The sequence below is a fragment of the Megascapheus bottae genome, chromosome 5, assembly GCF_031878675.1.
Source record: "Megascapheus bottae isolate mThoBot1 chromosome 5, mThoBot2.hap1, whole genome shotgun sequence".
Taxonomy (NCBI): Eukaryota; Metazoa; Chordata; class Mammalia; order Rodentia; family Geomyidae; genus Megascapheus; species Megascapheus bottae.
Genome location: NC_143513.1, coordinates 84,679,449 through 84,746,273, shown reverse-complemented (window position 1 = coordinate 84,746,273; position 66,825 = coordinate 84,679,449). Strand labels below are relative to the sequence as shown.

Sequence of the window (66,825 nt, the reverse complement as noted above, 5' to 3'; positions counted from 1 at the left end):
ACAATCCTCACAATCCTCACAATCCTCACAGTCCTCACAGTCATCACAATCCTCACAGTCCTCACAGTCCTCACAATCCTCACAATCCTCACAATCCTCACAGGCCTCACAATCCTCACAGTCCTCACAGTCCTCACAGTCCTCACAGTCCTCACAATCCTCACAGTTCTCACAGTCCTCACAGTCCTCACAATCCTCACAATCCTCACAGTCCTCACAATCCTCATAATCCTCACAATCCTCACAATCCTCACAGTCCTCACAATCCTCACAGTCCTCACAATCCTCACAATCCTCACAGTCCTCACAGTCTTCACAGTCCTCACACTCCTCACAATCCTCACAGTCCTCACAATCCTCACAGTCCTCACAGTCCTCACAATCCTCACAATCCTCACAGTCCTCACAATCCTCACCATCCTCACAGTCCTCACAGTCCTCACAATCCTCACAGTCCTCACAATCCTCACAATCCTCACCATCCTCACAGTCCTCACAATCCTCACAGTCCTCACAGTCCTCACCGTCCACACAGTCCTCACAGTCTTCACAATCTTCACAATCCTCACCATCCTCACAGTCCTCACAATCCTCACAGTCATCACAGTCCTCACAGTCCTCAGAGTCCTCACAATCCTCACAGTCCTCACAATCCTCACAGTCCTGACAGTCCTCACAATCCTCACAGTCCTCACAATCCTCACAGTCCTCATAGTCCTCACAATCCTCACAGTCCTCACAGTCCTCACAGTCCTCACAGTCCTCACAGTCCTCACAATCCTCACAGTCCTCACAGTCCTCACAGTCCTCACAATCCTCACATTCCTCAGAGTCCTCACAGTCCTCACAATCATCACAATCCTCACAGTCCTCACAGTCCTCACAGTCCTCACAGTCCTCACAGTCCTCACAGTCCTCACAATCCTCACCGTCCTCACAATCCTCACAGTCCTCACAGTCCTCACAGTCCTCACAATCCTCACAATCCTCACAGTCCTCACAATCCTCACAATCCTCACAATTCTCACAATCCTCACAGTCCTCACAATCCTCACCGTCCTCACAATCCTCACCGTCCTCACAGTCGTCACAGCCCTCACAATCCTCACAATCCTCACAGTCCTCACAATCCGCACAGTCCTCACAGACCTCACAATCGTCACAATTCTCACAGTCCTCACAGTCCTCACATTCCTCACAATCCTCACAGTCCTCACAGTCTTCACAGTCCGCACAATCCTCACAATCCTCACAGTCCTCACAGTCCTCACAATCCTCACAATTCTCACAGTCCTCACAGTCCTCACAGTCCTCACAGTCCTCACAATCCTCACAATCCTCACAGTCCTCACAATCCTCACAGTCCTCACAGTCCTCACAATCCTCACAATCCTCACAGTCGTCACAGTCCTCACAGTCCTGTCAGTCCTCACAATCCTCACAGTCCTCACAGTCCTCACAATCCTCACAATCCTCAAAGTCCTCACAATCCTCACAATCCTCACAGTCGTCACAGTCCTCACATCCTCACAATCCTCACATCCTCACAGTCCCTACAATCCTCACAGTCCTCACAGTCCTCACAATCCTCACAGTCCTCACAGTCCTCACAGTCCTCACAATCCTCACAATCCTCACAGTCCTCACAGTCCTCACAGTCCTGTCAGTCCTCACAATTGTCACAGTCCTCACAATCCTCAAAATACTCACAGTCGTCACAGTCCTCACAGTCGTGTCAGTCCTCACAATTGTCACAGTCCTCACAATCCTCACAATCCTCACAGTCCTCACAATCCTCACAGTCCTCACAGTCCTCACAGTCCTCACAATCCTCACAATCCTCACAGTCCTCACAATCCTCCCAATCCTCACAGTCCTCACAATCCTCACAGTCCTCACAGTCCTCACAATCCTCACAGTCCTCACAGTCCTCACAATCCTCACAGTCCTCACAGTCCTCACCGTCCTCACAGTCCTCACTGTCCTCACAATCCTCACAATCCTCACAGTCCTCACAATCCTCACAATCTTCACAGTCCTCAGAGTCCTCACAATCCTCACAATCCTCACAGTCCTCACAATCCTCACAGTCCTCACAGTCCTCAAAATCCTCACAATCCTCACAGTCCTCACAATCCTCACAGTCCTCACAGCCCTCACAATCCTCACAATCCTCACGGTCCTCACAATCCTCACAATCCTCACAGTCCTCACAATCCTCACTGTCCTCACAATCCTCACAATCCTCACAGTCCTCACAATCCTCACAATCCTCACAGTCCTCACAGCCCTCACAATCCTCACAACCCTCACGGTCCTCACAATCCTCACAATCCTCACAGTCCTCACAATCCTCACAGTCCTCACAATCCTCACAATCATCACAATCCTCACAATCCTCACAATCCTCACAGTCCTCACAGTCATCACAATCCTCACAGTCCTCACAGTCCTCACAATCCTCACAATCCTCACAATCCTCACAGGCCTCACAATCCTCACAGTCCTCACAGTCCTCACAGTCCTCACAGTCCTCACAATCCTCACAGTCCTCACAGTCCTCACAGTCCTCACAGTCCTCACAATCCTCAAAATCCTCACAGTCCTCACAATCCTCACCATCCTCACAGTCCTCACAGTCCTCACAATCCTCACAGTCCTCACAGTCCTCACAATCCTCACAGTCCTCACAGTCCTCACAGTCCTCACAATCCTCACAATCCTCACAGTCCTCACAGTCCTCACAGTCCTGTCAGTCCTCACAATTGTCACAGTCCTCACAATCCTCAAAATCCTCACAGTCGTCACAGTCCTCACAGTCGTGTCAGTCCTCACAATTGTCACAGTCCTCACAATCCTCACAATCCTCACAGTCCTCACAATCCTCACAGTCCTCACAGTCCTCACAGTCCTCACAATCCTCACCATCCTCACAGTCCTCACAATCCTCACAGTCCTCACAGTCCTCACAGTCCTCACAGTCCTCACAATCCTCACAGTCCTCACAATCCTCACAGTCCTGACAGTCCTCACAATCCTCACAGTCCTCACAATCCTCACAGTCCTCATAGTCCTCACAATCCTCACAGTCCTCACAGTCCTCACAGTCCTCACAGTCCTCACAGTCCTCACAGTCCTCACAATCCTCACCGTCCTCACAATCCTCACAGTCCTCACAGTCCTCACAGTCCTCACAATCCTCACAATCCTCACAGTCCTCACAATCCTCACAATCCTCACAATCCTCACAATCCTCACAGTCCTCACAATCCTCACCGTCCTCACAATCCTCACCGTCCTCACAGTCCTCACAGTCCTCACAATCCTCACAGTCCTCACCGTCCTCACAGTCCTCACAGTCCTCACAATCCTCACAATCCTCACAGTCCTCACAATCCTCACAATCTTCACAGTCCTCAGAGTCCTCACAATCCTCACAATCCTCACAGTCCTCACAATCCTCACAGTTCTCACAGTCCTCACAATCCTCACTGTCCTCACAATCCTCACAATCCTCACAGTCCTCACAATCCTCACAATCCTCACAGTCCTCACAGCCCTCACAATCCTCACAACCCTCACGGTCCTCACAATCCTCACAATCCTCACTGTCCTCACAATCCTCACAGTCCTCACAATCCTCACAATCCTCACAATCCTCACAATCCTCACAATCCTCACAGTCCTCACAGTCATCACAATCCTCACAGTCCTCACAGTCCTCACAATCCTCACAATCCTCACAATCCTCACAGGCCTCACAATCCTCACAGTCCTCACAGTCCTCACAGTCCTCACAGTCCTCACAATCCTCACAGGCCTCACAATCCTCACAGTCCTCACAGTCCTCACAGTCCTCACAGGCCTCACAATCCTCACAGTCCTCACAGTCCTCACAGTCCTCACAATCCTCACAATCCTCACAGTCCTCACAATCCTCATAATCCTCACAATCCTCACAATCCTCACAGTCCTCACAATCCTCACAATCCTCACAGTCCTCACAATCCTCACAATCCTCACAGTCCTCACAGTCGTCACAGTCCTCACACTCCTCACAATCCTCACAATCCTCACAGTCCTCACAATCCTCACAGTCCTCACAGTCCTCACAATCCTCACAATCCTCACAGTCCTCACAATCCTCACCATCCTCACAGTCCTCACACTCCTCACAATCCTCACAGTCCTCACAATCCTCACAATCCTCACCATCCTCACAGTCCTCACAATCCTCACAGTCCTCACAGTCCTCACAGTCTTCACAATCTTCACAATCCTCACCATCCTCACAGTCCTCACAATCCTCACAGTCCTCACAGTCCTCACAGTCCTCACAGTCCTCACAATCCTCACAGTCCTCACAATCCTCACAGTCCTGACAGTCCTCACAATCATCACAGTCCTCACAATCCTCACAGTCCTCACAGTCCTCACAGTCCTCACAGTCCTCACAGTCCTCACAATCCTCACAGTCCTCACAGTCCTCACAGTCCTCACAATCCTCACAATCCTCACAGTCCTCACAGTCCTCACAATCGTCACAATCCTCACAGTCCTCACAGTCCTCACAGTCCTCACAGTCCTCACAGTCCTCACAGTCTTCACAATCCTCACAATTCTCACCGTTCTCACAATCCTCACAGTCCTCACAGTCTTCACAATCCTCACAATTCTCACCGTCCTCACAATCCTCACAGTCCTCACAATCCTCACAGTCCTCACAGTCCTCACAGTCCTCACAATCCTCACAGTCCTCACAATCCTCACAATCCTCACAGTCGTCACAGTCCTCACAGTCCTGTCAGTCCTCACAATTGTCACAGTCCTCACAATCCTCACAATCCTCACAGTCCTCACAATCCTCACAATCCTCATAGTCCGCACAATCCTCACAATCCTCACAGTCCTCACAGTCATCACAATCCTCACAGTCCTCACAATCCTCACAATCCTCACAATCCTCACAGTCCTCACAATCCTCACAATCCTCACAATCCTCACAGTCCTCACAATCCTCACAGTCCTCACAGTCCTCACAATCCTCACAATCCTCACAATCCTCACAGTCCTCACAGTCCTCACAATCCTCACAATCCTCACAATCCTCACAATCCTCACAGTCCTCACAGTCCTCACAATCCTCACAATCCTCACAGTCCTCACAGTCCTCACAGCCCTCACAGTCCTCACAGTCCCCACAATCCTCACAATCCTCACAGTCCTCACAGGCCTCACAATCCTCACAGTCCTCACAATCCTCACAATCCTCACAGTCCTCACAGTCCTCACAATCCTCACAAACCTCACAGTCCTCAAAATCCTCACAGTCCTCACAGTCCTCACAATCCTCACAATCCTCATAATCCTCACAGTCCTCACAATCTTCACAGTCCTCACAGTCCTCACAATCCTCACAATCCTCACAATCCTCACAATCCTCACAGTCCTCACAGTCCTCACAATCCTCACAATCCTCACAGTCCTCACAGTCCTCACAGTCCTCACAGTCCTCACAGTCCCCACAATCCTCACAATCCTCACAGTCCTCACAGGCCTCACAATCCTCACAGTCCTCACAATCCTCACAATCCTCACAGTCCTCACAGTCATCACAATCCTCACAGTCCTCACAATCCTCACAGTCCTCACAGTCCTCACAATCCTCACAGTCCTCACAGTCCTCACAATCCTCACAATCCTCACAGTCCTCACCGTCCTCACAGTCCTCACTGTCCTCACAATCCTCACAATCCTCACAGTCCTCACAATCCTCACAATCTTCACAGTCCTCAGAGTCCTCACAATCCTCACAATCCTCACAGTCCTCACAATCCTCACAGTCCTCACAGTCCTCAAAATCCTCACAATCCTCACAGTCCTCACAATCCTCACAGTCCTCACAGCCCTCACAATCCTCACAATCCTCACGGTCCTCACAATCCTCACAATCCTCACAGTCCTCACAATCCTCACTGTCCTCACAATCCTCACAATCCTCACAGTCCTCACAATCCTCACAATCCTCACAGTCCTCACAGCCCTCACAATCCTCACAACCCTCACGGTCCTCACAATCCTCACAATCCTCACAGTCCTCACAATCCTCACAGTCCTCACAATCCTCACAATCATCACAATCCTCACAATCCTCACAATCCTCACAGTCCTCACAGTCATCACAATCCTCACAGTCCTCACAGTCCTCACAATCCTCACAATCCTCACAATCCTCACAGGCCTCACAATCCTCACAGTCCTCACAGTCCTCACAGTCCTCACAGTCCTCACAATCCTCACAGTTCTCACAGTCCTCACAGTCCTCACAATCCTCACAATCCTCACAGTCCTCACAATCCTCATAATCCTCACAATCCTCACAATCCTCACAGTCCTCACAATCCTCACAGTCCTCACAATCCTCACAATCCTCACAGTCCTCACAGTCTTCACAGTCCTCACACTCCTCACAATCCTCACAGTCCTCACAATCCTCACAGTCCTCACAGTCCTCACAATCCTCACAATCCTCACAGTCCTCACAATCCTCACCATCCTCACAGTCCTCACAGTCCTCACAATCCTCACAGTCCTCACAATCCTCACAATCCTCACCATCCTCACAGTCCTCACAATCCTCACAGTCCTCACAGTCCTCACCGTCCACACAGTCCTCACAGTCTTCACAATCTTCACAATCCTCACCATCCTCACAGTCCTCACAATCCTCACAGTCATCACAGTCCTCACAGTCCTCAGAGTCCTCACAATCCTCACAGTCCTCACAATCCTCACAGTCCTGACAGTCCTCACAATCCTCACAGTCCTCACAATCCTCACAGTCCTCATAGTCCTCACAATCCTCACAGTCCTCACAGTCCTCACAGTCCTCACAGTCCTCACAGTCCTCACAATCCTCACAGTCCTCACAGTCCTCACAGTCCTCACAATCCTCACATTCCTCAGAGTCCTCACAGTCCTCACAATCATCACAATCCTCACAGTCCTCACAGTCCTCACAGTCCTCACAGTCCTCACAGTCCTCACAGTCCTCACAATCCTCACCGTCCTCACAATCCTCACAGTCCTCACAGTCCTCACAGTCCTCACAATCCTCACAATCCTCACAGTCCTCACAATCCTCACAATCCTCACAATTCTCACAATCCTCACAGTCCTCACAATCCTCACCGTCCTCACAATCCTCACCGTCCTCACAGTCGTCACAGCCCTCACAATCCTCACAATCCTCACAGTCCTCACAATCCGCACAGTCCTCACAGACCTCACAATCGTCACAATTCTCACAGTCCTCACAGTCCTCACATTCCTCACAATCCTCACAGTCCTCACAGTCTTCACAGTCCGCACAATCCTCACAATCCTCACAGTCCTCACAGTCCTCACAATCCTCACAATTCTCACAGTCCTCACAGTCCTCACAGTCCTCACAGTCCTCACAATCCTCACAATCCTCACAGTCCTCACAATCCTCACAGTCCTCACAGTCCTCACAATCCTCACAATCCTCACAGTCGTCACAGTCCTCACAGTCCTCTCAGTCCTCACAATCCTCACAGTCCTCACAGTCCTCACAATCCTCACAATCCTCAAAGTCCTCACAATCCTCACAATCCTCACAGTCGTCACAGTCCTCACATCCTCACAATCCTCACATCCTCACAGTCCCTACAATCCTCACAGTCCTCACAGTCCTCACAATCCTCACAGTCCTCACAGTCCTCACAGTCCTCACAATCCTCACAATCCTCACAGTCCTCACAGTCCTCACAGTCCTGTCAGTCCTCACAATTGTCACAGTCCTCACAATCCTCAAAATCCTCACAGTCGTCACAGTCCTCACAGTCGTGTCAGTCCTCACAATTGTCACAGTCCTCACAATCCTCACAATCCTCACAGTCCTCACAATCCTCACAGTCCTCACAGTCCTCACAGTCCTCACAATCCTCACAATCCTCACAGTCCTCACAATCCTCCCAATCCTCACAGTCCTCACAATCCTCACAATCCTCACAATCCTCACAGTCCTCACAATCCTCACAGTCCTCACAATCCTCACAATCCTCACAGTCCTCACAGTCCTAACAGTCCTCACATTCCTCACAATCCTCACAGTCCTCACAGTCCTCACAGTCCTCACATTCCTCACAATCCTCACAGTCCTCACAGTCCTCACAGTCCTCACAGTCCTCACAGTCCTCACAATCCTCACAATCCTCACAGTCGTCACAGTCCTCACAGTCCTGTCAGTCCTCACAATTGTCACAGTCCTCACAATCCTCACAATCCTCACAGTCCTCACAATCCTCACAATCCTCAAAATCCTCATAGTCCTCACAATCCTCACAATCCTCACAGTCCTCACAGTCATCACAATCCTCACAGTCCTCACAATCCTCACAATACTCACAATCCTCACAGTCCTCACAATCCTCACAATCCTCACAATCCTCACAGTCCTCACAATCCTCACAGTCCTCACAGTCCTCACAATCCTCACAATCCTCACAGTCCTCACAGTCCTCACAATCCTCACAGTCCTCACAATCCTCACAATCCTCACCGTCCTCACAATCCTCACAGTCCTCACAGTCCTCACAATCCTCACAATCCTCACAGTCCTCACCGTCCTCACAGTCCTCACTGTCCTCACAATCCTCACAATCCTCACAGTCCTCACAATCCTCACAATCTTCACAGTCCTCAGAGTCCTCACAATCCTCACAATCCTCACAGTCCTCACAATCCTCACAGTCCTCACAGTCCTCAAAATCCTCACAATCCTCACAGTCCTCACAATCCTCACAGTCCTCACAGCCCTCACAATCCTCACAATCCTCACGGTCCTCACAATCCTCACAATCCTCACAGTCCTCACAATCCTCACTGTCCTCACAATCCTCACAATCCTCACAGTCCTCACAATCCTCACAGTCCTCACAGCCCTCACAATCCTCACAACCCTCACGGTCCTCACAATCCTCACAATCCTCACAGTCCTCACAATCCTCACAGTCCTCACAATCCTCACAATCATCACAATCCTCACAATCCTCACAATCTTCACAGTCCTCACAGTCATCACAATCCTCACAGTCCTCACAGTCCTCACAATCCTCACAATCCTCACAATCCTCACAGGCCTCACAATCCTCACAGTCCTCACAGTCCTCACAGTCCTCACAGTCCTCACAATCCTCACAGTCCTCACAGTCCTCACAGTCCTCACAGTCCTCACAATCCTCACAATCCTCACAGTCCTCACAATCCTCATAATCCTCACAATCCTCACAATCCTCACAGTCCTCACAATCCTCACAGTCCTCACAATCCTCACAATCCTCACAGTCCTCACAGTCTTCACAGTCCTCACACTCCTCACAATCCTCACAATCCTCACAGTCCTCACAATCCTCACAGTCCTCACAGTCCTAACAATCCTCACAATCCTCACAGTCCTCACAATCCTCACCATCCTCACAGTCCTCACAGTCCTCACAATCCTCACAGTCCTCACAATCCTCACAATCCTCACCATCCTCACAGTCCTCACAATCCTCACAGTCCTCACAGTCCTCACCGTCCACACAGTCCTCACAGTCTTCACAATCTTCACAATCCTCACCATCCTCACAATCCTCACAGTCCTCACAATCCTCACAGTCCTGACAGTCCTCACAATCCTCACAGTCCTCACAATCCTCACAGTCCTCATAGTCCTCACAATCCTCACAGTCCTCACAGTCCTCACAGTCCTCACAGTCCTCACAGTCCTCACAATCCTCACAGTCCTCACAGTCCTCACAGTCCTCACAGTCCTCACAATCCTCACAGTCCTCACAATCCTCACAATCCTCACAGTCGTCACAGTCCTCACAGTCCTGTCAGTCCTCACAATTGTCACAGTCCTCACAATCCTCACAATGCTCACAGTCCTCACAATCCTCACAATCCTCACAATCCTCATAGTCCTCACAATCCTCACAATCCTCACAGTCCTCACAGTCATCACAATCCTCACAGTCCTCACAATCCTCACAATCCTCACAATCCTCACAGTCCTCACAATCCTCACAATCCTCACAATCCTCACAGTCCTCACAATCCTCACAGTCCTCACAGTCCTCACAATCCTCACAATCCTCACAATCCTCACAGTCCTCACAGTCCTCACAATCCTCACAGTCCTCACAATCCTCACAATCCTCACAGTCCTCACAATTCTCACAGTCCTCACAGTCCTCACAATCCTCACAATCCTCACAATCCTCACAGTCCTCACAATCCTCACAGTCCTCACAGTCCTCACAATCCTCACAATCCTCACAATCCTCACAATCCTCACAGTCTTCACAGTCCTCACAATCCTCACAGTCCTCACAGTCCTCACAGTCCTCACAATCCTCACAATCCTCACAATCCTCACACTCCTCACAGTCCTCACAATCCTCACAGTCCTCACAATCCTCACAATCCTCACAGTCCTCACAGTCATCACAATCCTCACAGTCCTCACAATCCTCACAGTCCTCACAATCCTCACAATCCTCACAATCCTCACAATCCTCACAGTCCTCACAATCCTCACAGTCCTCACAGTCCTCACAATCCTCACAATCCTCACAGTCCTCACCGTCCTCACAGTCCTCACAGTCCTCGCAATCCTCACAATCCTCACAGTCCTCACAATCCTCACAATCCTCACAGTCCTCAGAGTCCTCACAATCCTCACAATCCTCACAGTCCTCACCGTCCTCACAGTCCTCACAGTCCTCACAATCCTCACAATCCTCACAGTCCTCACAATCCTCACAATCTTCACAGTCCTCAGAGTCCTCACAATCCTCACAATCCTCACAGTCCTCACAATCCTCACAGTCCTCACAGTCCTCACAATCCTCACAATCCTCACAGTCCTCACAATCCTCACAGTCCTCACAGCCCTCACAATCCTCACAATCCTCACGGTCCTCACAATCCTCACAATCCTCACAGTCCTCACAGTCCTCACAATCCTCACTGTCCTCACAATCCTCAGAATCCTCACAGTCCTCACAATCCTCACAATCCTCACAGTCCTCAGAGCCCTCACAATCCTCACAACCCTCACGGTCCTCACAATCCTCACAATCCTCACAGTCCTCACAATCGTCACAGTCCTCACAATCCTCACAATCCTCACAATCCTCACAATCCTCACAGTCCTCACAGTCATCACAATCCTCACAGTCCTCACAGTCCTCACAATCCTCACAATCCTCACAATCCTCACAGGCCTCACAATCCTCACAGTCCTCACAATCCTCACAGTCCTCACAGTCCTCACAGTCCTCACAATCCTCACAGGCCTCACAATCCTCACAGTCCTCACAGTCCTCACAGTCCTCACAGGCCTCACAATCCTCACAGTCCTCACAGTCCTCACAGTCCTCACAATCCTCACAATCCTCACAGTCCTCACAATCCTCATAATCCTCACAATCCTCACAATCGTCACAGTCCTCACAATCCTCACAATCCTCACAGTCCTCACAATCCTCACAATCCTCACAGTCCTCACAGTCCTCACAGTCCTCACACTCCTCACAATCCTCACAATCCTCACAGTCCTCACAATCCTCACAGTCCTCACAGTCCTCACAATCCTCACAGTCCTCACAATCCTCACAATCCTCACCATCCTCACAGTCCTCACAGTCCTCACAATCCTCACAGTCCTCACAATCCTCACAATCCTCACCATCCTCACAGTCCTCACAATCCTCACAGTCCTCACAGTCCTCACCGTCCTCACAGTCCTCACAGTCTTCACAATCTTCACAATCCTCACCATCCTCACAGTCCTCACAATCCTCACAGTCCTCACAGTCCTCACAGTCCTCACAGTCCTCACAATCCTCACAGTCCTCACAATCCTCACAGTCCTGACAGTCCTCACAATCCTCACAGTCCTCACAATCCTCACAGTCCTCACAGTCCTCACAGTCCTCACAGTCCTCACAGTCCTCACAATCCTCACAGTCCTCACAGTCCTCACAGTCCTCACAATCCTCACAATCCTCACAGTCCTCACAGTCCTCACAATCGTCACAATCCTCACAGTCCTCACAGTCCTCACAGTCCTCACAGTCCTCACAGACTTCACAATCCTCACAATCCTCACCGTCCTCACAATCCTCACAGTCCTCACAGTCATCACAATCCTCACAGTCCTCACAGTCCTCAAAATCGTCACAGTCCTCACAGTCCTCACAGTCCTCACAGTCCTCACAGTCCTCACAGTCCTCACAGTCCTCACAGTCCTCACAGTCCTCACAATCCTCACAGTACTCACTGTCCTCACAGTCCTCACAGTCCTCACAGTCCTCACAATCCTCACAATCCTCACAGTCCTCACAGTCCTCACAATCCTCACAATCCTCACAATCCTCACAGTCCTCACAGTCCTCACAGTCCTCACAGTCCTCACAATCCTCACAATCCTCACAATCCTCACAGTCCTCACAGTCCTCACAATCCTCACAATCCTCACAATCCTCACAGTCCTCACAGTCCTCACAGTCCTCACAGTCCTCACAGTCCTCACAGTCCTCACAGTCCTCACAGTCCTCACTGTCCTCACAAACCTCACAGTCCTCACAGTCCTCACAGTCCTCACAATCCTCACAGTCCTCACAGTCCTCACAGCCTCACAGTCCTCACAGTCCTCACAATCCTCACAATCCTCACAGTCCTCACAATCCTCACAATCCTCACAATCCTCACAGTCCTCACAGTCCTCACAATCCTCACAGTCCTCACAGTCCTCACAATCCTCACAATCCTCACAATCCTCACAATCCTCACAGTCCTCACAATCCTCATAATCCTCACAATCCTCACAGTCCTCACAATCCTCACAATCCTCACAATCCTCACAGTTCTCACAATCCTCATAATCCTCACAATCCTCACAGTCCTCACAGTCCTCACAATCCTCACAATCCTCACAATCCTCACAGTCCTCACAGTCCTCACAGTCCTCACAGTCCTCACAATCCTCACAGTCATCACAATCCTCACAATCCTCAAGGTCCTCACAATCCTCACAGTCCTCACAATCCTCACAGTCCTCACAATCCTCACAGTCCTCACTGTCCTCACAATCCTCACAGTCCTCACAGTCCTCACAGTCCTCACAGTCCTCACAATCCTGACAGTCCTCACAATCCTCACAGTCCTGACAGTCCTCACAATCCTCACAGTCCTCACAATCCTCACAGTCCTCACAGTCCTCACAGTCCTCACAGTCCTCACAGTCCTCACAATCCTCACAATCCTCACAGTCCTCACAGTCCTCACAATCGTCACAATCCTCACAGTCCTCACAGTCCTCACAGTCCTCACAGTCCTCACAGTCCTCACAATCCTCACAATCCTCACAGTCCTCACAGTCCTCACAATCGTCACAATCCTCACAGTCCTCACAGTCCTCACAGTCCTCACAGTCCTCACAGTCTTCACAATCCTCACAATTCTCACCGTCCTCACAATCCTCACAGTCCTCACAGTCATCACAATCCTCACAGTCCTCACAGTCCTCAAAATCGTCACAGTCCTCACAGTCCTCACAGTCCTCACAGTCCTCACAATGCTCACCGTCCTCACAGTCCTCACAGTCGTCACAGTCCTCACAATCCTCACAGTCCTCACAATCCTCACAATCCTCACAATCCTCAGAATCCTCACAGTCCTCACAGTCCTCACAATCCTCACAGTCCTCACAGTCCTCACAATCCTCACAGTCCTCACAGTCCTCACTGTCCTCACAATCCTCACAATCCTCACTGTCCTCAGAGTCATCAAAATCCTCAAAATCCTCACAGTACTCACAATCCTCACAGTCCTCACAGTCCTCACAATCCTCACAATCCTCACAATCCTCACAGTCCTCACAATCCTCACAATCCTCACAATCCTCACAATCCTCACAGTCCTCACAATCCTCACAGTCCTCACAATCCTCACAATCCTCACAGTCCTCACAGTCCTCACAGTCCTCACAATCCTCACAATCCTCACAGTCCTCACAGTCCTCACAGTCCTCACAATCCTCACAGTCCTCACAGTCCTCACAGTCCTCACAATCCTCACAGTCCTCACAATCCTCACAATCCTCACAGTCGTCACAGTCCTCACAGTCCTGTCAGTCCTCACAATTGTCACAGTCCTCACAATCCTCACAATCCTCACAGTCCTCACAATGCTCACAATCCTCATAGTCCGCACAATCCTCACAATCCTCACAGTCCTCACAGTCATCACAATCCTCACAGTCCTCACAATCCTCACAATCCTCACAATCCTCACAGTCCTCACAATCCTCACAATCCTCACAATCCTCACAGTCCTCACAATCCTCACAGTCCTCACAGTCCTCACAGTCCTCACAATCCTCACAATCCTCACAGTCCTCACAGTCCTCACAATCCTCACAGTCCTCACAATCCTCACAATCCTCACAGTCCTCACAATCCTCACAGTCCTCACAGTCCTCACAATCCTCACAATCCTCATAATCCTCACAGTCCTCACAATCTTCACAGTCCTCACAGTCCTCACAATCCTCACAATCCTCACAATCCTCACAGTCCTCACAGTCCTCACAATCCTCACAGTCCTCACAGTCCTCACAGGCCTCACAATCCTCACAGTCCTCACAATCCTCACAATCCTCACAGTCCTCACAGTCATCACAATCCTCACAGTCCTCACAATCCTCACAGTCCTCACAGTCCTCACAATCCTCACAGTCCTCACAGTCCTCACAATCCTCACAATCCTCACAGTCCTCACAATCCTCACAATCCTCACAGTCCTCACAATCCTCACAGTCCTCACAGTCCTCACAATCCTCACAATCCTCACAGTCCTCACAATCCTCACAGTCCTCACAGCCCTCACAATCCTCACAATCCTCACGGTCCTCACAATCCTCACAATCCTCACAGTCCTCACAGTCCTCACAATCCTCACTGTCCTCACAATCCTCACAATCCTCACAGTCCTCACAATCCTCACAATCCTCACAGTCCTCACAGCCCTCACAATCCTCACAACCCTCACGGTCCTCACAATCCTCACAATCCTCACAGTCCTCACAATCCTCACAGTCCTCACAATCCTCACAATCCTCACAATCCTCACAGTCCTCACAGTCATCACAATCCTCACAGTCCTCACAGTCCTCACAATCCTCACAATCCTCACAATCCTCACAGGCCTCACAATCCTCACAGTCCTCACAGTCCTCACAGTCCTCACAGTCCTCACAATCCTCACAGTCCTCACAGTCCTCACAGTCCTCACAGTCCTCACAATCCTCACAATCCTCACAGTCCTCACAATCCTCATAATCCTCACAATCCTCACAATCCTCACAGTCCTCACAATCCTCACAGTCCTCACAATCCTCACAATCCTTACAGTCCTCACAGTCTTCACAGTCCTCACACTCCTCACAATCCTCACAATCCTCACAGTCCTCACAATCCTCACAGTCCTCACAGTCCTCACAATCCTCACAATCCTCACAGTCCTCACAATCCTCACCATCCTCACAGTCCTCACAGTCCTCACAATCCTCACAGTCCTCACAATCCTCACAATCCTCACCATCCTCACAGTCCTCACAATCCTCACAGTCCTCACAGTCCTCACCGTCCACACAGTCCTCACAGTCTTCACAATCTTCACAATCCTCACCATCCTCACAGTCCTCACAATCCTCACAGTCCTCACAGTCCTCACAGTCCTCACAATCCTCACAGTCCTCACAATCCTCACAGTCCTGACAGTCCTCACAATCCTCACAGTCCTCACAATCCTCACAGTCCTCATAGTCCTCACAATCCTCACAGTCCTCACAGTCCTCACAGTCCTCACAGTCCTCACAATCCTCACAGTTCTCACAGTCCTCACAGTCCTCACAATCCTCACATTCCTCAGAGTCCTCACAGTCCTCACAATCATCACAATCCTCACAGTCCTCACAGTCCTCACAGTCCTCACAGTCCTCACAGTCCTCACAATCCTCACCGTCCTCAGAATCCTCACAGTCCTCACAGTCCTCACAGTCCTCACAATCCTCACAATCCTCACAGTCCTCACAATCCTCACAATCCTCACAATCCTCACAATCCTCACAGTCCTCACAATCCTCACCGTCCTCTCAATCCTCACCGTCCTCACAGTCGTCACAGCCCTCACAATCCTCACAATCCTCACAGTCCTCACAATCCTCACAGTCCTCACAGACCTCACAATCGTCACAATTCTCACAGTCCTCACAGTCCTCACATTCCTCACAATCCTCACAGTCCTCACAGTCTTCACAGTCCGCACAATCCTCACAATCCTCACAGTCCTCACAGTCCTCACAGTCCTCACAATTCTCACAGTCGTCACAGTCCTCACAGTCCTCACAGTCCTCACAATCCTCACAGTCCTCACAATCCTCACAGTCCTCACAGTCCTCACAATCCTCACAGTCGTCACAGTCCTCACAGTCCTGTCAGTCCTCACAATCCTCACAGTCCTCACAGTCCTCACAATCCTCACAATCCTCAAAGTCCTCACAATCCTCACAATCCTCACAGTCGTCACAGTCCTCACATCCTCACAATCCTCACAGTCCTCACAGTCCCTACAATCCTCACAGTCCTCACAGTCCTCACAATCCTCACAGTCCTCACAGTCCTCACAGTCCTCACAATCCTCACAATCCTCACAGTCCTCACAGTCCTCACAGTCCTGTCAGTCCTCACAATTGTCACAGTCCTCACAATCCTCAAAATCCTCACAGTCGTCACAGTCCTCACAGTCGTGTCAGTCCTCACAATTGTCACAGTCCTCACAATCCTCACAATCCTCACAGTCCTCACAATCCTCACAGTCCTCACAGTCCTCACAGTCCTCACAATCCTCACAATCCTCACAGTCCTCACAATCCTCACAATCCTCACAGTCCTCACAATCCTCACAATCCTCACAATCCTCACAATCCTCACAGTCCTCACAATCCTCACAGTCCTCACAATCCTCACAATCCTCACAGTCCTCACAGTCCTCACAGTCCTCACATTCCTCACAATCCTCACAGTCCTCACAGTCCTCACAGTCCTCACATTCCTCACAATCCTCACAGTCCTCACAGTCCTCACAGTCCTCACAGTCCTCACAATCCTCACAATCCTCACAGTCGTCACAGTCCTCACAGTCCTGTCAGTCCTCACAATTGTCACAGTCCTCACAATCCTCACAATCCTCACAGTCCTCACAATCCTCACAATCCTCACAATCCTCATAGTCCTCACAATCCTCACAATCCTCACAGTCCTCACAGTCATCACAATCCTCACAGTCCTCACAATCCTCACAATCCTCACAGTCCTCACAATCCTCACAATCCTCACAATCCTCATAGTCCTCACAATCCTCACAATCCTCACAGTCCTCACAGTCCTCACAATCCTCACAGTCCTCACAATCCTCACAGTCCTCACTGTCCTCACAATCCTCACAGTCCTCGCAATCCTCACAGTCCTCGCAATCCTCACAGTCCTCACAATCCTCACAGTCCTGTCAGTCCTCACAATTGTCACAGTCCTCACAATCCTCACAGTCCTCACAGTCCTCACAATCCTCACAATCCTCACAATCCTCACAGTCCTCACAATCCTCACAATCCTCACAATCCTCACAATCCTCACAGTCCTCAGAGTCCTCACAATCCTCACAATCCTCACAATCCTCACAATCCTCACAGTCCTCACAATCCTCACAATCCTCACCGTCCTCACAGTCCTCACAATCCTCACCGTCCTCACAGTCCTCACAATCCTCACAGTCCTCACAGTCTTCACAGTCCTCACAATCCTCACTATCCTCACAGTCCTCACAATCCTCACAGTCCTCACAGTCTTAACAGTCCTCACAATCCTCACAATCCTCACAGTCCTCACAATCCTCACAGTCCTCACAGTCCTCACAATCCTCACAGTCCTCACAGTCCTCACAATCCTCACAGTCCTTACAATCCTCACAATCCTCACAGTCCTCACAGTCCTCACAATCCTCACAATCCTCACAATCCTCACAGTCCTCACAGTCCTCACAATCCTCACAGTCCTCACAATCCTCACAATCCTCACAATCCTCACAATCCTCACAGTCCTCACAGTCCTCACAATCCTCACAGTCCTCACAATCCTCACAGTCCTCACTGTCCTCACAATCCTCACAGTCCTCACAGTCCTCACAGTCCTCACAATGCTCACCGTCCTCACAGTCCTCACAATCCTCACAATCCTCACAGTCCTCACAGTCATCACAATCCTCACAGTCCTCACAGTCCTCAAAATCGTCACAGTCCTCACAGTCCTCACAGTCCTCACAATGCTCACTGTCCTCACAGTCCTCACAGTCGTCACAGTCCTCACAATCCTCACAGTCCTCACAATCCTCACAATCCTCACAATCTTCAGAATCCTCACAGTCCTCACAGTCCTCACAATCCTGACAGTCCTCACAGTCCTCACAGTCCTCACAGTCCTCACTGTCCTCACAATCCTCACAGTCCTCACAGTCCTCACAGTCCTCACAATCCTCACAATCCTCACAGTCCTCACAATCCTCACAATCCTCACAGTCCTCACAATCCTCACAGTCCTCACAATCCTCACAGTCCTCACAGTCCTCACAATCCTCACAGTCCTCACAATCCTCACAGTCCTCACAGTGCTCACAGTCCTCACAGTCCTCACAATCCTCACAATCCTCACAGTCCTCACAGTCCTCACAATCCTCACAATCCTCACTGTCCTCAGAGTCATCAAAATCCTCACAATCCTCACAATCCTCACAGTCCTCACAATCCTCACAGTCCTCACTGTCCTCACAATCCTCACAATCCTCACAATCCTCACAGTCCTCACAGTCCTCACAGTCCTCACAGTCCTCACAATCCTCACAATCCTCACAGTCCTCACAGTCCTCACAATCCTCACAATCCTCACAATCTTCAGAATCCTCACAGTCCTCACAGTCCTCACAATCCTGACAGTCCTCACAGTCCTCACAGTCCTCACAGTCCTCACTGTCCTCACAATCCTCACAGTCCTCACAGTCCTCACAGTCCTCACAATCCTCACAATCCTCACAGTCCTCACAATCCTCACAATCCTCACAGTCCTCACAATCCTCACAGTCCTCACAATCCTCACAGTCCTCACAGTCCTCACAATCCTCACAGTCCTCACAATCCTCACAGTCCTCACAGTGCTCACAGTCCTCACAGTCCTCACAATCCTCACAATCCTCACAGTCCTCACAGTCCTCACAGTCCTCACAGTCCTCACAGTCCTCACAATCCTCACAGTCCTCACAATCCTCACAATCCTCACAGTCGTCACAGTCCTCACAGTCCTGTCAGTCCTCACAATTGTCACAGTCCTCACAATCCTCACAATCCTCACAGTCCTCACAATCCTCACAATCCTCACAATCCTCATAGTCCTCACAATCCTCACAATCCTCACAGTCCTCACAGTCATCACAATCCTCACAGTCCTCACAATATTCACAATCCTCACAATCCTCACAGTCCTCACAATCCTCCCAATCCTCACAATCCTCACAGTCCTCACAATCCTCACAGTCCTCACAGTCCTCACAATCCTCACAATCCTCACAATCCTCACAGTCCTCACAGTCCTCACAATCCTCACAGTCCTCACAATCCTCACAATCCTCACAGTCCTCACAATTCTCACAGTCCTCACAGTCCTCACAATCCTCACAATCCTCACAATCCTCACAGTCCTCACAATCCTCACAGTCCTCACAGTCCTCACAATCCTCACAATCCTCACAATCCTCACAATCCTCACAGTCTTCACAGTCCTCACAATCCTCACAGTCCTCACAGTCCTCACAGTCCTCACAATCCTCACAATCCTCACAATCCTCACACTCCTCACAGTCCTCACAATCCTCACAGTCCTCACAATCCTCACAATCCTCACAGTCCTCACAGTCATCACAATCCTCACAGTCCTCACAATCCTCACAGTCCTCACAATCCTCACAATCCTCACAATCCTCACAATCCTCACAGTCCTCACAATCCTCACAGTCCTCACAGTCCTCACAATCCTCACAATCCTCACAGTCCTCACCGTCCTCACAGTCCTCACAGTCCTCACAATCCTCACAATCCTCACAGTCCTCACAATCCTCACAATCCTCACAGTCCTCAGAGTCCTCACAATCCTCACAATCCTCACAGTCCTCACCGTCCTCACAGTCCTCACAGTCCTCACAATCCTCACAATCCTCACAGTCCTCACAATCCTCACAATCTTCACAGTCCTCAGAGTCCTCACAATCCTCACAATCCTCACAGTCCTCACAATCCTCACAGTCCTCACAGTCCTCACAATCCTCACAATCCTCACTGTCCTCAGAGTCATCAAAATCCTCACAATCCTCAAGGTCCTCACAATCCTCACAGTCCTCACAATCCTCACAGTCCTCACAATCCTCACAGTCCTCACTGTCCTCACAAACCTCACAGTCCTCACGGTCCTCACAGTCCTCACAGTCCTCACAATCCTCACAGTCCTCACAGTCCTCACAGTCCTCACAGTCCTCACAATCCTCACAGTCCTCACAGTCCTCACAGTCCTCACCGTCCTCACAATGCTCACCGTCCTCACAGTCCTCACAGTCGTCACAGTCCTCACAATCCTCACAGTCCTCACAATCCTCACAATCCTCACAATCCTCACAATCCTCACAGTCCTCACAGTCCTCACAATCCTCACAGTCCTCACAATCCTCACAGTCCTCACTGTCCTCACAATCCTCACAGTCCTCGCAATCCTCACAGTCCTCGCAATCCTCACAGTCCTCACAATCCTCACAGTCCTGTCAGTCCTCACAATTGTCACAGTCCTCACAATCCTCACAGTCCTCACAGTCCTCACAATCCTCACAATCCTCACAATCCTCACAGTCCTCACAATCCTCACAATCCTCACAATCCTCACAATCCTCACAGTCCTCAGAGTCCTCACAATCCTCACAATCCTCACAATCCTCACAATCCTCACAGTCCTCACAATCCTCACAATCCTCACAATCCTCACCGTCCTCACAGTCCTCACAATCCTCACCGTCCTCACAGTCCTCACAATCCTCACAGTCCTCACAGTCTTCACAGTCCTCACAATCCTCACTATCCTCACAGTCCTCACAATCCTCACAGTCCTCACAGTCTTAACAGTCCTCACAATCCTCACAATCCTCACAGTCCTCACAATCCTCACAGTCCTCACAGTCCTCACAATCCTCACAGTCCTCACAGTCCTCACAATCCTCACAGTCCTTACAATCCTCACAATCCTCACAGTCCTCACAGTCCTCACAATCCTCACAATCCTCACAATCCTCACAGTCCTCACAGTCCTCACAATCCTCACAGTCCTCACAATCCTCACAATCCTCACAATCCTCACAATCCTCACAGTCCTCACAGTCCTCACAATCCTCACAGTCCTCACAATCCTCACAGTCCTCACTGTCCTCACAATCCTCACAGTCCTCACAGTCCTCACAGTCCTCACAGTCCTCACAATGCTCACCGTCCTCACAGTCCTCACAATCCTCACAATCCTCACAGTCCTCACAGTCATCACAATCCTCACAGTCCTCACAGTCCTCAAAATCGTCACAGTCCTCACAGTCCTCACAGTCCTCACAATGCTCACTGTCCTCACAGTCCTCACAGTCGTCACAGTCCTCACAATCCTCACAGTCCTCACAATCCTCACAATCCTCACAATCTTCAGAATCCTCACAGTCCTCACAGTCCTCACAATCCTGACAGTCCTCACAGTCCTCACAGTCCTCACAGTCCTCACTGTCCTCACAATCCTCACAGTCCTCACAGTCCTCACAGTCCTCACAATCCTCACAATCCTCACAGTCCTCACAATCCTCACAATCCTCACAGTCCTCACAATCCTCACAGTCCTCACAATCCTCACAGTCCTCACAGTCCTCACAATCCTCACAGTCCTCACAATCCTCACAGTCCTCACAGTGCTCACAGTCCTCACAGTCCTCACAATCCTCACAATCCTCACAGTCCTCACAGTCCTCACAATCCTCACAATCCTCACTGTCCTCAGAGTCATCAAAATCCTCACAATCCTCACAATCCTCACAGTCCTCACAATCCTCACAGTCCTCACTGTCCTCACAATCCTCACAATCCTCACAATCCTCACAGTCCTCACAGTCCTCACAGTCCTCACAGTCCTCACAATCCTCACAATCCTCACAGTCCTCACAGTCCTCACAATCCTCACAATCCTCACAATCCTCACAGTCCTCACTGTCCTCACAATCCTCACAATCCTCACAATCCTCACAGTCCTCACAGTCCTCACAGTCCTCACAGTCCTCACAATCCTCACAATCCTCACAGTCCTCACAGTCTTCACAATCCTCACAATCCTCACAGTCCTCACAGTCCTCACAATGCTCACCGTCCTCACAGTCCTCACAGTCGTCACAGTCCTCACAATCCTCACAGTGCTCACAGTCCTCACAGTCCTCACCGTCCTCACAATCCTCACAGTCCTCACAGTCCTCACAATCCTCACAGTCCTCACAATCCTCACAGTCCTCACAGTCCTCACAATCCTCACAGTCCTCACAATCCTCACTATCCTCACAGTCCTCACAATCCTCACAGTCCTCACAATCCTCACAGTCCTCACTGTCCTCACAATCCTCACAATCCTCACTGTCGTCAGAGTCATCAAAATCCTCACAATCCTCACAGTCCTCACAATCCTCACAGTCCTCACAATCCTCACTATCCTCACAGTCCTCACAATCCTCACAGTCCTCACAGTCCTCACAATCCTCACAGTCCTCACAGTCTTCCCAGTCCTCACAATCCTCACAGTCCTCACAGTCGTCACAATCCTCACAATCCTCACAATCCTCACAATCCTCACAGTCCTCACCATCCTCTCAGTCCTCACAATCCTCACAGTCCTCACAATCCTCACAGTCCTCACAGTCCTCACAATCCTCACGGTCCTCACAGTCTTCACAGTCCTCACAATCCTCACTATCCTCACAGTCCTCACAATCCTCACAATCCTCACAATCCTCACAGTCCTCACAGTCCTCACAATCCTCACAGTCCTCACAGTCCTCACAATCCTCACAGTCCTCACAGTCCTCACAGTCCTCACAATCCTCACAGTCCTCACAGTCCTCACAGTCCTCACAGTCCTCACAATCCTCACAATCCTCACAATCCTCACAGTCCTCACAATCCTCACAGTCCTCACAGTCCTCACAATCGTCACAGTCCTCACAATCCTCACAGTCCTCACAGTCCTCACAATCCTCACAATCCTCACAATCCTCACAATCCTCACAGTCCTCACAATCCTCACAGTCCTCACAATCCTCACAGTCCTCACTATCCTCACAGTCCTCACAGTCCTCACAATCCTCACAGTCCTCACAATCCTCACAATCCTCACAATCCTCACAGTCCTCACAGTCCTCACAGTCCTCACAATCCTCACAGTCCTCACAATCCTCACAGTCCTCACAGTCCTCACAGTCCTCACAATCCTCACAGTCTTCACAATCCTCACAGTCCTCACAGTCCTCACAGTCCTCACAATCCTCACAGTCCTCACAATCGTCACAGTCCTAACAGTCGTCACAGTCCTCACAATCCTCACAATCCTCACAGTCCTCACAATCCTCACAGTCCTCACAGTTGTCACAGTCGTCACAGTCCCCTGTTCCCCCAATCCCCTGGGAGTTCCATTGCAATGCCTTCCTCAGCTGCAGTCTGGATGCTGTCAGGTAAGGGGAGGAGATGTTGAACCACACTTCATCTTTTACAGACAGGCAAGCCTGTGCGGAGAACAAAATCAGATCTTTTCAACAAGCAGTGCTAGGATACCTGGACATCCAACCTGGAGGAAAAGCACAGATTTGTACAAAACTTAATTCAAAATGCACCCTAGCTCTAATTGGAAGATCTTGCTGTGTGAAAGTTATGCAGGGCAGGGGCGCCTTTTATGGTCTGGAGTTGGGTCAAGATTTCTTAGATGTGAGGGTAGGGAAATGGGCCAAAATCATGAGACGAGGTCTCATATGTGTGAAGTCATGTACCTTGTAGCTGGTGAACAGAACTGTAACCCATTACAATAAACAATGAGATTTCTTAGATGTGACACCAAAAGCACAATTTATGAAAACAAACCTCATAAATTATACCTCGTCGAAACTGCCAGTGTTTGTTCAATAAATCTTTCTTTTTTAACAATGAAAGATACCACAGAAGAGAAAAATATTTACCAATCAGGCATCCAAGTGTCTTATGATGAGCTTCTTACTGGAAAGCATCCCCACTGTTCAGGCATGGGCAGAAGCTCTGAAGAAGCAGGCTGCCCAAGAGAGTATCGCTGGCAGAGAAACCGCAGGACAGGCCCTGGGTGCCCCTCTCCCCTGGGATCTGAACCACAGAGGTTTCCCCCCCCCATGGTTTGGTTGCAGGAGGGGTGGAGGCCTAAGGATGCTGTGCAAAACATCTAGAATTGTCCACTCGTGGATTCTCATCCACGACACACCCACCTTCACACCACACCATCCCACTCTTAGATACCTGCGCATGCACACACCGCCGTTCTCTCACACCAGAGCCTGTCGTGAACGTCCAGTGGGTTCTTCAGTTACCAAGGAGTGGCAACAACCTCAAGTCAGGATAAACAATGGCAGTCACGTCCCTGACACCATGTATCCTGGCCACTGAAAGGCACTGCGGCCACATGTAACAACACGCATGACTTTCTAATGCGTTGTGCCAAGGGAGAACATGGCATGCGTGAACATGCTTCACAGGAACAGGCAAAAAGCAGGACAGCCGGGCAAGGTTCCCACCTGAGAGACAATGGAAACTCCTGGGGCCTTTTCCGTGATGATGGCTAGGTCGTGACTTTCATGGATACGCTGTGGTCTTCACAGGACTGCGCATTTTAAACAGCGTGTGTATTTTTCGAGTAACAGTACTGGAGACTGGACTCAAGGCCTGTGTGGTTATGGTACAGGTTCTACCACGTGAGCCACGGCTCCAGACCCTTGCTCAGTTGGTTACTTTAGAGGTGGCCCCCCACCTTATGCCATGACCAGCCGGGCGGCCGTTCTCCTCCTGTGCTTCCTGCAGGAGCTGGGGACGGCAGGGCCCACACACGGCCCAGCCACTGCCCTGCCCACGGCGGGGACAGCAGACGCACACCACCACCCCAGCTCCGGCTTCAGACGGTCTCTCCTGAAGGAGAACGGCCTCCCATCGTGTCCTCTGGCTATAGCCTTCCAAATAGCAAGAGTTACACAGCACCCAACTCATACTTCACAGTAACTACACCACATACAGACACAGACAGCAACAGGAAATTACTGGAAAATGTGAAACAGAAGCAATGGCAGAAAAGAAAGGGTGCTTCAATTATACTACACCTCTACCATGCAATATTTTGCATAGTATTAATAATAATTAAATACACAAGCTTGATTAATTAACTCTACAAATGCGGACTGGCCACTAGGTATATCTGATAGTCATACTCTAAAAGATTCAGATTTCGGCGCATACAATGGTCATCTAAGATCTCTTCTTCTGACTTGTTTCTTTTTTCATTAGCCGAAGACATTGTCAAAAACCTAGAAAGGAAATAAAAGTAGAACAACTCCCAAGGAACTATTTATCTCACAGAATAATCAACCCCAGAGCCATAAAGAGAATCTGAGACCAAATGTTCAGATTAGGATTATATGCCTTTGTTTTCAACCAGTTTTTATGGTGTTTAAACAAGGGTTTTTTTTTTTTAAGCCTTGACTTTTAAAAGGTCACATTATGCAACATTTTTCTCAATCTTTGTCTGGTCTTACAACAAGGTGAGTTTCCTTAATGCTGCCACGAATCAGGTAAAAGGCACGCCGGGGTGAAAGTTAAATAAAAAGCTATCTCAAATAGCATTTTTTAAAAGGCAAACATCAACCTTGTAAGTATTAAAAGCACGTTCTAAAATCCACTCTGATGACAGTTTAAGAAGCCTCTTTTATGTGCTGGGAGCGCAGCTCTAAGAGTCTTTTAAATGAGAGTGTTTACCTAAAAGTACAGGGAGGACCAGATCTGGCCTTGAAGAGGCGCCTTTTGATTGTACATAGCAAACCCAATCTTTAACTAATAAATTGTTCCACACCTTTGTCTCTGTTGAGAGAGGCTCAGGTCTGGCTCTCGCAAGAACGCACAAGCCTCTTTCAAGTCAGGTGGCTTTACTCTGCGCCTCTGTGCTTGTTGGTTTAGAGTCTCTGAATGACAATGCACATCACGGGTTTGGGTTTTTTTTTTTTTTTAGTGCTGTCATCTGTGCTACTGATTGTACTTTGACCTAGATCAAAGTCAAAAGCTTCTAGAAAGATACACAGACCACAATGTGGCAAATAGCATGCTGTATTTGACATAGCAAACAATAAATTACTTTCATCAATTGAATAAAGAATCCCGTGTTTTCAGTGCTAATTCTGATGTCTGAAATGATAGAACTTTTTACATTCTCAAATAGGGAGCTTCAAATAATAAGGAAAAGACGTAAATAAAACTTGCATACCACAAGTTCTGAAATACCTGTTGTTCAAAGAACTGTGGTTTTAATCAGCTGCATGTAGAGCTCACTGCACAGAGGTTAAGTTGAATAGTGTACATTCAAATAGAGCGTGTTAATTGACTGTTGTTTTCTTAGTTGGAAACCACTGAAGGTCTGTCTGTGCCGCCGACCACCCCACACCCAGCACTGGGAGAGGCACACTCAATGCTTCCTTCCTCCTGAACTTTGACCCTAGGTGCCCTTTTATAGGGAACAGCATCAGACAAAGTTGGCAGAGAAGCTCGAATTTTTCCAGATTGTCTGTCATGCTGTCTGTAACACCATCACCAACAAACAGGGCTACCAGTTCTTCAGCTCTTTCTTGCCAAGGCTGAGTGCTCTACATCTTATCTAAGTTAATCCCTGAGTAAATCTTGCAAAGCAGATCTTTTTCTTCCATTTCCCAGATGAGAAATCTGAGGCAAAGGGAAGGTTAAATAACTTCCCGGAGCCCACACGCATCTAGTAAGTGGTGGAGCCTGTTCATGAATCTCTTCCTTTTAAAAGCCCGGCTTTAACCAGGTGCTATTGGGCTATCACCCTAGCTACGCTGAAGGCTGAGTGAGATTGAGAAACTCATTTCAGAACTAGCCCAGAAAAACAAAACAGAGAGAAGACTCTTGCGTCCAACTAACCGGTCAAAAGCAGGAAGTAACAGAAAATAATACCCTTTATTACATTATGCTGACCACACTTTATTCTAATAAACATGAACTAACATAATAGTTCAAAAATTGATGGACTGACTTTTTTATTTCAGAATCTTTCATGAATAAAGTCAACAAAAATCCCTCCTTGTTATCTCTTCAAATCATTTACTTCCATATTAAGAATTAAACATGGGGCCAGGAGTTTGGCTTAGGGTAGAGTGCTTGCCTAGCATGCACAAAGACGTGGGTTCAATTCCTCACTACCACAAACGTAGAAAAAAGCCAGAAGTGGTGCTGAGGCTCAAGTGGTGGAGCTCTAGCCTTGAGAAAGTCCAAGGACAGTGCTCAGGCCCTGAGCTCAAGCCCAGGACTGGCAAAAAAATAAAAAAGAATTAAACGCATTCTGGGGCTGGTGCTTGAGCTGCATGAAATACCTCAATTAAGAAAACAGGCAAGGGCCGGGAGTTTGGCCTAGTGGTTAAAGTGCTTGCCTCGCATGCATGAAGACCCAGGTTCGATTCCTCGGTACCACATACATAGAAAAAAGCCGGAAGTGGTGCTGAGGCTCAAGTGGTAGAGCTCTAGCCTTGAGAAAGTCCAAGGACAGTGCTCAGGCCCTGAGCTCAAGCCCAGGACTGGCAAAAAAAAAAAAAAAAGAAAACAACACTAGAGGCTCACACCTGTATCCTGGCCACTCAGGAGGCTGAGGTCTGAGGAATGTCGTTTGTAGCCACTCTGGACAAGAAAGTCTATGACACTCTTATCTCCAATAAGCCACAAAACAACAACCACCACAACCAGAACAGAACACTAGTAGTGAAGCCGGGGCTCAAGTGATAAGTGCTACCCAGAGGAAAAGAAGATAAGAGATGAGGTTTGTGCCCAGGCCTTTAGTTCAAACCCCAAGACACACACACACACAAAGAAGACAGGCAAAAGCTACTTTGGATTCAATGAGAATTTCTTCTTATAATTTCTGTAAAAGATTATTATTTTTGGATTCCAATATCGTGCCAGAATCTAAAAATCAGTAATTCTAAAACGGAACTGCAAAGTCAATACTCCACGTTTTCACAAACCCTTGTTCCTGTGTCATGGTAGTTTTCATGGTGTAGAATAATAAGGAACTACAGCTTGTAAAATTTTAATCACAAAGCCAAAATAAGGAAACTGGGCATAAACTCATGGGTTTGTTGTGTACTTTGACAATGACAAAAGAGGTTAATGTGAGAGAAGCCATTTGTTGGCAGAAACTTTAGCACAGGATAAAGACACTACCCTGGCTTTGCTTAGGGACCCTCACATTGAATGGTTGTGAATGTGCTTTCGTGGTTGTGACAGAAACAGCCTTCCTTCTGAGGCTAAAACTTGCTTCTCCCTACTGGGATACTTTTGAAGACAACCTAAGCAGGCACTGGATGTAACAAGTACACATCCTTCTAACTTCAGACACCCAGCATCTAATCTCACCTCGGAGCCCTCCTTCCAGCACCAAGATGGCACAGCGGGCCCACCCGCCAGGACACACACCCCAGAGCCCTCACCCCAGGATGCCCAGGACACACACCCCAAAGTCCTCACCCCAGGACACACACCCCAGAGTCCTCACCCCAGGACACACACCCCAAAGTCCTCACCCCAGGACACCCAGGACACACACCCCAAAGTCCTCACCCCAGGACGCCCAGGACACACACCCCAAAGTCCTCACCCCAGGACACACACCCCAGAGTCCTCACCCCAGGACACCCAGGACACACACCCCAGAGTCCTCACCTCAGGACGCCCAGGACACACACCCCAAAGTCCTCACCCCAGGACACACCCCAGAGTCCTCACCCCAGGACACACACCCCAGAGCCCTCACCCCAGGACACCCAGGACACACACCCCAAAGTCCTCACCCCAGGACACACCCCAGAGTCCTCACCCCAGGACACACACCCCAGAGCCCTCACCCCAGGACACCCAGGACACACACCCGAGAGTCCTCACCCCAGGACACCCAGGACACACACCCCAGAGTCCTCACCCCAGGACACCCAGGACATACACCCCAGAGTCCTCACCCCAGGACCCGCACCCCAGAGCCCTCACCCCAGTACACACACCCCAGAGTCCTCACCCCAGGACACACACCCCAGAGTCCTCACCCCAGGACACCCAGGACCCACACCCCAGAGTCCTCACCCCAGGACACCCAGGACACACACCCCAGAGTCCTCACCCCAGGACACCCAGGACACACACCCCAGAGTCCTCACCCCAGAACCCACACCCCAGAGTCCTCACCCCAGGACACACACCCCAGAGTCCTCACCCCAGGACACCCAGGACCCACACCCCAGAGTCCTCACCCCAGGACACCCAGGACACACACCCCAGAGCCCTCACCCCAGGACCCACACCCCAGAGTCCTCACCCCAGGACACACACTCAAGACCTGCAAGCCTGAAAGTGACAGACTAGGGCCACACACTCAGATCCCACACACCTGGAATGCCAGGTCTCCACACTTGAGCCCCAGAGACCGCAGTCCACACGGATGGGGCGTGCCTACCTGGGACCCAGCCTCCTTCCCAGCCGCCGGGGACCATTTCTGGAAAGAGCACTGTGTCTGCCCACCGCGGCCTCCGCCAGCCCAGCCAGCCCTTCAGCTCTACAGCAGGCCCAGGTCACCATCAGCCGCATTTCCCACCAAATGCCATTCACCAGCAGAACGTTTTGGCTCAGGGTCTCCTGACCCCCAGCTCCCTGTCCTGCGCCTCAGCCCCTCTCCAGACCATGGACTCCTCCTTCTCCCCTCAATGATAAACTCCTTGAATGCAGAACTCCTTACCTGTTCAACCTTGCCACTTCCAAAGTTCTCAAGAGAGAATCTCACAAAGTAGGTGTTAGACAAGTTCTAGCTGAATGGGTAGCACATAAACTGGCCCATCCACATCCCTAAGTTGGTTATGGTGGTAAAATATAAGAATGGACATCAATAAATCACTCCAAACCCAGGCCACAGACGATGACAGAATAGTTTTCAGAACAAAAGAGAATACTCTGTGTACGGTTCCTTTTCACTGTTTATTTTCCCATTACTGAAGGCTAAATTCACTGAAGGCTGTTCTGATGCTCCAGAATGAGAGAGGCTTTCAGCGTGATCACAGCTGGGTGCTGTCCTTCCTGGGTGAGTCCTCAGCGTGATCACAGCTGGGTGCTGTCCTTCCTGGGTGAGTCCTCAGCGTGATCACAGCTGGGTGCTGTCCTTCCTGGGTGAGTCCTCAGCGTGATCACAGCTGGGTGCTGTCCTTCCTGGGTGAGTCCTCAGCTTCTCCCTGCCACCTTGCAGGATAGTGTCTTTTATTGTCCACATCACTGCTGCACTTGTACGCAGTCGAAACTCAACATCCTTATGACTCATTTTAAGGTAATAAAGTGATAGTGACATTTGCGACAGAATTGAATGAGACTATTGCTACCTAAAGCTCCAATCTAAATGAAATGACTTATTTTCACTTGGGAAATCCTCTAAAGGATTAAGTAATTACAAAAGTAAACACCGTATTAAAAAGCCACCTACAATATTGAAAACGTCCATAATACACTCCCATCCCACTTTCTCTTTATGCTCTGGGGAAAAGAGAAGGTAAACTGTTTTCAAAGTAAATGATTGGGCGGGGAGTTTGGCCTAGTGGTAGAGCGCTTGCCTAGCATCATGAAGACCCGGGTTTGACTCTGCAGTACCACATGCATAGGAAAAAAGCCAGTCTTGTGACAATAATAGCATGATGGATATAATACACATAATGTGAAAATGGTATATGATCAATATATTGTGGAACTGTAAATGAATACAGTATAGCATAGTGATATAATAATATGAGAAAAGTAATTCAATGAAATACAGTAATAAAAGGAAACTAAAAAATATATTGCCAATACAGACTTGTACCTAAAGGTGTGTGGACGTGGAGATAGAAATGGTGTAAGGACGCAAAGGACTGTCACCATGGGATGTCACCATAGGAGAGGTCAGGAGCCTGGCGTACAGGATGTAGAGTCACGGGAGCCCGGACACCTGGGCAGGAGAGATGGAGCCATAGCTAGACAACCAGGACTCTCTGGGCACCAACGACCGAGGGCGTCTTCAGTCCAGACCCAGCCAGGACCCAGGCTAACCAACCCAATCAGGCACGGAGGAGTTTGGGCTGGCGTGGAGCAGCGGAGGACCCGGATAAACCAGGACCCGGATGAGGGACGGCGCTTGTGCGGCCTCCACCAAGGCCGCCAGTCGAGGGTCTTCGGCCACACGGAGGTGCTCCTCGCCCAGGGAACCCAGGAAGACGAGGCAGGTGGTGCAGCCCAGAGCTGGCAGGGTGGCAGGGCTGGGGCCCCTTGGCGAGGCGAGGCCGGCAGGTGTGGTGGACAGGCAGAGAAGACGTGGACAGGTCAGGACTGGAGACAGGAGCCAGGACGTGGGGTCAACGCTGTGGGGCGGGTGTGTGGTGGACAGGCAGGGCAGAAGTGGACAGGTCAGGACTCCATGACAGGAGCCGGGACGGGGTCAAGGCTGCGGGGCGGGTGTGGTGGACAGGCAGGGCAGAAGTGGACAGATCAGGACTCCATGACAGGAGCCGGGACGGGGTCAAGGCTGCGGGGCGGGTGTGGTGGACAGGCAGGGCAGACGTGGACAGGTCAGGACTCCATGACAGGAGCAGGGATGGGGTGAAGGCGGCGGGGCTGGTGTGGTGGACAGGCTGGGAAGACGTGGACAGGTCAGGACTCCATGACAGGAGCCGGGACGGGGTCAAGGCCGCGGGCGGCTGAGATCCTGGAGCAGCTCCGCCCCTCCGCCCCGGGCTGCCTCCTCCGCTCACCCCGCCAGGATGCTGTTGATGCTGCGGTGGTGCGGGTGGTGAACGCAGTCGGGTCTGGTGTGAAATGTGCCACCCGGGGTCTGCACGCTGCGGCCGCCTTCATTCCACGCGCTGCACCTCCAAGCCCGGCGGGGCGGGGGACGGGGGGCCGGGGGGCCGGGGGGCTGGGGAGGGGGTGGAGGGCCGGGGAGCGGGATCCAGGGCCGGGGCTGGGACGCATGCGCAGCCGGCACCGGCAGGCGACCCTCCCCACAGCTGCCCCCCCACGGCGGGACGGGGACGGAGGCGTGCGCGTGCGCGTGCGCGGCGCAGAGCTCGAGGCCTCGGGCCTCCCTGACCCCCAACCACGGCCGCGCCCCCGCCGGTGGGCGGTCACGTGTTTCCTACACGCGAGGAGCCCGAGGCCCCTCCCCGTGGCCCCTCCCCGTGACCCCGAGGCCCGAGGCCCCCAGCTTCCAGGGCCGCCGCTGGCCACACTCGAGGCGGGACGGTGGGACCCACATGGCCGCCGGCGCGAGGCTCGGGGCAGCAGGCTGGTGTGCGCTGATGCTGAAGCTGAGGCGGCTGGCGGGCTCCCGAGCCCCGCCCCGCAGGCCTGTCCGCTCCACCCCGCTGAGGACGCAGGCGCGGCGGGCGCGGGGGCGGGGCCGGGGTTGAGGGCGGGACCGTGGAGGGGCGGGGCGCGGGGAGGGGCGGGGCGCGGGGGGAGGGGCTGGATCAGCGCGCCTGCGCACGGAGGGGTGCCAAAGCCAGGCTAGCCAGACTGGTGGAGCCGCGGGCATGCGCAGTGCGCGGCGGGGGGGGGCGGTTGCCGGGACAACTGCGAGCGCAGCCTGGTGCGGTGGCCGTTGAGGCGTCGGGTGGTGGGCGCTGCGGTGTCGGCGCGTCGAGTAGCCGAGGCGCTGGGAGACGCGGGCCCGGCGCGGAGGGACGAGCGCGCCCGAGCCCCAGGTGATCCGGACGCCGGGTTAGCGCCGCGCGGGCGGGCGGGCGGGCCTGGGCCCCACCGCCTTCGGTCTGCCCTCTTCCCCACGGACGCCCACCGGAGACCCGGGCCTGGGGCCGCGTCCAAGACTCAGCCCACCCCGCGGGATCCGCCACCCCCCAGACTGAACCCCCCCCGGGCTCCCCCACCCCCGGGACCCCCCCAGACTGCCACCCCCCTCCGGCCCGGGCTCCCCCACCCCCGGGACCCCTCCAGACTGCCACCCCCCCCGGCCAGCCCCCCCCGGGCTTCTCCACCCCCGGGACTCCCCCGGGGACCCCCCCAGACTGCCCCCCCCGGCCCGCCCACCCCCCGGGATCCCCCACCCCCGGGATCCCTCCAGACTGCCCCCCCGGCCCGCCCACCCCCCAGGCTTCCTCCCTGACTGTCCCCCAGACTGCCCCTCCTCCCCTGGGCGCCCCCCCTCTGCCTGCCCACTCCCGGCTCCCCCCCCAGACTAGCCCCCAGGCCTCCCCCCCGACTGCCCCCCTCCCCTGGGCTCCCTCCTCCCCCCGTCCGCCCACCCCGGGGCCGCTCTGTTTTCCGGATGGCCCGATGCCTCTGGCGTCCACCCCGGGACGCATGGCCCTCCGAAGGGAGTTGTGCGCCCCGCGGAGGGGCGCCGTGGTCCTTGGCCCGGGCTGCCCTCCCCCTCCCCTCCGCCCTCCCTCCCCCTCTCCCCGCCCTCCCCTCGGTCCTCCGGGCCGGCGGCCCGCGCTGACCTCGGCGGTGTGTTGGCAGCGGGAGGAGGCCAGGGAGGATCGCCAGGGCGTCGTCGTCATCAAGTCGGCATGCTCAGAAAGCAGGTAGGCGTCCTCCGCGGACAGGGACAGGGACAGGGACAGGAGCAGGGAGGGAGGGCGGGGCAGCGGCCCTGGAGCACCAGGCCAGGCCTTGGAAGCCTCGCCCTCCTCCTCGGCAGTGCGCAGCACCAGCGCTGACAGGTGAGCCTCCCGACCCACCCGTAGGCAGCTCGGTTGAGGAAGGACAACGTGGCCGTCTCGGCAGTTGCCTTACAAGATCACATCCTAAGTGATCTCCAGCTTGGACGTCTGTCCGGTGCCGGCCACCCCAAGGCCACCCCGCGGAGGAAAGAGAGCCGATCCAAACCCCCAAGGAAAGAAGCAAAAGCAGTGGTCGACACTGGACTTCAAAAGCCCCCACAGGCCCCCAAGGCAGAAGACACAGAGCGAGAGTACGTGCTGGACCCTGCTCCACCGCCCCCGACGTTAGGTGAGCCACCCGGTCAGCACGTGGAGCTGTATAGATACAGAGCTAGAGTACGTGCTGGACCCTGCTCCACCGCCCCCGACGTTAGGTGAGCCGCCGGTCAGCACGTGGGGCTGTATAGATACAGAGGAGAGTACGTGCTGGACCCTGCTCCACCACCCCGACGTTAGGTGAGCCACCCGGTCAGCACGTGGGGCTGTATAGATACAGAGGAGAGTACGTGCTGGACCCTGCTCCACCACCCCGACGTTAGGTGAGCCGCCGGTCAGCACGTGGGGCTGTATAGATACAGAGCTAGAGTACGTGCTGGACCCTGCTCCACCTCCCCGACGTTAGGTGAGCCGCCGGTCAGCACGTGGGGCTGTATAGATACAGAGGAGAGTACGTGCTGGACCCTGCTCCACCTCCCCGACGTTAGGTGAGCCACCCGGTCAGCACGTGGGGCTGTATAGATACAGAGGAGAGTACGTGCTGGACCCTGCTCCACCTCCCCGACGTTAGGTGAGCCACCCGGTCAGCACGTGGGGCTGTATAGATACAGAGGAGAGTACGTGCTGGACCCTGCTCCACCTCCCCGACGTTAGGTGAGCCGCCGGTCAGCACGTGGGGCTGTATAGATACAGAGCTAGAGTACGTGCTGGACCCTGCTCCACCACCCCGACGTTAGGTGAGCCGCCGGTCAGCACGTGGGGCTGTATAGATACAGAGGAGAGTACGTGCTGGACCCTGCTCCACCTCCCCGACGTTAGGTGAGCCGCCCGGTCAGCACGTGGGGCTGTATAGATACAGAGGAGAGTACGTGCTGGACCCTGCTCCACCACCCCGACGTTAGGTGAGCCGCCGGTCAGCACGTGGGGCTGTATAGATACAGAGGAGAGTACGTGCTGGACCCTGCTCCACCACCCCGACGTTAGGTGAGCCACCCGGTCAGCACGTGGGGCTGTATAGATACAGAGGAGAGTACGTGCTGGACCCTGCTCCACCTCCCCGACGTTAGGTGAGCCACCCGGTCAGCACGTGGGGCTGTATAGATACAGAGGAGAGTACGTGCTGGACCCTGCTCCACCTCCCCGACGTTAGGTGAGCCACCCGGTCAGCACGTGGGGCTGTATAGATACAGAGGAGAGTACGTGCTGGACCCTGCTCCACCACCCCGACGTTAGGTGAGCCACCCGGTCAGCACGTGGGGCTTTATAGATACAGAGCTAGAGTACGTGCTGGACCCTGCTCCACCACCCCGACGTTAGGTGAGCCGCCCGGTCAGCACGTGGGGCTGTATAGATACAGAGGAGAGTACGTGCTGGACCCTGCTCCACCGCCCCGACGTTAGGTGAGCCGCCGGTCAGCACGTGGGGCTGTATAGATACAGAGCTAGAGTACGTGCTGGACCCTGCTCCACCACCCCGACGTTAGGTGAGCCGCCGGTCAGCACGTGGGGCTGTATAGATACAGAGGAGAGTACGTGCTGGACCCTGCTCCACCGCCCCGACGTGCGGCTTTATCAGCACTCAGGAGCCGGCTGAGTTGCATGATGCCCTTAGGGTGTAGACGTCGTTGTGTATACAGAGGGGCCTGTGTATACTGAAGCTTAAATGATTGGGCATGCTTTGAGCAAGAAAACGAACGAGGAGAACACGTGTGGAATGTATTTCATATTCTTAATCTACGTATTGGTATCTCATGTCAGGAGGATTATAATTTGAAGCCATCCCAGGCAGAAAAGTCTGAGACTCCATGTACAGAGTAACAAGCAAAAAGTTGGACTACATGCTATTTCCTTTAGCTATACTTGTCTCCGTATTTAAACTCCCTGTTTTGCCACTTTAAATAATATTTGCCAGACTGTGGCTCCCGCCTGTCATCCTAGCTACTCAGGAGGCTGAGATCTGAGGATCAAGGTTCAAAGCCAGCCCGGGCACCAAAGGACCTGAGACTCTTATTTCCAACTAACCTCCAGAAAATGGGAAGTGGGGCTTGACTCAAGGGTAGGGCAGTAGCCTTGAGCTGAAGGGCTCAGGGTCAGCATCCAGGCTGAGTTCAAGCCCCATGACCCACAAAAAAAAAAAAGGAAGAAAAGCAGAGCTCTAGAATCTTTTGCAGATTAGAAGCCACTAGAGATGTGACTTGAAAGTCATGTGTTATCCTGGATCCGAGCCTTGTTTAGAAAAGAAAAAAAGAGCAAGAAAAAGGGTAAAATTGGAGTAAATTCTCATCCCACCGTTTTTCATTCCATGTCTGTACAATGTGAAATGCCAAGACAAAGTTTGGTAATGTCCAGATTTCTTTATCATCCTCTTCCCCATAGGTGACTACACAAATTGTTCCCACTTCTCCTTTGATAACACTTCTCAGTAGCCTTCTCAACTTTTTCCCGCTTCCTCACTTGTTGACAGGCCTACTGGCTAATTTCTTTATTTTTCATTTTTTTTTTTTGGCCAGTCCTGGTGCTTGGACTCAAGGCCTGGGCACCGTCCTTGGACTTCATTTTTCTCAAGGCTAGCACTCTGCCACTTGAGACACTTGGCATGTGGTACCAAGAATAGAATCCAGGGCTTCATGCATGCTAGGAGAGCACTCTACCACTAGGTCAAACTCCCAGCCCCTAGCTAATTTCTTTCCGGGCTCCTGATGAGTCCCAGGAAGCTTTTAGAACCTTTGGCTGACTTCTCTCCATAAGCCCTTCCCACAGTATCTGATGTGACTCTTCCATTGAAGCTTTGATGGGCATTCCTGGTTTCTCTACCAGCAGCCTGGAGTGATTCTCCAGCACCACGTCGTAGATTAGGGCCCAGACATGTCACTGTAAAAACAGATAGCTTCTGTTATCAAGTGGATATGATCGTCCCTGGCAGGTGTATGTGAGGTCCTACGTAAACAGGACCTTGGCTATTTTGGGGGCGGGGGGGGGCGTTGAACTCAGGGCCTGGGTACTTTCCCTGAGCTTTTTCACTCAAGGCTAGCAATCTACCACTTTGAGCCACAGCACCACTTCTGGTTTTCTGGGGGTTCGTTAGAGATAAGAATCTCATGGCTTTTCCTGCTCAGGCTGTCTTTGAACCTCAATCCTCAGATTTCAGCCTCCTGAGGATCTATCTAGACATGACCAGCCTGCATCCACTGACCTTGGCATTTTCATTTTCATAGTCAACGGATTAAGGACTGTTGGGTGCATTGTGTATTATTAATGAAACGTGAATGCCCACATCCCCTCCTCCATGTCTTTCTTTCACTTCTGAATGAAGGATCAGTGTAATCATCCATCCTGCCAGGCAGGTGGCTGTCACCCACACCCCTTGAGTGTGTTGCCAGGACACAGGTGACTTGTTTCTGTGAGCATGTGGTTCCTCACTCTGCCTACATCTGGCTTATCATGTGACCAAGGGCTTCCACCCTGTGCCAGATTCTCGGCCCTTCCACGATCTGCATGGAGCCTCCTTGGTACTGTAAGGAGTGTCGTTTCCATCAGGCTTCCTCCAGGAGCCTGGCTCCAGTGCTTTCGATGGCCTCCTTCCCCGTCAACCAGCTATGCCAGTGGCTTTAACTGCAGCAGCAGCTGCTGCTTCTGCAGACAGCCTCTTGGCAATGCTTACATTTTTAGTCCGAGCCTGCCCCTAAGGCTGTGTGACTGTTTGTGGTTTGGCACCCTGCGTGTCAGAGAACCCCTTGCTGAAGTCTTCATTGAAGGATCAGTGCTTTGTGGTACAGCAAATTACTGAACCCGTTTTCTGTTCATGTCTTCTGCGGACCATGTTAATGCCTGTCCGTCAGCCAGCCTCGGTCACCCACTCTGCCTGTAGCTGGCAGCTTGGGGTGCAGCAGCAGAGGTGGCATCAATGTCCATGTTCCTCACAGTGATGTGGCCAGAAGACTTAAAGACTTGACACATTTTCACGGGGCATATCTAAACGGCCAGCACCACCACTCCTGTGCTGTAAGCCATTATTCACACAGCGCTCCCCAGGGCTGACCCATGGGTCTGGTGTCTGAACTGGCTCCTCCGTGGCTGGAGGCAGGCGGTGCACAGTGCGGAGTCACTCCAGAGGAGGGTTCACCCCGAGGTCGGGTGGGCCTTGGGGCTACTTAGAATAGCACAGGTCCAAACTTGGGAATCATGTCTGGAATTTTCTATTTGAAATATTCAGAGTGGCAGACTAATCAAAGCCTAAGAGATGAACAGGTAGGAAGGGAACACTACTGGAACTGAGACATGATGTTGGAATTCATTTCCTTATTTCCTCAGCACCATGGCATCATGTAAATGTTCATATCTGAAGTTAAAGCCATATAGGAATTCTTCAAGGTGGCTCACGCCTGTCATCCTAGCTAGTCAGGAGGCTGAGACCTGAGGATCAAAGTTCAAAGCCAGCCCAGGCACAGAAGAACCTGAGACTCTAATTAACCTTTAGAAAATGGGAAGTGGGGCTTGGCTCGAGGGTAGGGCGGTAGCCTTGAGCTGAAGAGCTCAGGGACAGCGCCCAGGCCGAGTTCAAGCCCCATGACCTCCCCCCCAAAAAATGATAATAAATTAAAATTTTTAAGCCCATGCGTATTGTTTATGTGTAGAAATGTCATCACACTTTGTCTTGGAATTACATTAAACTGGAATCACTAAAATTCTAAGTATGAAATTGAAACAAGATAGAAATAAAAATTCAGAAATTGCAGTCACATGTACGAGTTGTACAAGGCAGTTTCGTTATGGTATTTCCCTGCTCCACATGCATTAATGGCCTTCCACCATGTTTCCCACACCTGTCTCTGGATCTTCCTCCTCTCACAGGTTCCTGCACCACAATACTCTGTTTAACTTTCTGGTCATTTACTTTTCAATTTCTAGTGTATATTCATTACCATCTTATTTCACATTTACATATGTTATGTTTTAGTCAGACTAACCTCCTCTATTGTCCAATCCCTCCCATATATACCACTGTTTCATATAGACATACATACATACAGTCTAGAGTCCATAAGTGAACATAGCACGGTGTTTGGCTTTTTGAACTTGATTCTTCTGATATCTAGTCCATTCATTTTCATGCAAATGGCATATTTTCTTCGTAGGTGAGTAATATTCCATAGTTAATATATACCATATTTTCCTTATCCATTTGGTCGTTATAAACAGCTGCAATAAACATGGGAATGCAGATATCTCTTAGCTATTTAACAGGTAGAGGATTAATATTCAGAATATACAAAGAGCTCAAAAAGTTAAATAGCCAGAGAACAGCCCAATTAATAAGTGAGCAAATTAACTGAACAGACAGTTCTCTGAAAAACTGTAAGTGGCAAATAGATGGAAGATGAACTTGCTTTGTTGTAAGGAGAAGGCTGGGCATTGGAGCAGTGGCCCCAGCCACAGCAGAGTCTAGGCACAGACAGATACCCAGGAAATACAGGCTGCAGGTGATAGGTGCTGCAGCCGCCCTACAGCCAGTGGGCTCTGCTTTCTCCCCGAAAGCCATCCTTCTCACCACCTAGCAAACTACTTCTACAGCTTCTCCATTCTATCTGTAAGTCTTACTTCTAGGTCACTTTGGCGAAGTGCCTCCTGGGTGATCTTACTCCATTCTGTTTTCTTCCTGGCATGTCTGTGTTCCACGTGTTCAAATGCCTAAATGGATCCCTTCACTGCCTTCTGTCTTTGGCTGCATCTCTTTATCTACTTTCTATGAGATGAGCTTTTTATTCAAGCTTCTCAGTGTTTGTTTACATTGCTACCATGCAGTTTTCCTTAGTTCTTTTTCTACGGTGCTGTGCCATACTGTCTGGTTCTTGTTCTGTAAGTCTGTACTTCCAAACGTTCTATATTGTAGAATGAAGCATGAGCTGCAATGTATTACTTTATATTACTTTGTATCACTAGTTGTTTACAGAAGTCACAGTAAAATGGTGTAGGAGTACCTATCTTAAAGTCCATCTAAGACAGTACTCAGGAGGCTGAGATAATGAGGATCACTGTTCAAAGCCAGCCCAGGCACTAAAGTCCACGAGACTCAAGTGGTAGAACGATAGCCTTGAACTGGAGAGCTCAGGGACAGCGCCCAGGCCCACAGTTCAAGCCCCATGACCAACCAAAAAACAATACAAATATCTAAGTCCTATTCTGTGTTGTCTCACCTGTAGCGCAGAAGCTGGGCCTCGTGGCGCCTCCCCCGCTGCCCCTGTCTTCACACGAGTGGGAGAGAGTGAAGCAGAGATCTGTGCTGCACGGGGACTCCTTGCAGCCATGCCCGATCTGCAAGGAGGAATTCGAGCTCCGCCCGCAGGTGCCTGGCATGCACAGAGCCCGTTATCCTGGCCGCCTCCACCAGCTCCGTCCTGTGGGACCCTCCAACACATTTTCTTCATTACTAGTAAAAGTGTAAAGTGTGTGTGTGTGTGTGTGTGTGTGTAAAGAGCTTGACACCCTCACTGAGCAGTGTTAATTTTTTTTGTGGATCATGGGGCTTGATCTCCGCCTGGGCTCTGTCCCTGAGCTCTTCAGCTCAAGGCTTGAGCCAAGCCCCACTTCCTGTTTTCTAGAGGTTAATTGGAGATAAGGTCCTTTAGTGCCCAGGCTGGCTTTGAAGCTTGATCCTCAGATCTCAGCCTCCTGAGTAGCTAGAATGACAGGCGGGAGCCATGGCATTTGGCTTGAGCAGTGTCAATTTTATTAAGTGATCTAAGTCCAGGTACAGACATTGGCACCAAAGGATACCTCTGCTTCAAGGAGTTCCTGAGACACCAGACAAGGTGCACTAAGCACTGGAGCCAGTTCAGGGTGGGTGACTACCCTGAACTGAGTTGTGTAAGAGAAAAAGGGACTGTCTCTCCAAAGAATCTTGGAGAGAATCCTCTGGAAAGTAAGATCTTTCTTCCTACAACTGCCTTAGTAAATAGATGGCAGTAGTCCGGTGCGGTGGTTTGCACCTGTCAGCCAGCCCAGGCACCAGAGACCGTGAGACTCTTTCTTGAAATTATTAAAATATTTATTTCACAGGATTACATGAGAAATATGACAAGCCACACAAAATGAATAGAAAGGTTATATTTATGCAAAGCACTCTTTAAATGTTTACTATCACTATATACTATATAGATATAATTATTGATATAGGCTATAATAGACATAATGTATGGCCAAAAATTTAAATTTATCATTGCTTTGATATAACTATCTTATTGGTTGAGGCATAAATGTATTTTTTATGAATCCTCAACTGAATATTTTCTGAATTCTTATTTTAAATATTTATATTAAAATATACAAAAGTATTTATACCTTCCCAAATATCCTAAGTGTATAAATAAGTTTGGATGTCATGAGACTCTTATCTGCAGTTAACCACTAGAAAACCAGAAGTGGTGCTGTGGCTCAAGGGGTAGGGCAGTAGCCTTGAGCTGAAGAGCCTCAGGGACAGCACCTAGGCCCGGAGTTCAAGCCCCATGACTGACCGGAAAAAAAAAAAAGATAGATGGCATTTATCTTATATGCATGGCTCTGTGCATACTCTTCCCAAAGAAAGCGCTAGCTCTGGGAGTCAGGCACATCTGAGTTCTCTGCAGGTTGCTGGTACTAATGGTTGCCCTCCTTTCTGTATGTCTTCACTCCAGGACTTCACACAGTGGGTAGTATAAGCCTCCTACACACCAAGCACTTGGAGACTATCTGAGAGAACACAGAACATAGGTGGTTGAAGCCAAGCTTGGGCTTAACTGACTTCCAGCTCATAGCCCCACCTAGATTAACTCTGACATGTTTCATTATCAACAAGTTCCGTGTGTAGGCTTTTGTTCTTTACTAATTTGAACTCATAAGTTGTGTGCACCCTGCCTATCTGTTGAAGACTTCATGTTCTCACACAGAAGGTGAACCCTCTGCCGCCTCCTTCTTATTTCTCCCATAAGCACTAGCTGGACCCTAGGAGTGCAGACAGACCTCTCTCCATTCTGCTGATATGAGTTCTCATACCAACATAAAGTGTGTCATCTTTATTTGGCTAATGATACATTAATAGGTTTATTTTGTACTTCTAATGCTCACTTCCATGTTTTTCCTGCTTAAAAATAGGATTTGGCATTTTCTGTACACTAAATGATTTCAGAGTCATCACTTTCTCCCATTTCTGTCAGGCAGGCAGTATACACATGTAAGCAGGGGAGGAAATCACATGATTCACAATAGGCTAACTGAAAAGCAAAGGCAGGACCAAGCTGGAATTCAATTCTACCTTAGAAGGCATTTTGGTGTAATTACCACCACTTATTTTTGTTGGATCAGAAGATAATTGTCAGTAATATAGATACTTTAAAATATTCTAGAAGTAAAATGTTCTTCAGTACAGGTTACTGATAAAGCATCTTGAGTCTACAAAGAATGGATGAATTCATGGATTTTTTTTTTGGGGGGGGGGGCAGTCCTGCAGCTTTAACTCAGGACCTGGGCACTGTCCCTGAGCTTGTTTTCCTCAAGGCTAGCAGTCTACCACTTGAGCCACTTCCAGCTTCTTCTGCATATGTTGTACCGAGGAGTCAAACCCAGTGCTTCGTGCATGCTAGGCAAGCACTCTACCACGAGGCCTCGCTCCCAGCCCCTCACAGGTGCTGTTAAGTATAACTCACTCACTTGAGACTCCCTGTTGGCCGTAAGTGTTGAGGAAAGCTTTTAGAGCTCTTGGACCCCACTCAACCCAGAATCCCTTCGGTGCCATCCAAGAAGGAAAGTGTAGAGCGAGAAGGCGGGTGGGGTGGTCCATTTGAAAACCACGAAGTCCTTCACATTCCAGACCTTGCCAGAGAACGCCTGCGCCCTGGGCTGGGTTCCTGAGGGAAAGAGGACGGCTCTGCCTGTCGCCGCCGCCCCCTCACCCACCCGCCTCAGCTTCCTTTCACCAAGCACCTTTTATTTAGTATAGCTTGTATCTTGTGTCCAAACCCAAAACATTACTGTTGGGGAATTTGGATCACAGAAAAATTAATTTTCCCCCTTCATTTAAAGAAGAAAAGGTAATTCTTTGTCTCCCTAACTCCTTGCCCATTTGAATTAAGATTATCAGAATAGTATCTTCGTGGATATGATGTCTCAAGCCTGTAATCCCAACTATTCAGGAAACTGAAATCGGGAGAACAGCAGTTTAAGACCAGCCAGGCAATAAGTTCACAAGACCCCAACAGAAAAGGCTGCTGCTGCTGTCCTGTGCCTGTCATCCTAGATATGATGGAGGAACCAGGATCACACCTGAGCTGGCTGAGGCACAATTCAAGACCCTATTTCAAACCCAAGTGGAAAGGTTATGGGAATGACTTATGTGGTAAAGTGCCTGTCTAAAAAACACCACGTCCTGAGTTCAAAACCTACTACCACAAAAGAATTCTATCTCAATAAAGCTGTGATGGGAAAGCTTGGGAGTGCCATGCACTTGAACGAATTCCACTAAAAGGCATTTAGTTAGCATTGCGTTGCTGCTCCTTCCTGCCAGCCCGTCACCAGGGACCACTGGCGCTTCCTGTCCACCTGCTCAGGCCCAGGAAGAATTCCCATCCCAGCCCTCCCCTCTAAGCTCCTTTCAGTTGTTTAAAGTCAAACTTCTTGCTATTGCGAGTTGCAAGCGGTGGTGGTGTTTTATACGTGCGACAGCATAACAACAGCATAGATGTGAAAGTGATGTGGCTTGTGTAATGTCTCCGAGCAGTGCGTGGCTGGCCTGTAGGCTCTGTGCACTGCGCGTGCAGCGCGCCTCGACTGACCCGCCGGCTTTCCCTGGCAGGTGCTGCTGTCCTGCTCGCATGTGTTCCACAAGGTGAGTTGTTGGCCCAGACCCAGCGGGCCCTCTCCAGCTCACCAGAGTCTCCCAGACCCAGCGGGCCCTCTCCAGCTCACCAGAGTCTCCCAGACCCAGCGGGCCCTCTGCAGCTCGCCAGAGTCTCCCATAGGAGCCACTCGTTGTGAGAAAATGACTGTAGGCTGCCATACAATTCATCCTGTTTGGAAAATCATGAGTTTTGTGGGACACCAAAACCATGTTTTTATAAGCAACTGTTGATGCATATCAACCTAGCAATAGTTTAATTCTTGCATGAGACGGGTTGGAGTTTATACATGTATTCCTATGAAACACCATTGGGGTACAGGTTTCATAAGAAAGCTATTAAGACCTAATGAAATGTCACGTCATAATCTAGATTGGACTATCTCAGAATTAGAAGTAGGAATGCTGTTTATAGGCAATTGCTAGTAAAATTTTAAGTGAACTATTTTTCTTCAGGCGTGCCTTCAGGCTTTTGAAAAGTTCACAAATAAAAAAACGTGTCCTCTCTGTAGAAAGAACCAGTATCAAACCAGAGTGATCTATGACGGGGCCCGTCTGTTCAGAACCAAGTGTGCCACGAGGTGAGCAGGCTCTTGTCCCGGGCCCCATGTACTCCCGGCGCCCAGCCAGCACAAGGGGGGCGGGAGTGCAGGTCCAGGTGGTCCTTCCTTAACCTCTGTTTCAGAATCCAAGCCTGCTGGAGAGGCCATGTCGTGAGGAAGTGGTACCGAAACCTGAGGAAAGCGGTGCCCCCCAAAGACCCGAGGCTCAGGAAGAAGTTCTTGGAAGAGAAGGTACGAGTACGTCACTAGTCTCCGTTGTGCGCAGTGGGCGGGCGTCCAGTCAGGACGGCGGCAGGGGCAGCACAGCGGAGGGGCTTTTACTTCATTTCCCAGCTTCTCTGGAAAAGTGAGAGCCTGCTACCATTTCCCTTCCACTCTCAGGACATAAAGTGATGGTGACTGGGCTAGGTTCAAAGCCACTTTGTTGAGCTATTTCTTTTTTTTTTTTTTTTCAAGTCTTAGGATTTTTTTTTATTGTAATTAGTAAAAGGGTTACATGATATTTGCAGATAGAAGGTGCATTAATTCACATACATTGATACCCTTTCACATGTCTTGGTACCCATTTCCCTCCCCCCCCCCCACTTGTTGAGCTATTTCATATAAACTGTCTAGATAAATTATTTTCTGGGAAAAGAATGAACAAACGAGCTTCTCCAGACACCTGGATCGGGGCCTCACTCGGGTGCAGAGTCCAGCCTTGGTAGTGGGTAACAAGAAGACCCAGTGCAAGGCACTGGCACTGCCTGCCAAGCGGTCTTCTGAGGAGATAAATGGCTTAAATAAAATGACTGGTACCTGCCGAGCGCAGGGGCTTCTGCCTAGAGTCCCAGCTACTCAGGAGGCTGAGATCTGAGGATCAAGGTTCAAAGCCAGCCCAGCACAGAAGGACCTGAGACTCTTATCTCCAGTTAACCTCTAGAAAACAGGAAGTGGAGCCTGGCTCAAGGGTAGAGTGGTAGCCTTGAGCTGAAGAACTCAGGGACAGAGCCCAGGCTGAGTTCAAGTCCCATGACCCACCAAAAAAAAAAAAAAAAAAGACTGGTACCTCAGTTGGTGTAAGGAAGCAAACATACCCACTTTCCCCATAAATTCAATTTCTAACTCCCAAATGAGTCTGCAATTGGAATTGTACAGGTTAAACCTAAAGTTTGACTGATAGACTCTGAAGAGCTAATATTTGTTGAAGGAAAGATTAATGTCCCTTGGTAGCTATCGAAGGCCATGCATCTGGCAACTAACTGGGGCAAAGGGTTCTGATGAGCACTAGTGAACCCATAGAAATGTGTGTACTCCTGTCTATCTACAGGAAGGGGGCTGCTTCAAGTTAAGCCAGCTGATGTGGTGAAAAGAGAACACTCCTTGAGATCCATGTCCTCAGAAAAGTTCCACCAGGATTAATGTGTCCCTTTTTTCTTTTTCGTACCAGGCCTGGGGTTGACCTTGGGCTGAGAGTACTGTTCCTGAGTTTTGTTGCTCATGGCTAGTGCTCTACTGCTTGAGCCTCAACTCCACTTCTGCCTTTTGTTTTTATTGCTTAATTGGAGACAAGAAGTTTCCTGCCCTGACTAGCTTTAAACTGTGATCCTCAGAGCTCAGCCTGCTGAGTAGCTAGAATTAGTTTTTAAGCAAATAAGCGAAATTCCTAGGATCAAAGACAGACAACTTCCAGCCTAGTGGTAGTGTTTGCCTAGCATGTACAAAGACCAGGGTTCAATTCCTCAGTACCACGTATATAGAAAAAGCTGCAAGTGTGGCTCAAGTGGTAGAGCTCTAGCCTTGAGAAAGTCCAAGGACAGTGCTCAGACCCTAAGCTCAAGGCCCAGTCCTGGCAAAAAAAAAAAAAAAAAGACAGACAACTTCCTGGGTGTCACACCTTTGAGCTAGGGAGCTGTCACAGGAGCAGGAAGTGCAGGACGGGATGGGGAAGCCCCAGGCCTGTGACCCTTTAAAGGAATGCCTGCCACCAGCTGCTCTGCTCGGGGATAGTGCGCCCCTGACGAGGCAGTAAACGACTGGTCAAATGAAATGACAAAAATAATTTTTAGTAAAATAATTTTTGTTCGTATGTATATCAATATTTAGAAGATGCAGCCATTTTCTTCTTTAAAGTTTTAATCATACAAGAAGAATATTTCAGAGTTCAAATAAGTTTAATAACAAATGTTACAAACACAATAGCGTGCACACACCCTCATCACCTGTAGTTTTTTTCTAATGATGGGAACAGAATTGTTTTCATCAGAAACAAACATTTGAACTATTTGCTTTCTGTTCAATACTGTTAGCATAGAGTTGTGAGTCGAATGAGGCTCTAATGTCAAGTGCTCTCGGATGAAGACACTGACGACAACACACGTAAGGCTGCCTCCCAGGTCCTGCTCTGTTGATTCCAACTTCTGATTAAAACATAAAGTCCAGCTTCTGGTGAATCTGTGTCTGTCTCAAGGCTTCCCAACAATATCCATTAAAAAGAAATAAGTTCCAAAGCCAGAATGAACAATGGCTCTATGGAGGCTCTTTGTCATAGGTTAGTGACATTCCAGACATGCCAGGTTTTTCTATGTAGCCTGGGAAGCCCAAGTGTTTTCTCAAGCCTGCTTCTCCCACCCCTCCCCCAGTTCTACTGTGCACCAAATGTCAAATCGATGAACTATTAAAAGATCTAATGTTTACATTTTCGAGACTGGAAGCTTCACAAAGCAAACTGTAGAGTAATTTGACAATAAGAGATGTGCTAAATTTTTATGTTTGTTCAAATCTGGACATGACATGTGAAACTGCTAGCTCCATTCCTAGGCTGCATCTCCATTTCCCCCAGCAGTGAATGTTCAACTAATGCAAATTCATCTTATATTTAATCTAAAAATTGAAATTACCAGTTGTTAGAAAAAAAAAAAACAAGTCTAAAGTTAAAGGGAGAGCAAGCACTTGTCCATAGCTTCCACAAGTCAGTTAAACCAGGACAGGCACCTGGCTTCTTTTCTGGACCAGCCCATTCAGTTCTGAACCTCAGTAGTTGAAAGGCATTAAGAATCTAAGCAACCTGGAGAGAAATTCGGGGTTTCAGTAGTCATTGACAACCAATGACTTTAACTATTTTTTAAATTTTTTTTTTACCAAATAGGCTGGGAGTGTGGCCTAGTGGTAGAGTGCTTGCTTAGCAAACACAAAGACCTGGGTTCGATTCTTCAGTACCACATACATAGAAAATGCCGGAAGTGGTGCTGTGGCTCAACTGGTAGAGCTCTAGCCTTGAGAAAGCCCAAGGACAGGGCTCAGGCCCTGAGCTCAAGTCCTAGGAAGAGGGAAAAAAAAAACATCCAAATGAAGGTTTTTACTAAATAACAAAATACCATAAACTACATGCATGCCAGCAGCCCATCCCTGTGACCCTAGCTACTTAAGAGGCTGATATCTGAAGAACAGGGTTTGAAGCTGGCCAGGGCAGAAAAGTCCCAGCGACTCTTACCGCCACTTAACCAGCAACATGTCAGACTAGAGGCCTGGTTCAAATGTTAAAGTGCCATCTATGAGCAAAAAAGCCAACTGAAGGTATAAGACCCTGAGTTCCAGGACCTGTACCAACACATACATAGACAACAAATACCATGGACTGTCTACATCATTTATTACATACCCCCAAAATACCATGGACTGTCAGAATCATTTAATAAACAACGATGTCTTAATAGCAGAAGAACAGCCTCTGAGAACATTAAAGCACATTTACCTTCAATGCAGCCTTAGCTCTATAAAAATTCCAGTCTCTGCTGGCGGATTGGAGAAATCTTGTTTGCTGTACCTGAGCCCTGGCGTAGATCACCTTACAGATCATCTGCATCTAATAAACATTTCAGACACAGTAGGTGAAGGGCATGGCTGGTTATTTCTATCTTAATACTCCAGATTAGGCCAGGCCATCCTATTCTGTAGTCAGTCTCTTTAGCTTGAGAAGAACTGTGGCACTGCATTTTTCCTTCTGCTCAGGGGAGAGGGAGTGAAGTAAATTACAAACCATTTCTACAAGGCAGCTCCTGTTCTTTAAGAATTCTCTTGGCAAGGCTGCCCTGCTTTGAAATATCACCACACTCCTAGCAAAACTGAACCACCGCAAAGTGATAGAGCTACAATGTAGGTTCTTTTAACTACAACTGAAAAGGTCAGATGTTGAGTTTTGCACCCTAGTAAGTGAGAGGCTTAAAATTCAGGCCAAAAGGCCTTTGTCCGAGAGTGGGCCAGTACAGTAGGCCTGCTACACTTACTAGACATCCGTGTTCTGAGAACTCGGATCAAAGGGCCTGGAAAGGTCACTGAGGCTGTTGTGAGAACTCCCCGGCTGTGTGTGTACCATAAGCTCCGCAGCTAGACCGCAGTGGCCGTCCTTACATGCCTTTGATCCTTATCTGGAAGTTCTGCTAGCATCTGTCATATAATTGAGGCATGGTCTTTTATTGCTGCAATTAAAACTTTTCAAATGCATTATGTTATCTCCACCCCCCCCCAGTCCCCACCATTGTTTAAGAGGTGAGGTTAGCAATCTGTCAAACAGGGGTTGGCTAGGGCACTGCCCGCCACCCCCCCAGCCTGGCCGGGGACCTGGCTCCCCTTTTCATTTCCATCTCACCAAACAGCATAATGGTCCTTAAGTTTGTTCAGTCTTTTGACTTCCTTTATCACATAGAGATGGCAAACATTCTGTTGCTAACTTAAAGTGGCTCCAAGCACCAAGACTGGAGGGATATGAAACCAGTAAAAGCTTATCAACTGATGCATTGATGCCCTGGGAATTCCAGGTTTCCATTCTGCTTTTGAGGGTCCTAAGTCAACACATTAGGAAGCAATTTGCTGACACCACATGGGTCGTTGAAGACCCCCCAGAGTAGACAGAGCTTACTCAGTGATTTGTTAGTATTGATACATTTTAACGTTTAGTCAGCATGCTGCTTGCATCATCAGTAAATGCTTTACATGCTGAAGGCCTGAACTCCTAGTTACTAAATGCAGGAAATATCTGAAATATGAAAATGGGAAAACACATTGAGATACCCATTCTCTTTAAAACTGAAAGCTTAACATACTTCAACTATTTATGGAGATTTTGCAATATTTACTGTTAAGTTTAAAACCTAGAACCTCATAGTCAGATTTTTCTTTTTGCGCCGTTCTTTCAATTGCTAAAGGTTATTGACCATGTAAGAAATAAAGGAATCAGAACGAGGAGCCCCCGGCACATGACAATGTGATGGTCCAGGAATGTTTCATCGTTGCCACATTTAGGAAATGCCTTCGAGCTGACGTCCATGGTGGTCACTAAACACACGTAGGCTCTTTCCTAACTGCTTTTGTGCAGGGGAGAGGGGCCAAGCACGCGCTGCACCTGAGCTTTGCGCAGTCTGCATCGTAACTGTGCATGTGTTCAAAAACACCTGGAGCTGCCTTGGTCATTTGACTTCTAGAAACAGACCACAAACGCCTCCTGAAGGCTTTTCCCTACGTTTATGAGCAAGCCAATATTTTTGAGCTTTGCAAGTTAAAAATGTGTTTGTTGAGTTTTGGCCCTGGAAGTAACGAGACAGACAAGCCCGCTGCTCCCCGCCCAGAGGCACAGAGTCCCGGTTCGTCCCCTTGGAGGGTGGGTTTGTCCTCATTTCTGATCTGTTTCTCACCTGAAGTCTGAATTCTATCAATTATGAGGGCCTTACGAAAGGGAATCTTCCCCGAATCTACGGCCCTCCTTTGAGGACATCAATACCCGGCCAACTTGTTGCCGCATTCTGGGAGGGGGTGATGCCGGTGCCACTTGGCCTGGGCAAAATCACCGTCCTAACTCAGCCCGCACACCATCGAAGGCCTGCGAATTTCACTAACAGTACAATCGCCTTTTCAAGAACGGGATGCCAGCCGAATGAAGGGCAGGCAGGTAGAGAAGGGCAGACCCTGCTGAGGGCACTCACCAGACCACGCGAGAAGAGGCAGGCTGAGGGCCACCAGGTAGACTGGCATGAAGCCAGAGGGGACGCCACTCTTGCCTGGTGACCTGTGCACTGTGTAGCCGTAGCTCACACACTCGCTGTGGCTCTGGGGCTCAGGACTCTGCTTTATCCTGGCAGCTCCTGCTGGATGGTCACGTGGCTGACCATGTGACCCAGCCATCCGGGACCTTCCAGGTCGGGCATTTGTCCCGAGGCCAAGAGCTGAAGGCTCCTTTCTCGCTTCCTATGATCACCCTGAAATAGTTCTGTCTGTACCCAAAATGGGAGGATAGCAGGCAAGCGGAAATGTGACCCTCCCTGTACCGCGTGCCCAGGACCTGGTGAGAATGCCAGGGACTGGCCACGCAAGATGACAATGTATCCTCTCCTCGACTCTTTAGCCCAAATGCCTCCCCCGCCTAGGAGACGGTAGAGGAACAGAAAGTTGTGTTTTTCACCTGCAGCCCTGTCACGTGTGTTATCACATGCTGGGCTAGCCGGGGAAATGTCAGCACTGGCTCAGCGTGGGATGGGCCGGCCCCGTGACCTGTGCGAGACTGGTGGGGGCGGGACTTACCCGCATGCTCGGCGCCCTCAGCGTGCTCCTCTCTTGTGCTCAGTTCACAGAAATCAGCCACCGCATTCTCTGCTCCTACGACACCAACCTGGACGAGCTCTTCTCCCAGATCGACTACTGCCTGGCCATAAACCGCAGCGTTCTTCAGCAGCTGGACCACAAGTGTGGCCAGGAGATGACAGATGAGGAGTGGGAGAAAATCCAAGTGCTGGTGGGTACCACAGCCACAACGCCACACTAGATAGATATATACACACACACACACCATACCACACCACTCCATATACACCATATATACCACTCCATATACACCATATACACCACACCACACCATATAAACCACATCATATACACCACACCATATACACCATATACACCACACCATATACACCATATACACCACACCACACCATATACACAACACCACACCAATACACCACATCATATACACCACACCAAAACACCACACCATATACACCATATACACCACACCACACCATATACACAACACCACACCAATACACCATACACACCACACCACACCATATACACCACACCATATACACCATATACACCACACCACATACACCATATACACCACACCATATACACCATATACACCACACCACACCATATACACAACACCACACCATATACACCATACACACCACACCACACCATATACACAACACCACACCATATACACCATACCATATACACCATACCATATACACCACACCAAATACACCATATACACCACACCAAATACACCATATACACCACACCATATACACCATATACACCATATACACCACACCACATACACCACACCATATACACCATATACACCATATACACCACACCACATACACCATATACACCACACCATATACACCATATACACCATATACACCACACCACATACACCATATACACCACACCACACCATATACACCACATCATATACACCATATACACCACACCACATACACCACACCATATACACCACACCACATACACCACACCATATACACCATATACACCACACCACATACACCATATACACCACACCATATACACCATATACACCACACCACATATACCATATACACCACACCATATACACCATATACACCACACCACATACACCACACCATATACACACCACATACACCACACCATATACACCACACCACATACACCATATACACCACACCATATACACCATATACACCATATACACCACACCACATACACCATATACACCACACCATATACACCATATACACCACACCATATACACCATATACACCACACCATATATACCATATACACCACACCATATACACCACACCATATACACCATATACACCACACCACATACACCATATACACCACACCATATACACCATATACACCACACCACATATACCATATACACCACACCATATACACCATATACACCATATACACCACACCACATACACCACACCATATACACACCACATACACCACACCATATACACCATATACACCACACCATATACACCATATACACCATATACACCACACCATATACACCACACCACATACACCATATACACCACACCATATACACCATATACACCACACCACATATACCATATACACCACACCATATACACCATATACACCACACCACATACACCACACCATATACACCATATACACCACACCATATACACCACACCACATACACCACACCATATACACCATATACACCATATACACCACACCACATACACCATATACACCACACCACACCATATACACCACATCATATACACCATATACACCACACCACATACACCACACCATATACACCACACCACATACACCACACCATATACACCATATACACCACACCACATACACCATATACACCACACCATATACACCACACCACATATACCATATACACCACACCATATACACCATATACACCACACCACATACACCACACCATATACACCATATACACCACACCACATACACCACACCATATACACCATATACACCACACCACATACACCACACCATATACACCATATACACCACACCATATACACCATATACACCACACCACACCATATACACACCACACCATATACACCACACCATATACACCACACCACACCATATACACCACACCGTGGGGAGCCCGTGGGCAGCCTGGGTCTTCGCAGCAAGCCTAGGTAAGGTGCACCTGGCTCCTCCATGTGACATGGTCTGGTTCTGGGGGGAAATACACGCGCGCACACACAGGCCCACACGTCCCTGAGTTCCCCGTGGCTCAGCCCCTCTCCTGAACCATCAGCTGCCATGAAGCCAAGACATAGGAAAACCTAGTTAGCATCACCCAACTAGGAAAATGAGGTTGTTAGAACTGCTTTGTAGTTAACAGACGACGAGCCGGGCGCCCCGGTCCCCATCTATAATCCTAGCTGCTCAGGAGGCGGTGAGGAGGGCCGCCGGTCAAGGCTGAACACAAGATCCCGGCCTTCTCAGCCCGTCGCTGGGCACAGGGCCATGCCTGTCCTAGCCACGTGGAGGCTGCTGTGGGGTGGGGGCGGGCATGGCGGTGCAGACCCCTCCTCTGAGTAGGGGGGTGGCACCACCAGGAAGAGGAGGTGCGCGCAGGTGGAGCAGTGTGCAGGTCAAGAGGTGTTCATGGAGAGCAGTTGGGAAAGCGGGTGACCCGTCCCGGCGCCTGCACGCACTTGGGTTCTGTGAACAGCACCCACCACCTGGTTTCAGCAGCCCTCTGTGTGCTGGCACACACCGTGTCTGCCCTGTGCCACAGGCCACGCGGCGGGAGATCTACGAGTGCTCCATCTGCCTGGCCCCCCTCTCCCTCCAAGCCGCCCTGCCAGGAAGCAGCAGCCGGCAGCCCCGAGAGACCGTCCTGCTGTCCTGCGCCCACCTGTTCCACCACACCTGCCTGCTGGCCCTCGAGGAGTTCTCCCTGGGGGACGGCTTCCCCTTCCATGCCTGTCCCCTGTGCCGCTCCTGCTACCAAAAGAGGATCCTTCCATGTTGACAGTTCTTCAATGAGAGGTGTCACGCTTCTGGGGGTGGGGAGGGCGGAGCCGCCTACCCAGCGAAGTCTGCACTACGACAGCACTGCAATCTGTTCTTCAGTGACCAGGAGTCCTGGCTAATAAACAGAGTTAATGTACCCATATCGAATGCCTAACAACCAACCTGTCTAGTTTTAGCGTCCATAGTCTATAAAAATAAAGGTGAGTTTCGTAAGTTTAATCACTTAAAATATAGCCAATGTCTAACCAACAACTAGGAAATGGAAACACAACTCAAGTTCCAGACATTTCTATTAACACAGTCTTACAGCCTCTTCTGGTCCTAATATTTGTTTTAATACTTTTATTTACATCTCGTGGCCCAAAACAAAAACCCAGTTCAGTTAAAATCAGCACCAGAAAACAGTAATTTTAAGGACACCAGCCTGTCTGCTATAGCCACAGATAAGAACCACCAGTAGTCTGGTTCCCCCAGTACTGCATACACAGTAACTTCCTGAGTAGAACTCCAATAGTTCAGCGAGGAGGAGCAAGAATTGAGATGGGGGCGGGGCAGCAGCGGCTCACACCTGTAATCCCAGCTACACAGGAGGCTGAGCGCTGAGGACTGAGGTTCTTACCTCCAGTTCACCACCAGAAAGCCAGAAGTGTCGATGCGGCTCAAAGTGGCAGAGTACTAGCCTTGAGTAACAGAGCTTCGGAACAGGTCCAGGCCTCGGTCCAAGCCTCACGATGGAGGGGAGGGAAGAACTGACAAGTGGGATGGTACCAAGCTCAAAGGCAACAGAGCTTAGGAACAGTTCCCATTTCTGGGACGCAGACATTAGTGGGAAGGGGAAATGTGCAAGAGGAAGGACACAGACGAAACGGTTCAGCACCCACATGAAGTGGACAAGGCAATGTAATGAGAGCGGAAAGGCAAAGGGGGTGGGGGGAGACTGGCAAGGGGAAGGTGGGGGAGGAGAGGGGCTCAGGACCCGGAAGTGCTGTAAGACACAGGGTCCAGGTGCCTGGCTCGGAAGCATTAGAATCCTCATTCCTGCTAATTTTAGTTACACTTCTTGCAGTGTCTGTCTGTCTCTGTCACACACACACACACACACACACACACACCCCTTTTGCTTCAGTGGTATTTGTAGCAATGAATTCTACCTGAACAGTGTTCAAAACCAAAAAAGAAAAATAAAAGGATTTTCTACAAACAAGATTCCAAGGTTATGATTCTCAAACTAAAGTTTATGTCCAAGTAGAAGTAAATGATGTCATTTGTATCTAGTCTTTTAAAGTAATAACTGTCTAGTATTTGCGCATGTGTGTGAGCTGAACTGCTGAAGAGCTGCCCTTCTGATCGTGGTGGCACCGGCCGGGCACACTGGGTGACCAACAGCGCTGATCTGGCAGAACTGGGAGGGGGGGGGCAGATCACAAGCAGGAGCAGACACTCAGCCTTCTAGAAGGAGAAATGTGAGAATAACCTAAATAGCTTGACTAAGTATTTTCTTACCCAAGTTGCATTTATGTTGTAAAGAAAGTTACCTACCAATAAATCCATAACAAAGATAGTGTTTCACAGAATATGCATGTAACCTTTAAATACCCTTTGGTTTTAGCTATGATATTACTTAAGAATAACAGGCATTTATAAAGATGTACTTGTAAATAAAATATATGGTTACTTTTTTGCAAAACTTTTAATTTCTAAGACACTTAAGCAGACTGAAAGTATTTCATAGTAACAGCCAAGACTCGCAATTTGTAAACAAAACAATGAACAAAAATGGATCCAGGTCTAAACATTTTTAAAAGTAACATTCCAGTTTTTATAAGTTTAAAAAGTCAGCAGCATTGTGTTTATGGTCATACTTTTTAAACCCCTGTGATAAGTCTGCCTGTCTTCAATGCTGTGCTTTGAGTACTCACTCACTGGTCTGTCAACGCAGAGGAGCCTGCGACACCAGCCTGGTGCCCGGCCATCCCTAACGCTGCAGGAATGGCGGGCAGGCACAGGGCCGGCAGGGCGAGTGGATGCAGGAACACCTCCAGCGCAAGCTCCCATCTCATCCCCGCCCCGCCCTGACGATTAAGGGACCCACTGGCGTCCGCAAGCACAACGGCACAGTCTCCTACTTAGAGCCGATCTGTTTTTATACAGAATATACATAGATATTAAATACACACAAATAGAAGAAATATCCTAGAAAGTCCATCAAAATCAATAGAAACGTTATAAATCTACAAAATCTGTTACTGTAAAATAAATACTGAAGAAATAATGGTAAGAACTAAGTCCCCTCGGTCAACTCCAAACTTGCAGAATTGCTGCCCTGAAGATGAGAACTGAGGCAAGGGGAGTCACTGTGCCTTGCTGGATGGGGAATAAAAACAGCGGCTCCACAACTGACTGAGCATGTGGAGGGCAGGGCTGTCTGTCTGTCTGTCTGTCTGTCTGTCTGCCAGGGCCTAGGTACTTTCTCTTTCTGGAACATACCACTGTAATAGGAACAGGGCCCCAAGCGCTTGGCCCCAGGAGCGGCCTGCCAGGGCCCGAGCCCACCTCTCTCCACGTCCCCCAGGCACTGCCACAGCGCTGTCACTCATCTTACTGAGCTTGGCCCAAGGCTGGCCTCAGCCCTTGCATACAAAGGAATGTTAAAATGAACAGAAAAGTTGAAATCGATGTTGAGAAGTTTAATGTTTTACTAAAAATTTCCAGACCACAAACACACACTCAGGAGTCATTTCTGGGGATGTGTCCTGAGCCCACGTGGTGTAAGTGAAAGGTGACTTGGTTTACTCCTGAGCTGCTTTCTCCTCGTGGCCCGTCTGCTGGCAGTTACCGCGAAAGCAGGCATAACAAACTGGCATCAGACATCTGCCCATTCCACTCATGACAACTGCAGGGATTCTAGATAGGCAGATCAGAGATGAAAAAATCCTACATGTCACCGGGGGGCAGGTGTCACTTAGAACCAGAACATGAATGTTTATTTAAAATGAGCTGCATTTTAAAAAGAAGCCCAGAAGGAAAAGCAAAGGTACAAAGAAATAAGGAGAGGTATACTCAGTAGAGCTTAGAAGTCGTCTTTTTCTTATTTTGCTCCTAAAATTTCATGTCAGATTGGTACAGGCTGTTTCCATAAGTGTCTCAGCCCCTGAAAATAAAACCCTTTCCCCTCGGCAGTGGTGGTGGTGGTGGTGAAGGTGTCTACTCCATGCTGCGCGCTGGCTGGTGACCGCGGCCGGGCCCTCAGGCACTCGGAGGCACCCGGCCTCTCCAGCGCCCTGGCTGGCAGGCGGGTGGGCAGCCTGACGACGAGAAACTGCCTGCTGCCAGCCCGCCTTCCCCCAGCAGGCCGAGGGCAGCAAGCGCTTTCACCAAGTGAGTGTGTCCACACAGCCTGGAAGGCGACAGCGAGGAGCGACAGGCACTGAGCCCTGGCTCCCTCGCTGGCCCCAGGCCTTCCTCCTCCACGCTCCACCGAGACTCGGCTCTTAAGTGAGTCGTATTTTTCACGTGGCTCAAAGTCCAGTGACTCTTCTAAAACTCTGCTTTTGTTTTTCTAAGGACATAAGAAATGCACTTTCTATCCGCTCAGCTCCACTGCGGTACTGACCTGTCCAGGCAGTCTGTGGGGAAGCAGCTCGCTGTGGTGCAGCCTCGCCGCGGCCCCCACCGTGAGGCTCCAGGCCTGTGCTCCTGACGCCTCACAGTGCAGCATGCTTCTCCAGTCCCCCAGGATCTGGAGTGGAAGTGGAGACCACGAGGTCTGTCCAGACAAACACCAACCCACAAGGAAGCTCAGCGGTCGCCAACTTCTCAGCAGCCCCAGACTCTGCAGGACGCGCTGGGCTCGCAGCCTCCGAAGCGACTTGCAGAGCAGCCGGCTTCAAAGCGCTTTCTGATGCCCGTTGGCAGAAGGCTTGCTGGTCTCCGGGTCCCGGGAGGTGTGGGATAGGTGCAGTTTATGAAGCCCTGCAGGAAAGCGGATGGTGAGTGCCACACTGCTGAGTGGAGGCCCAGGGCCGGGCCGACCCAGAACCGTGACGAAGAGGACACACAGCTGATAGGGAGGGGGTGCAGGTCAACGGCCTTCAGGATGGAACCCGTCTCTCCACGGCAGCCACCAGACTCCTATGAAGACAGCTGCTAGGCAGGGAGCCATGCTCCATATCCACCAGATCACAGAGTGGAGGACAGAACCTCCATCTCCACCTCTACCACACCACACACAACACCACACCACACCACACCACACCACAGAGCAGCAGGCAGCATCTTCCTTGACCGCCCCTCCTTCCCAGCTGGTCATCCACCCCAAAATGCACTGTCCAGGGACCTGAACCCAGGGCAGATATGCTTGGATTCGTGCCATGTCGTGGTGCCAATAGCAGATTCTTACTAGTGAATGAACACTGAAAAGGCCGCTGGGAGTGAAGGCAGAACAAAGTGAACCTCAGAGCTCTGGATTGGGTGCAAGCTTCCAGATCAAGAACTCAGGTATCCTCTGTCCAAGAGCCTGTGGACAGGGACCGGCCACATCGGCTTCTAGTTCCTCAAAGGTTTATGATGGCCGCATCTACTCTGACGCAGTCAGGCGAACCTTAGGACGGTTCACTGCATTCAACATTTCAGAACCAGGACACGGTTTTCTCTGCCTACAGACACGTGTGGCATGTGGCTGGAAATACCAGACTCTCACCTTGAAAATGCTGACTGTGCTGCACAGTCTTGCTAGCTCACGGAGTGTGAGGCTCTAGTAGTTCCTAGGGAAGATTCTAGATTCTGTGACCCAATTTCCCAGTGCACACCATCAAGCAACGGCAGAGCCTAACATCTAAAGGGTTACTCAGGTCCTTAGACTCTGGCAAAGCCATCGTGACTGAGGTGCTGAACAGTGTGAAACGAGGAGTTCTGCACGGCCTGGGAGCTTCAGCTCAAGGACTCAGGTTCCCGTACCCCACAGGCCTTGGGACAGCGACTGACGGTATGTGCTTGTAAATCCTGGAAGGTTTCTAGTGGCTGCATGAGCTGTGACTCGGTCACTCAGTTTGAGGCGCTGAGTCATGTGACCCTAGGGAGTTTTCTCTGCACTGAACATTTCAGAACGACGACTCTGACCACCTGTGCATTGGAAAATGATTAGAAACACAGGCTGGACATCTGAAACGGCTGCAGTCGTTCTGGCTCCGTGACCTTCTGCTTCCCAGCCATGAGACGCCAAGAGTGCGTCAGCAGCTTCGCCTCAGCCTAGGCTGGGCTCCCGTTTCTTTGACCCAATAGCCAACGCAGGCTACCTGGCGACCTCAGCTTCTAATTAGTAAATGGCTGCCGGTAGCCACTGGAACTATGGCAAAGCCACTGGGTTTGAGGTGCTGAACAATCTGAATGTAAGAACATTCAACTGGCTGCAGGACTTCATAACAATGATTCAAGTTTCGTCTACTTGAGCAGCCTGTGGGCACCGACTGGCCGTACGGAGGCCAAATCAGCTATGACACAGGTGCTGAGTACGTGAGGGTAACATTTCACTGTGCTGAATATTTCAGACTAGACTAACATCGCAGGGAATGGTAAATATCACCCTCTAAATAAGAAACGGTGGAGGGTAGCCAAATGAAGTCTTTCCATCTCACTGTGTTTTAGGTTGCAAGTCATGGGAACCTAAGAGCTTTTCACCAGCCTCCAGCCTTCCTAGGGAAGATTCCACATCCTTTGACCCAATTTGCCAATTAAAATAAAAAAAGTGACCAGGAGTCTGGCCTAGTGGTAGAGTACTCACATCGCATGCACCAAGACCCGGGCTCAATTCCTCAGCACCACATACACAGAAAAAGCCGGAAGTGGTGCTATGGCTCAAACAGTAGAGCTCTAGCCTTGAGAAAGCCCAAAGACAGTGCTCAGGCCCTGAGTTCAAGCCCCAGGACTGGGAAAAAGAAAAAAGAAAAAAAAAGCCTACCGTATGGTTTACAGCTTTTCCTCCTGAGTATCACGCAATGGTTTGAACCCAGGGCAGGCACCCTTTAGCATGTGTCCTACCTTTTTTCCTATGATTGACTGACTGATTGATCTGTCCAAGGGCTTGAGCTCAGGGCCTGGGCACCACCCCAGGCTCTTTTCAGACGAACCCTCTACCACTTGAGCTGCAGATCCACCTCTAGCTTTCTGGTGGTTTTCCTGTCTGGGCTATTTCTGAACTGCATGCTACAGACCTCAGCCGCAGTACCTAGGGTTACAGACATGAAGCATCAGCGCCTGGCTCTCTCCGGTGATTTTTGAGGTGCACTCTCCTCGACCTTGCACACGCCACCATCTCTGGGATGGCAGGCACACGCCACCATCTCTAGGATGGCAGGCACACGCCACCATGTCCGTCCTCTTCTGTTGACAAGGGGCTTCTGGAACTTTTTTGCTTGGATTGGACTAGACCAGCAATTCTCCCAATCTTAGCTTCCTGTGTAGCTGGGATGACTGGCATACATCCAGATCCCAGGTGAAATGGGCTCTCAGAACCCTTTTCCCAGCCTGTCCTGCAACCATGATTCTCCCTCTTAGCTTCCTGAATAACAGCAGTGCCCAGCAAGTTGTCCATAACTCGATAACAACACTGCTTTTCATGGCCCAAACTAACGCAGCACATAAGACCTTTACCTCAAGTGAGGTAATACTTATTACTTTACTAGAGGGTTCCAAAGCAAACCTCTAGGTATATTTGGACCATGCAATTCACTTACAGGTATGTGAGTTGGTAGTTGGCTAGTGGGAACTGATTTAAAATCATGCTATCTAGTCTTACTGCCATTGTAACAGGCTTGAAAATTAAGGCTTAACTGTAGACATTTGAGTGAAAGGTTTCAATTTGGCCTGCATCATAAAACCTACGTACAAAAATTCACAAATTAATCTGGGTGCGGTGGCCCACACCTGTCATCCTAGCTACTCAGGAGGCTGAGATCTGAGGATCAAGGTTCAAAGCCAGCCCGGGCACAAAAGGACCTGAGACTCTTACCTACAATTAACCTCTAGAAAATGGGAAGTGGGGTTTGGCTCAAGGGTAGGGCAGTAGCCTTGAGCTAAAGGGCTCAGGGACAGCGCCCAGGCCCAGGGATAGGGCCATAGCCCTGAGCTGTAGAGCTCAGGGACAGCACCCAGGCTGAATTCAAGCTCCATGACCCCCCCTTTCCCCGCAAAATAAAAATATTCACAAATTATCTGGTGCTTTGCTTAAATAAAATGTGGGTTTTTTTTCCTTTCAGGTCATCATTTCCATGCACCATCCCCTCAAAGTAAGATAGACAAAGATCAATAATAGAAAAATTTTCCCTCCCAAAGGCCCTCCCTCAAACATCAAGACTGGGAAGGCCGGCAATATGAGAAGCTTAACTGCTGCCCATATACTTGACGTTACCTGACGATCGGGCCCATGTTAGCTTTGGATTGGCTAAAGCCATTGTGGAAGGGGTGTGTAAACATGCAAGTGGTGTTAGGATTCTGTGTAATTTTTGACAATAAACCACTGCCCTTCCCATTTTGTCATAAAATCACATACCTCAAGCCTGGAACAGTGTACATTATGTGGCTAGTTTTAAAGATTAAAATCTGAAATACTGTCAACATTAATGTGGAAATAAACATGAAAAACACTAGCTTACAGGAGCTTGTTACATCATCACCATCCTCATGAATCAGAGAACATCAAAATGAATCCCCTCTTTCCTGTCAAGCTAACTTTTCATCCTGAATTACTTGGCTTTTCAAAGAGAACAGGACACTTGTTTTTGAACCAGCCTCAAAACTGATACACTTTAGCTAAAAGACAGGAAAAGGTACTATTGAAAACAAAACAAATCAAAAAGCCGAAGTTCACAATGCCAATCCCCTGCCTTTCCACAAGGAAGGAGGGGCTCTTGGGTAAGTCCACACTGCGCAGGCCCCGGCTCTCAGCGGCCGGGCCCCAGGGCCCTAGGGCCCCAACCACCCCCTGATCCTCCTGAGAACCCAGGACTGCACAAATCACAAGTGAATCACAAATGGTGAGTCAAGAATTTAAACTCCACAGATGTGCAGACTCAGAAGCTGAATAGACATAAAATGAACTGAAACATCAAAATCATCCCCTGGCAGACATGGAAGCATCCAGGAGGCATGGGTTGTTTACCTAGGGCCTTGAGGAGCTCTTCTCGCACAGCAGAGGTGAATTTTCTGACCAGGCACAACGTCGTAACAATGGCAAAGAGTAAATTGTAGGATAATACGATATAGAAGTTTCCCAGCCAATTAAACCTTCCAAAGTCTCCAAGTAGATCAAATCTAGTGATTCCTGTTGAAAATAAGCAAAAGAACCCTTAATAAAATCAGGCAAGGTATGTCCACATCTGTGACAAAACACGGCAAGGGTGAGACCTGACTCCGATGCTCTAGGGAACAGGTGGAGGAACAACTGTCCCAGCCATGGGGCCACCCCTGGTCACCAGCCCCGCAGGCCAGCCCCAGTCACCAGCCCCAGTCACCAGCCCCGGTCAGTCACCAGCCCCGGTCAGTCACCAGCCCCAGTCAGTCTCCAGCCCCGGTCAGTCTCCAGCCTCGGTCTCCAGCCCCGCAGGCCAGCCTGGTCTACTCCACACACTGGTCACTTGTGCATGACCAGCAAGAGGCTGGCACAAGAGGCAGGAACCAGGGCTGTAAGTTTGGCCTAGTGGTGCAGTGCTTGCCTGGCGTGCACGAAGACCTGGGTTCCATTCCTCAGCACCACATACAGAGAAAAGCCACCCATGGTGCTGTGGCTCAAGGGGTAGAGGTCCAGCCTCGAGAAAGCCCAAGGACAGACTGATATCCTAACAGAAGAATATCCATCTAAGATGAACAACATAAGATCATTCTAATAAAATCCACCAGAGTTTTAAAAGAGGAGAAAAAAAAAAGAAAGAGAGAAGGAAAACCCAAGGCCAGTGCTCAGGCCCTGAGTTCAAGACCCAGGACTGGCAAAAAAAACCCAAAGAGGCGGGCACCAGCGCAGAGCTCCTGCCTGGGTGACAGAGCCAGGGCTCACCTAGGAGGCAGGGAGCCTGCAGAGGGCTGCACCTAGACAGGAGTCTCCTCCAGGTCCAGGGCTGCCCGAGACACTCCTCCCCACAGCACTCCTGATCCTCACTACAGTCCTCACCATACCCCATCCTCCCCAACTGTTTTCCCCTTTTTTGGTTTATTTACTGTCAATTTTTCCCATTTACTCTCTAGGTACAGAAACACGTCAGGCATTCTTAATAACACCTGATACAAGAATGGGTAAATAGGGTCATTCCCTTACACACAAAACAGACTTGGAAATGGGGACGCCTGGCTTCTGGGCGGGTCCTCTAACATGGCGGCAATGAGAGTGTGCGAAAAATGCTCACGTCTGTGGGGGGGGTGGGAAGGAGAAAAATAAATAAAAGTGCTAATGTGACAGGGATAATAATTTGTAAATTATGTGGCCATAAGACTTGAGGTAATTAAAAACTTAAGGTAATAAAAAAGTAACATATAATAAAATATTTTAAAATAATTTTTAAAACTTAGAGTAATAAAAATTTAATAATCTGCATTCAATGATATAGTGCAAAATAGCAGAAGCTACCACATACACAAGAGACTTAAATTTACCCACACATATTTTTTGGGTCGGGGGTCAGGAGGCTTGAACTTGGCCTGGGCACTGTCCCTGAGCTCTTCAGCTCAAGGCTACCACCCTACCCTTGAGCCAAGCCCCACTTCCCGTTTTCTAGTGGTTAATCGGAGAGAAGAGTCTCACATTCTTTAGTGATCAGGCTGGCTTTGAACCTTGATCCTCAGATCTCAGCCTCCTGAGTAGCGAGGATGACAGGCGTGAGCTACTATGTCTGGCCCCACACATATTTTTTTGTTTGTTTGTTCTTTTTTTTTTTTTTTTTTTGCCAGTCCTGGGCTTGAGCTCAGGGCCTGAGCACTGTCCTTGGACTTTCTTAAGGCTAGAGCTCTACCACTTGAGCCTCATCACCACTTCTGGCTTTTTTCTACGTATGTGGTACCGAGGAATCGAACCCGGGTCTTCATGCATGCTAGGCAAGCACTTTAACCACTAGGCCAAACTCCTGGCCCCATCCCACACATATTTTTTAAGTCTCTCTTTTTAAGTTAAAAAAATTTAAAGCCAGGTGCCAGTGGCTCATGCTTATGATCCTAACTACTCAAGAGCCTAAGATCTGAGGATTATGCTTCAAAGCCAGCCCAGGCAGAAAAGTCCACAAGAACTAGAGCTGGGGCTCAAGTGCTAGCCTTTAGCAAAAAACGTTCACGAGCAGCACCCCAACTCCAGGATGGGCACAAAAAAAGAAAAAAGCCACAACCATGATAAGAATAATAAGGACTTCCAGTAGAGCTGTATGTATGAACACAATTATGTACCTCCATTATGGGTCATGGAAGGGCTTGGGTGATTTTTAAGGACCTTTCTGACTCAAGCTCACATCATCAACTAGCCTTTGAATTTCAGACTCTCAGTCCTGCACGTTCACCATCTCCTATGAAGAGCTCTCGGACAGCTAGGCAGCTGAAGGATACTCCCCTCCATGACAGAGTCTAAGAACAAGGGTTTCCAGTGTCACGGTCACCTGCCTGGCACCAGTACCAACACAGCGGCATAAAAATCAGTGAGAAAGGCGAAAGCCAGCTGGGCACCAGGGACTAATGCTTGTGATCCAAGCTACTCAGAAGGCCGAGATGTGAGGATTGCGGTTCAAAGCCAGCCTGGGCCGGAAAGTCCAATGAACCACCAGAAAACCAGAAGAGTGGAGCTGTGGCTTCTAATGGCAGAGCACCAGGCCCTGAGTTCAAACACAGAAAGGCCAAAAGCGCAAGACCATGGAGCACTTCTGGCACTCGGATGCCACGGCTGCCAGTGCTCAGCTGGAAGGCCAATTAACTAGAGGCCTTGTTTCTCAGCTACAGCAGCATCCAAAATCATATGAGGTTATCTACAAACCAGACACCATCCCATTAGAACAGTCTCCAAAGTTTCGTCCCGGAGATCCCAGACAGGCAGATTGTTTGATCTTTAAGGCCAAAGATCCTGAGAATTTGGTGAGATTTGTGGAAACACAAACGTGCACACACAGAGAAGCTGGAAGCCAGACCAGCACCCTATCTGAAGCTCCAGTCTCCTGGAGAAGACAGGGGGTGGACATGTGTGTGTGCCACACAGGCATGGGATATCTCCTCATTTGACTGCATGTAGCTGACATGAAAGTTCAGATACTCCTAAGCTCTGCAGCCCTACTGACTATAGAAGTTATAACCACGTCTCAGCCAAGGCGGGAAGACCCTATACGTTACCTCTCCAAACCCAGGAAGGAAGCCAACAACCACCCTGAGAATCTGTGTGGGTTGAGACACTAAACGGGACAGAAACCCAAATGAATGGACCAGAACTCCCTGAGCACAGAAGCCCCGTGCTCAGCACGTGGCCTCATGCACACAGAGGGAGAAAAGGCTGTGGAACAAGTGGGCTGGAGGCCAGAGCCAAGCACGGAGAGTAACAGGGGCCAGGGCACCCCGCCTCCCCAGAGCCTGGGTAGGATCTGACACCAGCTGAGTGGAGTGTGGGGGGCTGCGAGGCTGGGGGGCTGCGAGGCTGGCTACATGGAGACTAGAGAGGAACAGCTATTGGCCCAGCCTGAAACAGCCTTTTCTGTCTGTGGTGCTGTCGTACATCAGACTGTGGGGCTTACAAGTGCTGGTGAGGGTGAGGGCTGTCACTTAGCTAAATTCCCAAATGAGACAAAAAGTGCTAGAGGGCCAGGAGCGTGGCCCAGTGGTGGAGTGCTTGCCCAACACACACGAAGGCCAGGGTTCGATTCTTCAGTACCACAAACATAGAAAAGCCAAAAGTGGTGCTGTGGCTCAAGTGGTAGAGTGCTAGCCTTGAGAAAGTCCAAGGACAGTGCCCAGTCCCTGAGTTCAAGTCCCAGGACTGGGGGAAACAAAAAACTGCTAGAGCAGGAATTCTATGTGCCTCTTCCACAAGGAGAAATGGGATTTTTTGTTTTCTTTCTTTCTTTTTTTTTGTGTGTGTATGTGTGTGGGTGTGTATGTGTTTTTGTTTTGTTTTTTGCTGCTTTCTTTCCTCATTTCTTCATTGTTAAAGCTTTTATTGTTGATGTGTTTTTATCTTCTTTGCTTTGCGCATGTCTTAGTATATTCCTTCCCATTATTGCTAACAATAACATTACATCTTCCTTCTCTTTCTTTTCTCTCATCCTGCTCCCCCCCCCCTTTTTTT

The 66,825-nt window shown here is 49.9% G+C and overlaps 1 protein-coding gene and 1 long non-coding RNA gene across 2 annotated transcripts; one reads left to right on the top strand and one right to left on the bottom strand.

The window, feature by feature from the left end:
* Positions 1–33,145: 33,145 nt before the first annotated feature.
* Rnf32 (ring finger protein 32) lies at positions 33,146–54,752 on the top strand. Its single transcript, XM_090333607.1, has 9 exons — positions 33,146–33,295; positions 34,055–34,119; positions 34,282–34,546; positions 40,673–40,815; positions 44,296–44,328; positions 44,794–44,918; positions 45,023–45,131; positions 51,496–51,663; positions 54,295–54,752. Exons 2-9 carry the CDS (start codon positions 34,105–34,107, stop codon positions 54,529–54,531), a joined length of 1,095 nt encoding a protein of 364 aa, XP_090189733.1. The 5' UTR covers positions 33,146–33,295; positions 34,055–34,104; the 3' UTR covers positions 54,532–54,752.
* Positions 54,753–57,205: 2,453 nt separating this feature from the next.
* On the bottom strand, positions 57,206–62,845 carry LOC150063843 (uncharacterized). Its single transcript, XR_016535581.1, has 2 exons — positions 62,689–62,845; positions 57,206–58,505 (listed from the first exon to the last, which is right to left on the bottom strand). It is a non-coding gene; the product is annotated as an uncharacterized LOC150063843 (long non-coding RNA).
* Between the last annotated feature and the right edge of the window lie 3,980 nt (positions 62,846–66,825).

Coding starts and splice junctions, on each gene's coding strand:
- Rnf32 (XM_090333607.1), top strand. Junction 44,329..44,793: donor GCTCGCATGTGTTCCACAAG/GTGAGTTGTTGG, acceptor ATTTTTCTTCAG/GCGTGCCTTCAGGCTTTTGA. Junction 51,664..54,294: donor GGGAGAAAATCCAAGTGCTG/GTGGGTACCACA, acceptor CCTGTGCCACAG/GCCACGCGGCGGGAGATCTA.